This window comes from Crocodylus siamensis, chromosome 6 (genome assembly GCF_052110815.1).
Source record: "Crocodylus siamensis isolate JL-2025a chromosome 6, ASM5211081v1, whole genome shotgun sequence".
Taxonomy (NCBI): domain Eukaryota; kingdom Metazoa; phylum Chordata; order Crocodylia; family Crocodylidae; genus Crocodylus; species Crocodylus siamensis.
Window position 1 is genome coordinate 25,756,843 of NC_143400.1, and position 68,954 is coordinate 25,825,796.

The following is a 68,954-nucleotide window of genomic DNA, read 5'->3' on the forward strand; positions in this document are numbered from 1 at the left end:
CGCTTACTGCAACAGACAAATGCGCTACATGCTGAGGGAGGACCGCAGGCGGGACCCCAACCCAGGACAGAAAATCTGCAAGGAAATAAACACCTTCATCCATGAGACAAAAGATGCCATCAGGGCCGTGTGCAATGACGGGGGCAGCGACTACATGACAAGGCACGGCCAAGTCATGCACAGAAGTCTTGCGAGCTTCCAGGTTACCACCTGCAGGCTTCACGGGGGAAAGCCCCTTGAGAACTGCAGGTATCGGGCCAGCCGTGACTCCAGGAGGATCGTCATCGCCTGTGACGAGCATGGGAACCCGGTGCATTTTGAGGAGAGCCACATCTGAGTGGAGGGGAGGGCGCTTCTGGCTCTTCCTGACCTGCTCCCATCTCTCGTGGAGCTGGGGCCCCTCCACTGAAATGTCCCCATCTCTTTTCATAACTGTAATTCTGTATCACACATCCCTTTTAATCATTTTCTTTGCTGGTGTGAGCAGAGGAGTCCACTGCTGGTCATTCAGCACCCCAGGGATGTATGTTGGTGTTTGCACTTGTCTGTGTAAGCATGAGCCTTGGGGAGTGCAGCACTAGAAGGAGACGTGCCTTGCTGGGGAAGATGAGGGAAGGTGACTGGACTGGATGCTGTGGTTTGATGCAGAGGGAAATGTCTGTCCCTGGCTACAATAAAAGAAGTAATCAAAGCTAAAACTGCCTGTGATTCCTTCCTCACACTTCTCATTCCCTCCACAAGTGAACAGCAGCAAAACTCGAACACAGACAGACACACACCCACACCCACAGCAGTGCCCTTTCCCTCCACCCAAGGGTTGGGCACATGCATATATACACACTTATTCAAGCTGAAAATATCCATGATTTTTCCAAGATATTTATCTAGGATAGTCTGAGCTGCAAACCACGCTGTTACATGTATGGACACAGACGTGCACACACAGAATCTTCCCCAAATACCTGCACAAACTCTTGCACCCAGTTTCATGTGCACTCACGAGCACGTGCACTCAAGCATACATTGCTCAAGTTGTGCAGAACACATCACAGCTGTGGGGCAGGTACCCACGTTATACAGAATCCCTTTTATACTGGGATTTTGAGAGTTGCCCACTGGATTATTTTAGTATCATTTCAGAAGCCCAGCAACAACTCTAGCCAGATGGCATACATACTGATGACTATTTAACAGCAAAAGTCCGCTTCCTCCGCAAGCTTTCATTGGGTGGCTCCTTTAAACGTGCAAGTTCAATTGATGTGTGTCACTCGTGGGTTGAGTCCAACCTATCCATCCATCTTGCAACGATATGACACATGAGTCCTGCCAAACCCCCATCCCCATCTTTGGCAGCTCATGCATCATATCATTGCAAGCCACAGACACCTCCCGACCTCCTTCCACATACCCCACAGCCCTGCCAGTGCTCCTCATGCCTCATCCCCAGCTCCTGTGATCCCAGTCCTGGGCTCCCCGCACGCAGCTCTGCTGCTGCCCCTCAGTCACCACTACCACCTCCACCCTCAGCCCTGTCTCCTCTTTGGTGCCCCTCTTTCCTGGCCCTTTCCCAGCTCTGCCAGAGTTTAAACCCACGAACACAGAAACACAAGCACATACTCTCTCTCTTTTTTACATGTACATTGTCACACAGAATCACTCACAAGACGTTCAAAAGAGCATGGGGTGAATAGCAGCCTCTTAGCATGTTGGCAAGTCAAAACATGCAGCTCAGCACTGTTCATGGGATCATTACGCTTGTCTTCTGCAAACTGAAGGTCCTTGACATGTGGGGAAATGCAGAAAGCACACTGGAGTTTCTCCTGGCTAGCTGCAGTTTCTGGTATCCCTTGCTAGGAATTTTTACTCATCATTTTCTTCATCATAATTTTCTATTAATACTTTGGAAAATCATTGTCTTCATCTGCTAGTCCTTTTGGCATTGGTATATGCTCTACTTTGCCTTGTTTGTGCACGTTACTCTTTGGCATGGCTGAATTGTGTTTGCTGCATCCTCTTTCTTTGCCTGGGAGAAGTCCATCTTGTTCTCAGGACCTGGTCCACCACCTTGCTCTCAGGGTATGTTTGTGGAAACTTGGAGCTAAGAATTTGCACTTTTTCCTCACCCTCCTCCTGTCCACAGATCATTGAAATCTGGTAAAGAGCAAGAAGAGACCAAGATTGGGAGGTTTTGGAAAATGAGTTAGCTTTCCTTTCTTCCTTGGTGTGGGGAGGAAGGGGAAGCACCGAATCCACCTGGCCATATGGGCAGGGGCATTGGCTGGCCCCGGGAGACACAGAGTGAGATTTGGGGCTTTTCCCCTTCAGTCCCCACTCACACATGGCTGGGGGGGGTTGGAGATGTGGAGCCCTTCCTCTCTAGTGGTTGCTGATGCTGGTATTGCACGGCAAGAGACTGTTGAGGCAGGGCGTGGGGAAGCTCTTCTTTACAGGGGACACCAGCTCTGATACGGTCCCAGGGCAGGAGCACTAGCTGTTTCCAGGGGTCTGGGATATGAGACCCTTCCCTTCTGTGGGGAGTTAGCTGTAATCTGGCCCCAGATCACAAAGATTGGCTCATTCAGGGACCTTCCCTGCTGCTTTCGGTGTGACCCCAAACTGGAGAGCTCAGCGAGGGTTGGCAATATGCGCCACACACTGTTGTGGCCAGGAAGAGTGTGGTTGCAAGGCGCCAAGAGACTGGCTGGCCCCAGGGCAGAGGCAAGAGCGCCAGGAAACAGTAGCTCTGGGAAAAGGGTGCTCATCTCAGCCGGGCAGGGCAGAGGGGAATGGCTTTGGAGGCAGAGCTGCCCTCACTTTTCTCTACCTCGTCATCCCATCGTAGCTGGGGAAGCAGGTGAGGGGTGCTACAGATCCAGATGAAAGGGCTCCAGTGGAGCTTTGCATGTGCAGAGTCCATGGTGAGAGCTCACAAGGCAGATGCTGGATGGCGGAGCTGTGTTTGCGAAGCCCCTGGTGGGAAGAGCAGAGGGGAGGATGCTGCTCAGGAGTGTGGGTAAATATTTGTACTTTATCTGGGGCTTTCTCCCTTAATCATGTCCCCGCCTCTGTCAATAATTGCCTTGTGTTACCAGTTCTTTGGAAGTGCTCGATTCCTCCTCCCAGACTTCCTGGTTCCTTGTTCTGCTTGGGCTCAGGCAGGGGCAGACCCAGGGTGCGGGGGGTGCAGTTGCACCCCACTTTGATTCCTGTTCCACCCAGCATTTCAGACAGGCTGCCTGGCATGGACAGCAGCATTTCTAGTCAGGCAGTGCTCAGGGAGTGAGTTGACTTCACGGCTTATAATAATCTACCTGCTCCCTTCTAAACTCTTCATCCCACAGGCCTTTCTTTAGGACCCTCCTTTCCTTTTGTCTTGACATGCCCCCTCCCAGCTATTCTTTGTTCTGCACTTCTGATGTCCCTTAGCTGCTTCTGGTAAGGAAGCTCGTATTTCACAGTTCAGCAGATTATTTTAACTCATTGCAATGGTGTTATACTTGTTTTTCTTCAATCTTTAACTGAGTGGTACAGGCTCGTAGCATATTGGTAAAGTTTTTCTTCACTTTTAACTGGAGAAAAATGTGCATTGTGCATGTGATGATGCACCTCACCATGTGCCCCCCCCAGTTCAAAATCCTGGGTGTGCCCCTGGCAGATCACAGGCACCTGGTTGGAAAGGAAACCCAGCAACATCCCAGCTCCCCATCACTGCTGTTGATGTCCATGAAAGGTCAGACCTAGGGAGTTAAAATCCAGTGGAGCGGATATGTCCAGCTCTCGAGAGTGTAGAGGCAATGTAGGATGTGAAGTGGTAATGGATGGCCGTGGATGCAGAACACAGTGAGACGGGGTAGAGAAGGGGAGGGCTTTGGGGCCAGAGAGGAGTGGAAGGGGATACTGGGTAATCACTACCCTTCAATGTCTCTACTCAGGTGGAGGCAGGAACTGAAGGAATTATGTGGCTAAGAGGACCATTTTCCACCCTATTGCTGATGACTTACCTGTTAGCCTGAGTGAATGTGAACATAAAAGACTACCAGACCAGAGCTTCCAGAAGGAGCAAGTGGATGAGATGGGAATTTCCTCACTTGCTTACTCCGAGGGCCTTATGGCTAAGAGTATCAATGCAGTTGTTCCCCCTCAGATATCCTCACCTCCCTGTAGAGACTGGATGGGGCAGAGATGGCTAAACTGTAACAGGCACGAGGGGCAGCAGCCAAGTTGCAATTTGGGCACTAAGATTACTCATCTAAATGACCTGATTTCATTCAAAGTGGGGTGCAAGTGCACCCTCCCCCGCAAGCAGGACAAGGAACCAGGATGTCTGGGAGGAGGAATCGAGCACTTCCAAAGAATTGTTAACACAAGGCAATTATTGACACATGATCAAGGGGGAAAAGCCCCAGATAAAGTACAAATATTTACCCACACTCCTGAGCAGCATGGGCTGCTCTTCCCACCATGGGCTTCACAAACACAGCTCCACCAGCCAGCAGTTGTGGAAATCAGGGTCTAAAACAATGTCATTGGCATTGGCACCCAAAAAGGACCCCTGGGGGCAGTGGAGTGGCTGCTTAACTCCAGTTCCAGCTTAATAGTTCCAGTTTCCTTTAAAGCTGTTTATCTGTCCCCTTTCCCCGTGTCATAAGCCCTCTTTTACTTTAAGGCTGCCTCTGAGTGGGGAAGTTTGTTCCTTTACAGCTCCCATTTAGAAGCCAGGCTCCCATTGTATCCTCATGTACCTATCTGGCAGGTATTTGGCAGCAGTAGCTAGGCCTGAGTTCAGATTTAGTGTACTGAACACCAATGTCCTAAACCTGGCTTAAGCTCTGACCCCAAAACCTGGGAAAATGCTTTTAAGAGCCTGAAAGACAGTAATGTGGTAGTGTAACGAGGGCCAGGCACCTGGGACACCTGCCTGGGTACCCACTTAGATAGGGGGCAAAAATGGCGCAGGAGCCAGCCCAGCCCCTGCCGCTACCCTGGTCTCCCCTCAGCATGTCTCTTCAGACTCCTGTACGTGTGAAAGTGTCAGGAGCTTATCACACGGTGCTCCACTGGGAACAGGCCCAGGAAATATGGTAGGAGACAATTATCCAAGTGAGAAGATGAACAGACACATCCCAGGAACTGGCCACAAAAAGCTGTAAATGGCAAAGCGGCGTGTGATCAGAGAGATTAATGACAGTCTAGACTTTACAAACATTTGTCCATGCTCTTTCATCCAGACCGGTAGCTATGGGCTCCCCTGTACAAAGCCCTGACAATGCAGCTCTATGTTGGGAGCACAGGGCTGGAGGAGCAGAGGGGCTGCAGGACAGGAGAGAGGGGCTTTGGTGGAGTCGTGTGCTTGAAGGGCCTGGAGCGGGTAATGGGCGCAGAGGTGCAGCTCCAGGTCAGGGTGGAGAAATCTGAGAAACGTCTCTAGATCCCCTGACTTGATCGGTTTTTCTCTTTCATCACGTGCCCCTCCCAGTCCATCAACTGTCTGTTACTGTTATTCCCAAAAGCCTCCATTCACCACCTGTATTTGCTAATTTTCTCTTCCCATGGTCCCTGCTCCCCTGGCTCCTTATAATGGGCATCAGACAGATAAGGAAGCCCAAGGAGCAACCTCCCGCTCAGCAGAGGATTGAGCCCCTCAGGAAGACGAGAGTCCAGGCTCCCAGGTTTGGTAAGGGGAGGTGCAACCACACAGAGACACAGGTAGGAAGTGCTGGTACCCGTCCATTGGAGACGAACCAGCTGGCATGAGCCTGCAAGTGTGGGGCAGTAGCTGTGCTCTGGGAGGCACTCGGGACCGGTGCTAACTCAGATGGGGGAAGAAGGGCAAGAGACCTGCTGCACCGCGGGTTAAAATATCTGTGACTAAACCTGAGACCAGGAGGAGGCATGTGGGTACAGATTGTCCTCTGCTGCTTCAGGTCTCCTACACCTTCCCACCGGGCAAAGGGTGCAGGCCATCTTTATTAACAAGACTTGCTAACAAGATGGTTATTAACAAGCCAGCTTGTTATTACTGCACTTGGTGCCATCCCCCCCAGCACAAAAAGCCAATCCCATGCTCAGAGAATTTATACAATTATAATGTGGATTTGAATGGCCTTCATCTGGCCAAATCAGGCCTTCCTGTGTGAGCTGCCCTGTAGGACAAAACAGGACTTTTCCTGAAGATGTGGAGGCTGATCCCATACATCAACATGGTACGGAAAGATTGCCTGATAGTTTACTTATAAGTATGTTGATGGTATTTAGTGAATTATGCTACTTGACAGTACGTTTTAGCAAAGGCCGTGTTTTCTAGAAGTCTGTGACACTGGCCCTAAAAAACAAAAATGGAAATGACTTGTTGAACACAGCTAATGTGAAAAGATGCAATTTCTAAGCCAGTACCAATTAATAAACAATGCTCAGAGAAAAAAATTCTAGCAACCAAATCTTTCCCGGACTATTATTTCTCACTTAACTGATGCCTTCCAAGGACCACTCAAGAACTGGGTTTCTCAAATATGCTCCTACTTTTTCTTACACTAGATAACTCAAGTCCTGAAACACTGTAATTGGAAACAGAATTGTACAATTAGTAGGATCGCTATCCACTATGTGCTATACACCCAGAAAAGCAGGTAGTGAGAAGAAATCAGGACTGTTTTTACTTTCTATTCTTGCAGGTTATTTGGGGTTTTTTCTTAGTGCTGGTTTGGTAATTTTTGGAATGATAAAATCCATTCCTTCTTGGGTCCCTGACTCTTGTTTGTCACTGAAGTAATTAAATGGTAAAGTAGAAAATACAGCTGGCGGGTCTCAGTGAGTTATCTGGTCAATAATCCATTGATGATCCACTCATCTCTTTACATGGGTCGCAGTACCCACGTTGAGCAAAAACAGGCAAGATCTTACCGGCAGGACGATCTAGGAAGCAGCACTGAGCCTTGTTGCGATCGCGTGGCTGGGATATACAGTTGAACATGGGAAAGTTAAATGAGGAGCAGTGGGGAATTCACGGTCTTTGGCTGTTTTATGCATCCCAGCCAGGAAAAGTTCCCGGTGCTTGCAGTGGAACCAGACAGCAGCCAAGAGGATTCACGGGGTGGACTTTAGAGTCCAGGCTGCAAGGAGTTGCTGGTGTAGAGTGGAGGAAGATAGGAGGGGTTTTGGTCCCAGTGGGGATAAATAGGTTCTCCCACCTTGCGTCTCCATGCCTCCTCTTTCTCTCCCTGGCAGGTCGATCCATGGCTCAGAGGGGACCCTGTCTGGTGCTGGTCCTTGTCCTGCTAGTAGCCTGCTTGTCTCTGGCCAGAGGGGAATCGCGCTATAATACATTCAAAAGGCAGCACATTGACTTCCCCAGGACAAGGGCTCAAGACGTTAACATGTACTGCAACCAGATGATGAGACGCCGAGGCATGGCCTCATCCCACTGCAAATTCACTAACACCTTCATCCATGCCACTGCCAGAGACATCACTAGCATCTGTGGCTCTGCAGGGACCCCAGCTAAAAGGAACCTGCGAAGAAGCAAGCGCACCTTTGCCCTGACCACTTGTCATCTCCAAGGACGATCACAGAAACCACCCTGTTACTATAAAGGACACACTGATATCTGGCGTATTCTTGTCTCCTGTCACTGCACGCTCCCCATCCATTATGTAAGAGCAATGTAGTGCCTGTTACATGGCATAGCTGCCCTGTGCAGCTCCCAAGGACTCATTCAGCAATACAGTACCCCTTCCCCACCTCTTGCTTTCTACTACTCTCTACTGCTTGTTATGCAGCCTTTCTGGGCTGCTAGGTATGATGTTGGGTGATTCTTCTTGGGCCGAGTTCTGTAATCTTCTAGTAACTTTGCTTCTTCCTGTAATAAAATGATGTAATGCAGAATGGCTATGGGTGTGTACAACAGTGGCTTGACATACGGCCTTGTTATGCATTAATTTTAGGTGGCCGCTGGAACTCTTAACCCCTAGATTGTCCCCACATTGATACCTTAAAGTGGCTTGAAGTACTTGTTATATGGCTTAATGTTATGCCACTCCAGGGCAGGACTATCTCTGGTCCGCATAACAATGTGCCACTCAAGTTGAAGTCCTCCAGTATCCCAGGATGCAGTGGCCCCTGCCCTATCCTCCCGTTCTGTGTGGACAAGCTTTCTACCCCCTGAACTCCTACAGCTCCTAGTCCTGCCCTGCTCACTAGGCCGCTAATGGCAAGTCACAGCTGTGCAGGTGGGGGACATTCAGAGAAGATTTCTAGACTTAAAGGTGTGACTGCTCCCAACTCCAAGCTAGCACTAAGCCAATCAACATTTGTGGCTCACAGTGTAAGGTGTAACAAGGCCCAGACTTGGTTTCTCTCTTCCCCCAACCTCCTCATCTGTTGAATGACTAGGGAGTGCCAAAAAACCACCGGAAGTGCGGATGCAGGAAGCCCAGGGCGGCAGTGAGTCCGGGCACCAGGACAACCCCAGGCATGCCTAGTTCTGGAAAATGTTCATGTTCCAGAAACACCAGGTCCACCGGTTGCCTGGTTCACGAGTGGGATATGGATCATCGGTCCTTTTAGGAGGCACCAACTCCAACCCAGCTTTGCAGTGGAGGGATTGGCTGGTTCAAGTTGGGGAGGGGGAAATGATACAGCACCCCTTCCTCCTGGGAGTCATTGGGTCCCCAGCTCCAAGGTGATGGCGCAGGAAAGGCTCTCTGTTTCTCTTGGCACTGAGTGGTTTTTGGGCCAGGCAGCTGTTTCTTTGAGGCAAATCCTTTCCCCATGACGCATTCACTACAATCTTTTCCCTGGGGGAGGACCTGAAGGAGACAGGAGCTGGATGGAAATGTATGGTAACAAATGTTTCAGGAGGTGTGCTCTTCAATGCAAAACTTTCTGTACCTGAAAAGGATAACATCAGGTTTGCTAAGGGCAGAGCAGATGAAATTGTAAAAAAGCGGGGGTGGGCCTCTGTCAGTTTTGAAATGAGAAACACTCCCGTAGACTACCAGCATTCATACCTTCACTAGGGAGGCTCCAATTTCTCTTTCCTCCAAGCTTCCCATTGTCAGCTGAGTAAAGAGGAAGCCTTTGATACATGGAGGTAATACCAGAGTGGGTTGAGATCCCAGATGCAGGTACCCCAGCCCTATCCAGAAAGGCACTTCCTTACCTCTCCCAAACCCTTCTTCTATATTTCTATGCTTTATCCTTTGTCCCTCCAAATTCTTGGAAATCTTTAGCTCCCATAACCTCCCCTCTTGTCAGCTGTCCCTGCCTCTGAGTTCCTGATGTCACAGTCATTTTTGCTTCCATCATCTTGCAACCCAGAAATATGGGGGGTCACAAGACATCATTTCTGCCTGATTTACTGAGATTGGGGTGTGGGCTAGAAGTAAAGTGTCTCTGGGGAGATGAGTTTAATTGGGAGCTTATGGGGAAAATGTGGTGCAGCCAGTGACGGTGAGTGAAGAGCAGAGAACACTTTGCAGTGGCCATGTGGCTCAGTGGGGGAAGCAGGGGGTGTGAGATCCAGTCTCTGGGGAAGGGCTAGTGCCATAGGTTGCCCCGCTTCCAAATGCCAGGAGAAGGAGTCTGCTTATCCAATGCTCCTCGTCAAAGAGGACTGGTAGGGAACTTTAATGCCATGTGCTCATAAGTTTTAAACCCCTAGGACAGGGACTCAGGCAGTAGAAAGCCCTCCCGGCAAACCTAAATCTAGAGGAAGTTGGAGACCAACAATCAGATGCCCAGAGAGAATTGCTTTGTGAAGCGGGGCGGGGAACCGTACCCATCCCCAAGAGCTGGAGCATCACGGGAGGACCTGCTGCCAGCTCAGGAGTGGGTTGGAGAGACAAACGGACACAGGTAGTGGGGTCAGCATTGACAGGGAGGGGAGACCACTCCCTAACAAGTCCCTGTCCTGTTCCCCGCAGTGCGTTGCCCTGTCATGAACTGGAGTCAGCACTTATTGCCAGGGGAAGAGCAACTCCTTCCTGAGCTCCCACCTTCTGCAGTAACACACTAGGGCAGAACTAACTTTGAGGTGAGAGAGTCCGCAGCCCACACCCTGCAGCACAGCACAGCATCCCCAGACACTGCTGGGGCCTCAATACCTTTCAGAGATCGGTGCTCCCTACTCTGCTCCCTGCAGCACAGCGCTCCCCAGGGATGGATGCTCAGGCAGTGGAGCCACAACTCTGTACAGAAGGTGCAGGAGGAAGGAGGAGGAGGAGGAGGGGAAGTGGAGTCTGTCTTAGGTGCAGCCCTGACCAGTTAAACCTCTGTTTACCACGCAGACGCACCACTTTATGCCATCCCCATCTCAGACAGGGATGTGACCACTTTGAAATCTGCAACACGTTGCAAGGACTCTTTACATCAAAACTGAACAGTGCTCTCTTGCTCTATGTCTGGACTCCCCACCCTCAGCCAGTCCTCTTTGCCTTGGCTGACTCAGGGAAATGCATAATCCTGCCAAAAACAGCCAAATAAAAAACCAGACTGAGCTCAGCTCTCCCTTTTGGCTTGCTGCACATTGGCTTTAGACTCTTAGATTTGCTCTCAGGGGGACCCTTGGCCTCTGCCCATTTGCCAAACACAGTGCACAGAACTCATTTGCTTTGCAAAATGGAGATCACTGGGAATTCAGACCCAGGATCTCTCATGTCCATATGGCGATCCCAAAAAGTCATCTGAAGCGCTGTCCTCAATGATATCTTTGCAACCGAGTAACGCTGCCTTACAAGTCTCCCCTCCCTCAACCCTCCCTCCCAGGAAATATGTCAGCAATGCCAAAGTTTTTTGGGGGGAAAAAAATTAAGTCTGGTAAATCAAAAAGAGCCAGCTGACAGATTTGGGGTTTTTTAAACTAACCATTTCAGTAGTTGATTTTGAAAGATCAGTTTTGCTTTGAAATTTCAGTTAATTTATTGAAAAATAAATATCAAAAAGCTTCACGTTGAAATGATATATTTTGGTTTCATTATTCTGAAAGTCTTGGATCAACCAGAAACAATTGATTACTATCCAGGGTTTGTTTGTTTTTTAAATCCTGTTGCCATTCAAACCAGAACACAAAAAAACCTAAAGGATCTTTTGGTTTGAAGTTTTTTGTTGGTTTGGGTTTTTTTTTTTGGTTTTTTTTGGGGTGGGGTGGGGATTGAGAAACGGCTACCAACAACAGCAGCAAATCCTTCCTTCTCCCCACCTCTTGGCTGAAACTGCAAGCTCTTCAATGAACGCCTCTGAACCCATGTTCTCCTTCAGGGATCAGCTCTTATTATGGTGCCTGCTGTCTGGACTGCTGTTTGGAGGGATGTATGCACTATTTCCCCAAATCCCCTTACGAAACCACCTCCCAAAGCTGGGCTGTTCAGGATTATGCACGTTAATTTTCTCAGAGCCCTCCAGTCCCCACTTGGCTGATTAACGAGATAACGCTGGCTGCAGAAAAGTTTCCGAGGAGTTTTCACTAGGAACAATTTCCCCATGGTGTGAGAGCTGCTCCGTCTGTTCTCACGGTACCTTCGGTTCACAAAGGGTCAAGCTACACAGTGGCCTCAGTGGCGAGAAGGACGGTAGGGGGGGTTTCCTTGTAGAGCAAGGCTGACCCAATGGCCCACTGGAATGGGGAGGTAGAGGGTGATATACTGCAGGAAACTGGGTGGCTACACTGGTCCCCTTGCTCTCAGTGCTGGCTGCAGTGCCCCAACGCAGTGCTAATACGCACAGCATTACATGTGGCTCAGAAGGGGGTATTGCCCCTTCTCAGTCCGTGCTAGCCCCACTGGGAGGGGGAGCTGGGGTGCGGGAAGTGGGGCTCGCTATCCCCTTGCAGTCAGGACAGGCTCCAGTGCCCCTACATGAAGCTAGGGCACTGCATGTTTCAAAGGACTGAAACTTTTGTAACCATATGAGCTGGCAAAAGGGGGAAAAAATGAGCCACAGAGACATTCTGCTTTTGTTCCCCCTCCCTCCCAAAAGCTGTCACGGGGATTGAATGTGCAGTTTCCGCTCCAGTGGAAACTGGGTGGAATAAGCCCCAGGCTCCCAAATCCCCTGCTACATGATGAACAAACCCAGATGTCCTGCAAAAAGCCCAACCTTGGGAAAAACCTAATCCTGCTTTGTTGCTAAGTGCATGCAGCATCCTGTTTTGACTACTGCGCTGGACCCCACTGAAGGGCCAAAGGCTTGTGGAGAGTTAACGTCAGGGTCTGGCCTATCTCCAAGGAGAATTTGATCTTTGCTTCCAACGCTGTTTGTTTAGGATCAAGCTCCCTCCTCATTCCCTTCCCCTCCTTGTGCTGGGGCCTCAGAGCTTCCCAGGGGCACAGACTGCGCAGTGCTGGCCACTAGCAGGATGCCTCTGAGATGAGCCACCCCTCTCCGATCCTGGTCTGCGGCTGAGTTGTGCATATAACAGCCACTCGGAAGGGGAAAAAGCCCTCAGAGGGAATCTCAGCTCTGCTGGCAGTGGCTGTATTCGACCCTCCAAGGAAAACCAAGGCATACCCACGTAGGTAAGTAGGGTACTGTGGTGTGGGATGGTGTGGGTACTTAGGTGGGAAGGATCAGGAGCGCACAGCCGGACAGCCAGCCTGTGCTAGAACAAGTAGCCCAAAGAGCTTTCAACTGTGGGCCAGCCATCCCGGCTCATTTTCATTCTTCTTCTGTGTCTGGAGATTCAGTGCGTTTACAAAGTGGGGTTTTGACTATCCTTCCTGAATGTAAATCAGCCATCACTCTACTCAGGTTACTGGCCCAGATGCCTCGCCAAAGCAAATCAATGGAGGTGGCCCCAATGCAATAAAGTGGGGGCAGCTCCTCATGCAGTGCAATTGGTATTACTCCATTTGACACATGAGGAAGTAGGATGAGAGAGAAAGAAGTCCTCCAAAACCCAGGAATCCAACTCTCAACTCCACTGTTGTCACCCACGTCCCACCCTAGGGCGGCTATGGCTTGTGCACTGGGTCCAGAGAGGGGTCAGGTGCCTACCTCTCTTCTTTGTCACCCTGCAGGGCAAGATGGGTCTGAAAGCACCCGGCGTGTTGCTGTTTTTCCTGCTGGCCTGCTTTGCCCTGGGCAGGAGAGAGACTCGCCACGAGAAGTTCCAACGGCAGCATGTGGACTTCCCAAAGACCGGCACCCCCGATGCCCGGCGCTACTGCAACCTCCTGATGCAGCAGAGGAACCTGACGGTCGGCTTCTGCAAACCTTCCAACACCTTCATCCACGCTGAGCCTGCCCAGGTGGATAGCGTCTGCACCTGGGGCGGGACCCATCACAACGAGAATTATTACGACAGCAACGTGGCCTTTGCACTTACCGCCTGCCGTGTGGCTGGGGGCTCACAACGCCCCCCCTGTAACTACAGAGCAAAGCTTAGCACCCAAAGGATCCGAGTGGCTTGCGTAAATGGGGTGCCTGTCCACTACAAAGGCCAGGCATAAGGGGAAGGGGGACAGGGTACAGGCCGGTGAAGCTCCCAGGGAGCTCAATAGGGATTCAAGTGATTAGATCCCTTAGACCCCTTTCAAAATCCCAGCCTAAATCTCCAGGAGATTTGAGCCTGGACCTCTGTAGCTGTCCAGGCTCAAATCTATCCCCCTGTGCCAGAGCAAACCTCAGGTGAAGGCCTGGGAGTGTCAATGTTACTCAGCAGATCTGCAAAAAAGCATACCCTTTTGTAACTTGGTGCCTCAGATTATGCTTGCAAGTTCAGCCAAGTTTCATGTGCAGTATTGTATAGCTGCTCGATTCAGCGACCTCGGATCATGTGCTGGACCCCTGCTCCACTATATAGTACAGCCACCCTTTCCTTGCTCCTCTGCTGCCCTCTCGTGTCCATTGTACAGCGAGCTACACCTGTTCCCTGCTGCTGAATCCTTGTGTCCCTGATGCAGTATAGCTGCCTCTTCCCCGCCATTACCATCAACTGCCCCTTTCCTGTGTGTTATACAGTACAGCTGCTCTTCTTCATCCTCATGTTCTGCAGCTATGGTGACAAAAAATCAGGAATAGGAGACAAGGTACGCGTCCTACTCCTGGCTCTTCTGCCATGGTGCTGTATGACTTTAGGCAAAAATATGACATCTCTGCGCTTCAGTTTCCCCATCCAGGATTTCTGGATCTTGTGTGTGTCATATGCCTTGGGGCATGGACCATCTGCCTCGTGCCACAGTCCCTAGCATGGCGTCAATCTCAGTCTCAGCTGAAGATTACAAATTCCATCCTACTGCAAGTCACGTACGCTTTTTGGGGCCGAGCACACTTTTTGTTCCTATGTTTGTTACAATGCCCACTACAATGGGGGTCTGGTCCATGACCAGGGGTCTGAGGCAATTCCACAATACAAGTACAGTCCCTATTGCTCATAGTGGGCTTGCTAGGGGATATGGCTGTGAGATGAGGTGGGCAGTAATGTTATGGCTGGTATTATCCGCAAAACCAACGGGGACTTCAATTTTGCGGCTGTCAGTGGCACAGTGGACAAGTCAGTAATTTGAACACAGCAGAAACGATGCTCTTATCATCCAGATCGAAGATGGTGGAATGTCACTAGTGCTGTTTGCTTGAAATAAATGGCTGCTCGGATTATCTGGGGTTGTTTTGAGTGGTGGGAGGCTGTGATAAACCATCCTAAGCTGGAATATATCCAACTGTGCTAAGGCCTTTCGCTGCTTTCTGCAATAAAATGCTTTCATTGAAAGGGTGTTCAAGTGCGTTCATGGGAATCTCCCAAGAAAAATGCGAACAAGCTGCCACGAGTTAAAAGTCCTTTAGGAAAATACATCTCATCCCAGTCCCGTTTGAATTTAAACTCCTTTGCTTGCAAAGCGAGTGGCTTTGCCAGGCAGCTGAGGAGCAAGATAAAGATTCATCAGTTCAGATTGTAAGGGGCTGGAAGGGACCTCGCAAGATCATCGGGTCCAGGCAGGAAAGACAATTGGAGTCAGCCGACCCCAACGAGGTGACCGTCCAGTCTCGTAGGATCTCGTAAGATTGTAGGATCAAAGGAAACTATGGCCAGAAGGGCTCTCACAAGGTCATCTAGTTCAGCCCCAAACTTGGATTTCACGCAGAAGAATATTATCTGGGCTCGACCCAGCCCAGTCAATATTTTTTGTATAAGAATCAATGGATAAATTGAGCCAGGAAACCCCAAGCAGAGGGACCGCTGACTCTGAGGCCACTTAGTCCATGTCTATAGTAAACTTACTATACCCATCAGCTAAGGATGCAGCAAAGATGAAGGCAGGGGAGCTGGTGGTAGTGGGGGGGATGAATGTGGCCAGATCTACATCGTAAACCTACTGAGTTAGCGCAGTGTGGGATAACCGGCATACAGACACAATTATTATCTTCCCAGTTTGGAAGAAAGAGAATATAAGCCGTCAGCAATGACCGCTATTTACCTTTGGTAGTCTGCCCATGGAGATCTTTCAGGCAATTCTGTCTTACAGGACAGTCTACCCGTGAAATCTCTTCTCTGGGTAAGACAAGACACAACCGGTAATCCCCAAAAATGACTCCTAGTGCAAGAATACACGTAACGGACTTATCACAATCAAGCTGAACTTGCTGGAACAACTGGCCACGGGGAAAACTAAAACATGTTGGAGGTGGTCTAATTTGCCACGGCAAATCAAAACCTACCACACTAGAAAAAGTCAACGTGTATTTGCACGCACGATGAAACTAGCAAAATGGCGATGTTTCTCGCCATGTAAGTACACAATGCACAACGTGTGTGAGCGCCCCTAGTGAATCGTAGATGACTAAGCCAGTTTGGAAACATCCTCAGGAATGCTGTTTCTGTGCCAGCAAATCTGTTTTGGTTTATCGTGCAAGATCCAAACACTGGGGCTGGCTGGAGAAGGAAAATTCTGCCTCATGGCTATGTTTGCGGTTTGGGAATTGCGTTTGCTCAGTGCTGGCATGGGAAAAAACCCCCTCCAAACCCTAGGAATGTTTCCTTCCATTGGAACCGTGTCAAAAATCATTTTGTTTTCTACTTACAAGCCGCGTATTGTCTCTCTCACACTCCCTCCCTGCCTGGAGGCTCAAGGGCTGGGGTCCCTGTCCTGGGAAAGGCAAAAGCTAGTAGCCAAAGGTGTTAAGTGGGGTGCCTCAGAGGAGCCAGATCTGAAGGGCAGTGAAAGTGGTTCTGGGAGAGAATTAGCTGGACACAAGCATCCAAAAGTGGCTGGAAGTGGAAGTGATGCCCCCAGATGTAGAAACAGGATGACCCAGCGGGGGAGCCGGTGGGGTCTGTCACCAGTGTGTTTGGAACTGGGGTGACCCCACCTGGATTACTGGTGCAGGTCTGCTGTCCACACCCTGCAGAAGCCAATGAAATGGTGGAGAGGGGAAAGAGAAGAGGCCTACAATGATAGTAAGCCTGAGAGGACAAGGTCCCAGGAGCTCAGTCCACTCAGCTTGAGCAACAGGAGGCTGAGTGGTGTCTGCTGCCAGTCTGCAAGTACCCACAGGGGCCCAGGCTCTGACACAGCAGCAGACAAACGTAGAGCAGGATCCCGTGGCTGGAGATTGATGCTAGATGATTTCAGACTGGATATCTATAAGCACTGGACTGGCTTCATCCCATGGATTCTCTATTAATTTAAAAGTTGTTAGCAAAGTTAGACATTCTCCTAGATCTGCTCTGGGACAGCAATCATACAGGGCACTCCTCAGGCTTTGGTCATCTAGTCTGTTCTCCTGTGCAACCGAAGTGGGCTCTGCTGGTCTTAATGTCTACAAGCGCCACCGTGCCATGTCACACATGTGCGTGGAGCCCTGTCACAGGCTTGCCTGGCCACACAGACTAGCCCAGTTTGGTGCACTTCATCAGACCTTCTGGTCATCATCCCTGTATGCGGTAAGGACTGGGTTGGCTCTAAGCCCTGCTGGAGAACCCAAGTGTCCAGGACAGGTCACAGCTGCCAGGGCTCCATTGTGACCATGCACCTGTGCACACACAGACCTGGGGGACTTTCCAGGTGGTTCTGCCTTCTGGACCAAGACAATGGGACCAATCAGTGAAGCGGAGGATCATTTAATACCCAATGTGTCCCTCCCTTTTTCTTCCACACTTGCAAGCAACCTGGGCTTTTTCTTACATGTAAGCATTGAGCCTACCCAGTCAGCTCTTCACTGGCCTTCCAGTCCCAGCTAGCCCTGTCCAGCTGGCTGTGCAGAAAAGGGTTGGGGGACAAAGGTATCAGGACAAGGGTGGATAGATGTGGGCTAGTGCTGTGTAGTCCTTCTTGGTGATGGCACCCATTTTGCATCTGGCATAGGCTATTCTTTTTAGCTTCAGGAGGCCCAAAAGTTCCCTATTGAGGTAAGGAGGCACCCCAGCCCGCTCACTGCACTTCCTTCAGGATGGAATGGACTTTCCTTGTGCTTCAAGCATTACGTTTTTAAGGAATAACCATTCCTCATGGGCTCCCCTTGCTAAGAGGCCATGGTCTCTGAGTGCCTGGTTGACCAGTCTCCTGAGTTTTTGAAAGTTGGCATTCCCAAAGTTGAGGATTTCTGTCTTACTAAGACACTTGCCCACCCTGCGTTGGACAGAGAAAGTGATCAGTTCATGGTCACTGTCACCAAGCTTCCCCCGACTCTCAGTTCACTCACCAGTTCATCCCCTTCGGCCAGAACCAGATCCAGCAGTGCCTTTCCCCTAGTCATCCTGTGGACCTCTTGCATTAGGTAGAGGTCATCAATGCAAGCAAGGAAGCTACGTGACCAGTCAGATTTGGCCGTGTGCTCTTCCCACAAGATGTCAAGGAGGTTGAGGTTCCCCATGACAACCAGACATCGGGAGCATGCAGCCTCAGCCAGTACCCTACCGAATTCTCAGTCCAGCTCTTCTGCTTGTTTGGGAGGTCTGTGATAGACACCTACAGTTGTTTCCTTCCCCATGCTCCCTCCATATTTTAACCAAGAGGGTCTCAAGATGCCTTCCATGGTTGCTAAACTTGGGTTGAAGGGAAGTGTATTGCTCTTTCACATAGAGAGCTACACCCAAACCCCTCTTCCCAACAGGGTCTCTCTTGTACAAGGTATAGCCTTCTATACCTACGGACCAGTCGTGGGTGGGGTCCCACCAGGTCTCCGTTATCCCTACAAGATCATAATCATAGCCATTCAGGAGTAGGGCCAGTTCCTCTTGCTTGTTCCCCAAGCTCCTGCATCTGTGTACAGGCAGCTGAGCCTGCCGGGGGAAGCCCTGGGCTTCCCTGTGTGCTGGGACATGACATTTCCTTGGGCTGTGTTAGGACTGGGCTCCCTTAGGGCCTCCACCAGTGAGCACACCGCAGTGCTCCTAGACCCAGCTGGCTGCTTCTGTGCCGGGCAGTCTCCACAGGAAGCCAAGGGGTCTGTCTGAGTGGAGGCTGGGGCTGTGGGTGCTGCCTAGGTGTGGGCAGGGACCGCAGGCTCTGTCTGGGTAGTGGCTGGAACCATGGGCTCCGTTTGTGTGAAGACCCCAGTGGTACCAAGGCAGAGGGGTCCAGGTGCAAGGGGGAAGCTCAGGGTGCGACGTGTCCCTCCCATCATGGTCCACGCAGTAGTCTGGGCTACCCATCCCTGCAGGCTCGCTGCCTAGGGCTGCGTGCCTTCCTGCTCAAACTTGCACGCCAGGCCCCAAACTGCATCTGTTTATGCACTCTGTTCACGTGGCTCCCTGGGGGGCTGGGCCAAGTAGAAGCTGGGGTTGGATGAATGGACTGTAATTTGGATAGAAAACTGGCTGGATCATAGGGCTCAGAGGGTAATAGTCAATGGCTCGATGTCTAGTTGGCAGCCAGTATCAAGTAGAGTGCCCCAGGGTTCGGTCCTGGGGCTGGTTTTGTTCAATGTCTTCATCAACAACATGGAAAATGGCATAGAACGCACCCTCTGCAAGTTTGCAGATGACATGAAGCTGGGGGGAATAGTAGATACACTGGAGGGTAGGGATAGGATTCAGAAGGACCCAAGACAAATTGGAGGATTGGACCAAAAGAGCATGTTTAATAAGGACAAGTGCAAAGTCCTGCACTTAGGACAGAACAATCCCATACACTTGTACAGGCTGGGGGCTGAATGGCTAAACAGCAGCTCTGCAGAAAAGGACCTCAGGGTTACGGTGGACAATAAGCTGAATATGAGTTATACTGGGTTGAATTAGTAGCAGCGTTGCCAGCAGATTGAAGGAAGTGATTATTTCCCTCTGTTCAGCACTGGCAAGGCCACATCTGGAGTATTGTGTCCAGTTTTGGGCACCCTGCTACACAAAGGATGTGGACAAATTGGAAAGCCTCGAGCAGAGGACAATGAAAATGTTTAGGGGACTGAGGGACATGACTTCTGAGGGAACTGGGCTTAATCTGGAGAAGACTGAGAGGGGATTCAATACCAGCCTTCAGTTGCCTGAATGGTGGCTTAAAAGAAGTTGGAGCTGGACCCTTCTCAGTGGTGGCAGATGACAGAAGGAGCAATGGTCTCAAGTTGCAGCAAGGGAAGTTGAGGTTAGATTTTAGGAAATATTTTCTTACCAGGAGAGGAGTAAAACACTGGAACAGGTTACCAAGACAGGTGGTGGAAACTTCATCCTTGGAGGCTTTCAAAACCCAGATAGACAAAGCTTTGACTGGGATGATGTAGTTGGGAATGGTCCTACCTTGAGCAGGGGGTTGGACTAAATGACATCCTGAGGTCTCTGCTAACCCTCATTTTCTATGATTCATGCAGGGTCCCTATGGATCTGAGGTCCTCTTTCCAGCACCTGTGACACTCAGAAGCTCTAACAATTTTTTCCAGGTAAAAGGACTCGTCGTCCTCCTGCTTGACGCAAAAAATTATGACATCATAGGGATAATGGAGACCTGTGGGACTCCACTCATGACTGGACCACAGGTATAGATGGCTATACCTTGTACAGGAGGGATCGTGTAGATAAAAGGGGCGGGGGTGTAGCTCTCTATGTTAAGGAAAGCTATGCGTCCCTGCAAGCTGACATTGGTGACCAGGGTGGACGACTGGAGACCCTCTGAGTTAAAATCCGTGGGGAACACGGCACAGGGGACACAATGGTGGGAGTCTACTACAGACCTCCCACTCAAAGTCCTGAGCTTGACCAGGAGTTCGCCTGGGAGCTGGCTGAGGCCACATGCTCCAGGACCGTGGTTGTCATGGGTGACTTCAACTACCCGGACAGCTCGAGGGAGGATCACTCAGCAAAATCCGAGTGGTCACAAACCTTCCTCTCGTGCGTGGATGACCTCTACCTGACTCAAGAAGTCTATGGGCCAATGGGAGGCAAAGCGTTGCTCGACCTGGTGCTGGCTACAGGGGATGACCTAATTGGCGACCTAGTGATCGATGGGAAGCGGGGTGATGGCGACCACGAGCTGATCACCTTCACCATCCGCCGTAAAGCTGGCAAGTCAGTCAGCAACACAGAAGTCCTTGACTTCAGGAAAGCCGACTTTGACAAGCTCAGGAGGCTTGTCAGTCAGGCCCTCAGGGACCACGACCCCAGGGAGAGGGGAGTTCAAGAAGAGTGGTTGCTCCTCAAGGGAGCGATCCTCAATGCACAAGCTAAATCTATTCCATCTCGAAAGAAAGGCAGCAAGACGGCACAGCAGCTCCCCCGGCTCTCCAGACATCCTAAGGCTAAAAAGAAAGGCCTGCAAAGGATGGAGGATGGGATTCACCTCCAAGGAGGATTATTCTGCACTGGTCCAGTCCTGCAGGGAGCAAACCAGGAAAGCCAAGGCTGCAACTGAACTCCAACTAGCTTTGAGCATCAAGGACAATAAAAAGTCCTTTTTCAGATATGTGGGGAGCCGGAGGAAAAGCAAGGGCAACATTGGACCCCTGCTGAGCCAGATGGGGCAACTGACAACTGACGCCCAAGAAAAAGCCAACCTATTAAATGGATACTTTGCATCGGTCTTTCATCAGTCCCATGAGACGCCCATGCCCACGACGGGACAGGGTGATCCGGGTGAGGGAGATCCCCTACCCTCCATAAATGCTGACCTCGTGAAGGAACACCTTGAGAAGCTGCATACCTTCAAGTCAGCTGGCCCTGACAATCTGCACCCCAGGGTACTCAAGGAGCTGGTGAGCATCATAGCCCAGCCCCTGGCACGGATCTTAGAGCTCCTGGTGCTCTGGTGAAGTGCCCAAAGACTGGAAGAAGGCCAATGCAGTGCCTATCTTCAAGAAAGGGAGGAAAGTGGATCCAGCTAACTATAGGCCCATCAGCCTGACTTCTATCCTGGGGAAGATCTTAGAAAAGTGCATTAAAGAGGCCATCCTTAATGGACTGGCCGACACCAACACCCTGAGGGATAGCCAGCATGGGTTTGTTGCGGGTAGGTCTTGCTTGACCAATCTCATTTCCTTCTACGACCAGGTGACCTATCACCTGGACAAGGGAGAAGAGATCGATGTCGTATATCTTGACTTCAAAAAAGCCTTTGATCTGGTATCCCATGATCATCTCTTGGCAAAATTGGCCAATTGTGGCCTTGGGTCCACCACGATCCACTGGCTGGGAAACTGGCTCCATGGTCAGACCCAGAGGGAGGTGGTTGATTGCAGTCAATCATCATGGTGCCCTGTGACCAGTGGGGTCTCCCAAGGCTCTGTCCTTGGACCCACATTGTTCAACATCTTCATTAATGATGTGGACATTGGAGTCAGAAGCAGACTGGCCAAGTTCGCTGATGACACGAAACTCTGAGGCAAAGCATCCATGCCAGAAGACAGGCGGGTTATTCAGGCTGACCTGGACAGGCTCAGTAAATGGGCAGACAAGAACCTGATGGTGTTTAACACTGAAAAATGCAAGGTTCTCCACCTTGGGAGGAAAAACCTGCAGCATCCTTATAGGCTCAGCAGTGCTACGCTGGCTAGCACTACGGAAGAAAGAGACTTGGGAGTCATCATTGACCACAAGATGAACATGAGCCTGCAATGCAATGCTGCAGCTAGTAAAGCGACCAAAACACTGGCTTGCATCCATAGATGCTTCTCAAGCAAATCCTGGGACGTCGTTCTCCCCTTGTACTTGGCCTTGGTGAGGCTGCAGCTGGAGTACTGCGTCCAGTTTTGGGCTCCACAATTCAAAAAGGATGTGGAGAAGCTTGAGAGAGTCCAGAGAAGAGCCATGCGCATGATCAGAGGTCAGGAAAACAAATCTTACGCCAACAGGCTGAGAGCCATGGGACTCTTTAGCCTGGAAAAGCGCAGGCTCAGGGGTGATCTGGTGGCCACCTATAAGTTTATCAGGGGTGAGCACCAGGATCTGGGGGAACGTTTGTTCACTAGAGCGCCCCAAGGAATGACAAGGTCGAACGGTCACAAACTCCTGCAAGACCGTTTCAGGCTGGACATAAGGAAGAATTTCTTCACTGTCCGAGCCCCCAAGGTCTGGAATAGTCTGCCAGCGGAGGTGGTTCAAACACCTACATTGAACACCTTCAAGAGTAAATTGGATGCTTATCCTGCTGGGATCCTGTGACCCCAGCTGACTTTCTGCCCTTTGGGCGGGGGGCTGGACTCGATGATTTCCCGAGGTCCCTTCCAGCGCTAATGTCTATGAAATCTGTGAAAGTTCTGTGGAGGACACAGGGCCTCAAGGAGGCTTGAATTCAGGATATCAGGCTTATAAGAGCATTGCACTGATGCTCAAGCAATGAAACCTCAGAACTCCTCACTTGTTTCAAATATTCTTCCCATCAGAACCTCCTGGGACATTCTCTCTTGGACCACAGGGTGATGAAGACATTTGAGGAGCCCAGAGAAGGTGGGACTTGGGAATTTAGGTTCACCAACTTTCATACATTGGTTCTGTCAATTGCCTCCAGACACTCATCTTGTGGTATCTCTCATACTCTACCTATATGGTCTCCCAATTTTTCCCCCTTCCAGCTAGTCCTGTCTTCTGCAATTCTGCCTGCTCTCATATAATCTTCAACCCCCCACCGTCTTACCTCTATGTGGACTGCTACACTTTTTGGCACCATCACACCTATCTCCTGAAGTCCATCATGCACCTCACTGCCACAAAAAGACAGAAAGAGGGTAGAGAGGGAAGGAGCAATATTGGAGCCCAAAACCTGGGGGGAAGAGGTTGGGGGCGGTCAGTGAGGAAGGTGCTAACAGTGAGGTACTTTACAGCTCAGAGAGTATTTGGGCGTCTCATATGACTTAAACAATGAGTCCATTCAGGAAAGGTTCAGATGTCAGAGGAGACAGATATTTAGGGTTGAAACAGAAGTACATGTTGTGACTTCTATCCCTCCCATATCAAAATTGTAGTAGTGGGATTTGAAACCACGTGTGTAGGGAGGCTGAAGCCAAAAACTCTTACTCTGAGATGCACAAAAGCCCCACATCCATTCCTCAGCCTTTCAGAGGCTGGACTTCTCATTTAGACAATGCAGTGTGCCATGTACAAGCTCTGCAAAAGGCAACATGTTGAGTACCAGTATATATCTACCTACTTTGGTTAGTCCGTAAGGTGCAAATCTACCATGCCTTCTACCTGACTTCTGACTAACATGGTTGACTCTGAAATACCAGTGCTAGATCCATGCAAGATGGGGTGAGAAGAGGAAGTGGGGGTCACAGACAAGGCAAGCTGAACATCACTGACGTACCACAGAGGGGTTATGGTGGGGGGTGGCTGTTTTTTTTTGCTGGGGGTGGGGAGTTGGTATCTTGGATGCCTTGGAAAAGGCTATAAAATACATAATTTTAAGCTGTGCTGAAGGAGCTTTTGAACCCTCAGGTCCTGAGCAGGAAGCACTCCCCATGTACACATTATAACTCCCAACTATAAGCAACCATCACACTTTTGGTGCCTGTATAGCTAAGTCAACTATATATAGGTAGTCAGCCTTTGCACTGCAGATGGAGCTTTGGTCCCACCTCCTGGTAGAGATTATGTCATTGCCTCCTCCAAGTAAAACTACTAATGGGTTAAACCATTAACTTTCAGCATTACACATCTCACTCCCTTTAGGGATGAGTGCTCATTTGGATCAGAAATTACAAAGACCCCACCTGCCCCCAGGGTGATTTGAGTTTATAACATCTAGTTGCATAGGCCAAACAAAGGTCTTAACCCCAAGCTGCAAAGACAATGATATGTTTCCAACCTGATTTCTCTGGTTTTGGGTGAATAATAAGTGTTGTAACACTGGGCTCTGTTATGTATGGTTTAAGTTCAGTCCAGGCACTATCTTGGCCACTCAAGAGGGAGAAGGATCTGGCCAGCTGACGCAGTACAATGCTGGCAGGCTTCCCTAGCAGGTGCCGTGCAGCAATGGAGATGCAGGGCATGGGAAGGGTCACTGTTCTTTTGTCTAGCTCAGTTTTCTCACCTTTGCTACAAGCCTGTAAGTATGTGGGGGTAGGTATGGGGAAGGGTTCAATATATTATGATTCATCATTTTTTCCTCACTTTGTCCTAGCAGCCCCCCTGAGGCATAGATGAGATGCCTAGAGACAGATTCCCAGCCAGTCTCAACCACCTGAAGCTCCAGTGCATTAAAAAGCTCTAAGCTAGGGTCCCAAACTGGGGATACTCAAAGGCCCAGAGTGGAGCAAAGAACAGGATACTGGGCCTTTGCCCTCTAGGGGAACCAGTCCTGGGTCTTCTTCTTAGGGAATAGTGGCTGGCCAGAGGGGTGAGAATTGGGACCTAGGGCCTTTCCCACACAGTGGTATCAGTTCCACCTAAGAGCAGGGGCAGCAGCTGGCTTGGGGACTGAGAAACAGGATATAAAGCCTTTCCTTTAGCAAGGGGTGGCTCTGATGTAGCCCCATAGTAAGAAGGGTGATCTGGCACCGGGGCTTCAGAATGGGAGCCTTACTTTTCCCCAACCTCCCGTGTGTGTCGACTTCAACACTGTTATCCTTTGTACGTGGATTTTGCCGATTGTGTCATTTACTCCAATGCTCCTCTTTGTCCGATCCAGAGAACTTCACCTTACAGTTTCTGAGCTTGATAACTTGTGCACTGGCTGGGGTGAAAGGGGCAGATGCATTTTGCTGACAGGAATCAAACTCCTTTGCACCAAGGTCTCTATGACATTTCTTCTGTTCCAGAGCACAGAGAAGGAGAATGGACCCCTCCACCTCTGTAGTCAGCAGGAAGGGCTCTAACAGCTGAAAGGCTCACTCCTCCTGCAGGAAGAGACCCTACTAAATTGTCCACTGGCAGTGTCTGCATGTTAGCTGTCCTGCAGAAGCAATGCCAACCCGGATCAGCCCACTGACTCATGGAGTACAGTATTCTGCCTCCAGCATCCAGTACTTGTGCGCAGTTCATTAGAAAGCCAGACAGCACTCCAAAACCCACTAAGAAAGCCAGACATGCTTCACCCTGATCTCTTCACATTAGACAGACCTCAAGACAAGATATATGAGGTCTTCTGGATAAATGGTTCTCTAACTTTTTGGTCCAATAGCCCACATCCAGCCCTCGGTACAATCCATCTCCCTACCACTGCTCACCATCCACCTTCAGGCAACAACCCACATACAACCCCGCACCCAACTTTGTGACCAACTGCCAGAGACCAAAATCTAGGAAAAAAGTCCTGATGCTCCATCCTCTAAATGATATCTTGTGACTTAGCTTTCAGTCTGAAAACAATACGAGTCAGGTGCCAAAAAGGATGTTCCAAGAATGCATTCAGTATCTGTTCCCAGTGCCTTGGGGGAGGCGCTCAGATAGAGGAATTACAGACCCTTGGTGTGATGGGTGTTGCCCAAATATATACTAAGAGAACATGCCCAAAGCACAAAGTCTAAAGTCTTATGGGGCCCTATGATTACATGGGTAATGCAGATAGCACTTGAGGTTTCCCAATGTCACAGGACTGCAGCTTCATGGGGAATATTCTGCCTTGCTATCATTTAAAATCCAGCAGCTCAACCTTTTTGCACTGTAGGCTGGATGAGTGGTGTCTGTTATGACTGCAGAATGGATCCAGCCAATGGGCCTGATCCAGCATCCAGGGAGGGCGTGAGAGGGGTGCAATTCAGCCACAGGTGGGTAGAGAGGGTGGAGGGGTAGCTTTCCCCCTTCACAGCTGGGTTGGGGCTAAGGGTACGGCCTGGCCCTGCCCTGGCCACATGTCGGGGAGGGGGCATGGCTTGGGGTCATGTGAGGGAGGGGCATGCCTGGCCTCATGGGGTTTGGCAGCAAGGGAGCGAGGGGACAGTATTCATAGCTACTGCTGCCTCATTGTCCAATTTCCCAACCCATGGGAACTGGATACCATGGCTCCCCAGGGTCGATGGTTGAGCATCCCTGATCTGAACGTTCAAACTAAGCATATGGACAGTTATAATGTTTGTAATGGGGTGAGACCCAATGATTTACCAGGTCCCTTCCAACCCTAGAAATCTATTTATACTGGTGTCATTGGCATTGCACTGGCACAAGATAGTAGTAGACAGTAGATCTGCACTTTGCAGACTAAACAAAACTCACCGTTGCACTTCATAAGGTGCAAATCTACCCTGCCTTCTACCTGACTTCAGATTAACACAGTTAACTCTTTACACTATAGTAATGGAGAGATGAGGCAAACCTCTAAAGGGGGGTAACTTGTGACAATCCAGTGCAAAATTACCTCTGCAAGGATCAGGAGTAGAACCCTACTGCTTACATACACTGAGTTTTTGCCTGTCGGGGTCCAACTTAGGGTAACATTAACTAAAGGCAAACAGGCTGTTAGCTTCTCCTCTTACCTCTAGCCACTAATTGTGGGAACATGTGTGCTGAACATTGACCAGTCCCTGAGATTCCCACCCCCAAGCACTACACATCCAAATAATGAGAAAGAACCCCTGTTCATAGTATGATTAGGGCCTTCAAAGCAGTTTAAGGACACTAAGTATTCATTAGAAACACCAAACACAATAGATATGCAGGGAGAAAAGGAAGATTATTCTTATATAAGAGTGGGAGAAACTGAGGTCTATCAAGTGAGTAGATCATAGGCTGTAAGTGAACTTGGAATGAAGTATAGCCAGCGCAACTTCCCCGTTGATGCTTAACTGATAGAGATGCTCAATTCATAGAGGTTTTCAACCAGTGCATATTCCATTAGTGGTACCAAGGCAGGCATTTGCAGGGCTAATGACAGATGATTCCTGCCATTGATTTAAATTTCACTGAATCATCCAGGTCAGGGAAAAGCCTGCCAGGATTGCTGCTCAATGCCCTATGTTTTCCTTTATTGCTCTGCAACTTCATTTCCCACACAGCACGTTTTTGCTATTCTCACTACCATGTAATGTGAAACCAGGTAGAAGTTGTCCTTCCTGGAGTCTGGTTCTCTATAAATAGAGGCGCATGCCATAGGAAGCTGGAATTTGTGGACACGTGGACCCAGTGTTTTAACGCGTGTGAATCTACCAGGTAAGTTAGAGAGCATGTTAATGCCTGGGTTATGAGCTGGACTGTGTATGCTGCGATGAGATTCCTGCAGCTAAGAGGAGAGGGAGAGAAGCATAGAGAGCTACTTAAGTATTAAAGGATTAAGTGGTAGTTGGCAGAGTGCCCAAGCTCCCCCAGTTCTGGGAGGAGATGGGACCTGGGGCCAGACACCAGCCGAGCCAGGGACACACAACACCCAGAAAGACAAAACACAGAGAAAAAGTGACTCTCACAAATCAAACACATGCACAGGTACATGCATAGGACAGATGGACACTGGAGGAGAGAGAAAACAGATGTCATCTGATGTGAACACTGCTATGTTCTGGCAACCCAGTGGTTCTCAACATTTCTAGACTCAAGGCACTCTCTATTAGAGTCAAGACATCTTCAATTAGACTCAGAAAAATGCTTGCTATTTACTTTTTCTTTTTTACTTTTTTTTTTGGCTATGGAAAAATAATAGAGCAATTCTTTTGTTGCAAAGAACTCAGAAATCCATAGTATCGAAGACATTCAGACAAGCCCGGAATTAACTTTCTTTTTGAAATCGCTGGGTTTATCTTGTAAATCAAGGGCAAGGGTTGGCACACCTAAAGGTATTAATTTTGTGCGACTCCCTTAAAAGGATCTTGCTGCACCTTAGTTGAGAATCACTATATTAAGCTGTGTGCTGTTGGATTCATCTAGCAGTCCCTTAAAGACAATACATCACAAAATGCCCCTTTATTTCACCTCAGTATTGTGTATAATGGGAAAAGGTAAGAGATGAAGATTGCCAAATTTTAGAGCTGGATGAAGGCTTCAAATTACATTTCGGGGTGCTTTCTTTAATTCTGTTTAAAACGCCTCAGTTTTCTTTGAATAAACCACGGCAATAACATTTTTTTTTTTACAGCTCAAAAAATTAAAAATAATGCTTTGAATGTTTTTGCTTTGAAAAAACTGCTTATTGCTGAAAAGCACTGATTTGATTGCAAAATAAGATTCAACAAGGTGTAATACTTTTAAATTGTGGTCTAGTCCATCTCTTATATTTTTTTTTCTTGTCGGTGGCAGCAACCATGCAAGGAGGACTTCTGGCATCTATCCCCAGCTCTGCAATAGCTTATGGCAGGGAAAATTTAGAAGTCAGGATTTCTGGGGTCTCACTTAGCTGTGAGACAGGAGTGGGACCCACTGGTTTAGAGGAAGCCTTCAGACGACTCCTGGTTCTTATTGCTGGATCCAGGGGGAATGTGCAGCAGGATTTTGGGCTTGTCTACACCATGGCAGCATCATATCCATTATGGCTGAGACATCCCGGAGGTGTTCAAGAAGAGGTTGGTCAGGGATAATCCAGGAGTAGCTATGTCTGTGCTGTACTATGGGTATTTCCCAGGTTTCTGGACTTTGCCGGTTGCTGCGTGGGGAGGGGAGGGAATTCCTTCCTCCCTACTTCTGCTGCTGCAACATGTTAGGGTTTTTTAAGCCTTTCTCAGAAGCAATGTAGCTGTGCACAGTGTTGCCAAATTGTACCCAAAGGGCAGGGCCAGCAGTGACTGGAGTGTGGACAAGCCCTGAGATTTTCAAATGCTTGTCGTCCATAAGAGGAAGCTTGAGCAATCTCATCCTTCTGGACCTCATGTCCCTGTCTGGATGTTCTGGGTTCCTGCACCACCCGCAGGGAGATCCCAGACAGTCCTGTGTTCGGCTCATATTGGGTCTGACATCTCTTGTTCATGCTGCAGGTGACAATGGGGATTTGGAAAGGCACTGGCCTGTTCCTGCTTTTACTGACGACCTTGTGTCTGGTCCTGCATACCCGCTCCCAGGATCAACGCTACAAGACGTTCCTGAAGCAGCATTTTGACAGCCCCCGGACCGATGCCAGGAAAGATTACTGTGGGTTCATGATGCAGCAAAGGGGCATGACCAAGCCTTGCAAGACTCTCAACACCTTCATCCATGCTTCCAAAAAGCAGATACTAGCGGTGTGTAGGGAAGGGGGTACTATCTATCACGGCACGCACCAGAGTCATATGCCTCTGGCCATCACTATCTGCAAGCTGAAGAACCTGGTGATAGGGGGGTGCAAATATGAGAGCCATGCAGCCTTTAAATACATCAGCATTGTCTGTGACCAAGCTGGGTGGCCAGTGCACTTCAATGAGGGTGTGTGAGAAGGACCTGACTCTAGAGAAATACCGGTCTCTCACCTCACATGGGGACTATGTTGGACTGATATTTTTACCCTGCAACACCAGCAATAAACATGTTCACTGGAAGATAAGTGTCTCTGAGTGTGTGCAAAGGCTTCCAAGAGGGGACTGTGCTGCAGGGACCAGGGTGGGGGCCACCTTCCTACAGAGTCAGTGCTAAACCCCCGCGTCCCAGCACTGCTACTGGGCACCCAGGGCTGAGGCCAGGGGAACTTCTCCCATGCCGACAACGTTCCCCTCAGTGCTGCCGGGAGATCATTTTTAACAATCCCCCTGAGCAAGGACTATTATACGGAGGGGAACCCTACCATTTTTACACACCCCTGTGCAAAATTAGTTTCATTTCCACCTGGGAGAACCTTTACAACCCTTGAATTCTCCTTTGCCCAAGGAAGGGCGTTCGGGTCCGAAAGCTTGCAAAGAAAGATTTAAAAAAAAAAAATTGGCTACTATTTAGCAGGTCTAACAAAAGATATTGCCCCTACCCCACGCCTTCTGCTTGTCCTAGCAAGGCGGTGGCACTTTTCACAATCCCTCTTAGCAAGGACTGTTATACACAGGGGAACCCTACCATCTTTTTACTCCCCAGCACAAAATGAAGTTTAATTTCCACAGGGGAAAAACAATACAATCCCCGAATTCTCCTTTGCCTGAGGAAGGGCGCCTGGGCCCAAAAGCTTGCAAAGAAATCTTGTTTGGGGGTTTGGGGCTACTATTTAGCTGGTCTAACAAAAGCCATTGCCTCTGCCCCATGCTTTCTGCTCGTCTCAGCGAGGCGGTGGCGCTTTTGAGCGCAATGAAGCAACAGGTGAACCCCGCTACGCCTTCGGTGAAAGCCGGGTAGCCTCGCGCTCCAGAGCCACGCCTTCACAGCTTGGTTTTTTGGGGGGGTTTCTGATGGCGCGATGGGGGCTTCGCACGTGCCACCGGCCTAAAACCCGCCACGATGTGCAGGGAGGGCCTTCAGAAGCGCAGTGCCCTGGAGGCGCAGGCGGCTCCGGCCCCAGCTCGGGGATCAAGGCGCTTCGCGGGCGACCTCCAACGCCACGCTCACGCCCCAAACCAGGCCGGCAACGGCCGACACAGCAACCGCCCCGCAGGCGGCTACAACATCCGCCGGAAGCTTGGCAGCGTTCCAACCGTTCGCATCCCGAGCCGCGATTGGCCGCTCCCTCCCCCGCCGCGCTCCGATTGGACAGCGGGCGGCGCCCCGTGGCGGGAAGGCCCAAGATGGCGGCGCCTGCGTGGGCCATGCGCGGCTTTTCTGGCCTTTCGCACCGGCGCCACCCGGGCGCGCTGCACCGAAAAGCCGTAGGGCTGCCGCTGGCGCTGGTCGCCGCCGCCCGCCTGCTGCTGCGCGGTGGGTGCCCCGAGCGCCCGGGCTGGGCCTGCTTGTCCCTCTGGCACGGGGGCGGCCTCCACCGCTCGGCTCCGCATGTGTGCGCGGGGCGGCTGCAGGCAGGGCTGGCCCTGCATCTGCGGCTCCCTGAGCCCTAGTCTGCGTTAGCAGGGTTATGATAAGTTGCCCTGCCAACGATGTGCCCGGACTGCCAAACTTCAAACGTCAGGTTGGACTGAGAAAGGTGCTGGCGGGACTGAAGGTTGCGGCACTTTTCAATTAGCGTGCAGTATGTCCGAGTGGGACCCGCTCCCTGCGGAGCGCGGCACCTCTGGGTGGCTCTTGCAAGAGATGGTTGTGGGTGTTTTTGGCCCTGCCCAAGAGTGCTGCCAACCCCAGGACTAGGCAGACTCCAGAGGTCCCTTCTAGCTCTGCTTCTTTGCACCCCTAAGGAGAGTAGGGCTGCGTGAGGTTTCACCGGCTGTCTTGTTTCTCAGCCTTCCTTGTTTGAAGCCTGTGCGGATTGGTGCCCAGCCCCCTGCGAGCTGCCCCAGAAGGGGCCGCAAGTTGCTGTTGGGTGAACTGTGTAGGGTCCCAATGATTGTGATTCCCATTTCCCGCCTGCATTTATAGTCTCCTGTTTCATTTTTGCCCTCCCAGCTTCCTCTGTGCAGGACATGAAGGGTAAAGCGGAGGCCCTCACCAACTACTTGTGGAGCCGGAAGCGGCCCATGGAGGCGGGAGATCTGAGGAGGAAAGCGCAGCAAGTGGAACAGCAGCTGAGAGAGAAAATGGTCCAGACCTCGTCATCAGGTGAGTACAGCTTTTGGGAGGAGGGGGTGAAAGCCAGCTGTGACGGAGGTGACGGGCTCTGTCAAGCTGATCACCTGTGTGCGTGACGTTTATTTATTGGATTTAATGTGCCGCCCTTCTCAGGGAAGCTTACAGTAAGAGAGAGGATAATATATGAAAGGAAATGGAATATTAACATGTGAAAACAGAAACTTCTTAAAGCGATAACCGTGCCTAGACTTGCTTGCAAAATGCCTGCCTGAATGGGATGGCCTTTAAAGCATTTCGGGGAAAATGTCCAGGCTCTGCCTCTGACAGGTCTTAAGGGTGAAGGCGCAACTGTGGAGAATGATTGCCCACACATGTTCACCAAGCATATTTGCTGCCCCGAGAGCACTAGTAGGGTTGCTCTCGGCTGACTTCAGGGAGTGCACCAGGGCATAAGGGTACAAGGCAGTCTGTTGGGTACTCAGGGCCCAGACATTTTAAGGCTGTATAGGTCAAAGCAAGTTCACTGAACGAATTACACCCAGAAGGCTACTGGAAACCAGCACGGCCTCTGGAGCACTGGAGTTACTGCTGGCTCCATGAATCTCCAAGGGGCAGACTAGCTTGGCTGGTCTACCACACCAGTGGGAGCACTGGAGGACAGGGCTGCACATGTTTAGAAGGTAATGGGATCATGACGGGTGATGTGAAGAGCGGCATGCTGCAGGGAGTAAGGCTTTCTCTTTGGCGTAAGCATTGTCCACCACATTTTTGTTTTCTCCCTCTCTATCTCAGACTTGCCAGTTCTGCTGAATGTGGCAGACGAGGAGAAGCTACAGAAGAAGATGCTGACTATGTTGCGGAAAACCACTTATCACTGGGAGGCACTGAGGTAACAACACTCCTTCTGCAGTGCTAAGATGCAGCTCGCCTTGGGTTGAGGTAACTGCATATAGATTCAAAAGGGTGCTGTGCAGGGGCGGGGTGGAACAGGTGGGTAACAGCGGCATGGCAGTGCTGTCCTGAGGTTGTTTGCCTTGTGTTTGGATGAAGCCAATTCTGCATCGGAGCAACTTGGCAAGAGCTCCAAGGGATGTTGTGTCTGCTGCCTGAATACAGCCAGTGTTTGTGAGGGGGGACAGTTGGATACTAGCCACATGGGTTTGCTTTGACCCTGAAATGCAGTTGCTTTGGGACATGGGATTTAACAGCCCCACTTTTGGGCAGTGAGAAGGAGGGCAGCTTTGATGCATAGGGCTCAACCCCATCTATTCCCTTCTTCCCAGGTACACTGACGAGCTGAGTCTTGTATACATGGCAGCTCGGCTGGCTGGAGGATATGCAGCCATGTCCAGAGTCTTCCATGAGGTGAGATGCTGTGGTAATCGGTATCCCAGAGCTTGGGATAGACCCTACAAGTCTGAGTCTTGGCTCCAAGCCCATGGTGTTTCTCTTCCTTGTTTTTGTTCCCTAGATACAGAAGCGGGTCCCAGACTTCGCCCCCCGCACCTTATTGGATTTTGGCTCTGGGATTGGCTCTGTCAGCTGGTGAGCCCCCACTTCAAGAAGGAATTATTTCCAGGTAGTGCAAGGAGTGTTGTCTTCTGCACTGGGGTCTCACCTGTTCCCATTGTTCCCACCTTTCTGCAGGGCAGCGCACAGCATCTGGGGCAAGAGCCTGAATGAATATGTGTGTGTGGACAGCTCGGCCTCCATGCTCTCCCTTGCTGAACAGCTGCTTCAAGGTTAGGCTTCTAGTGGATGCTGGGGGAAATATCGCTTCCCAAAGATCCTTGTCTGAGACTTAGCCAGCCAGCACCTGTTCTAACCATGAGATCCAACTTCTAGCCCCTCCTCTGGGGGACAACTCAGGAGTCCTGTTTTCCAGCTTCCCTACTCGATTTTCCTACACATCTCTGCACCCTACAGTGAGGTTACTCCTCACTGTATCTGGGTTTGGGGAGGTGAGGGTGAGGTGGGATGAGCTATGTGTGTTTAAGCCCCTCTCGTTCCTTGGAGAGCATGCTCCCCCAGCTGGGCCTGTTCTTCGGAGTATCTCTTTGTACCCCCAGGATGCCGGCTCCCCTCTTCTGATTATCTGCTTCTCTTGTTCCTCCAGGTGACTCTGATTCCCAGACGCCCCACTTCTCAACCGTGTATTTCCGACAGTTCCTCCCTGTCTCGCCCAAGGTAGAAATGCTTTTGTCTTTTTGTCCTGCGAACTTGGGTGGACATTAATGGGATCTCATAAGGGCATGTGATTCTTATGGAAAATATATTCATGAACTAGGAGAGCAGATTTGACTCTAGTAGGTATTTGTGCCTAGTAGCCTCTCTGCTTCTGTGCTTGTTGGACTCCAGCTTGCTACTGATTCTAGTCCTTGGTGCCACTTGCCTACCAAGCTCCCACAGTGCTTTGCAGATGACCCTCCTAGAGTCATGGCATGTTTTTGTGTCCAGAGGCTTTGCCAATGAGCCTGATGCTAATGAGCTGGGGGAGAATGGTATGAAAGGCTCCTGTCCTGGGTGCCACCTGCCCAGTGAGATCCCACAATGGATTGAGGAGGTGGTGTCAGGATGGAGCTGCTAAGAATGGGGAGTTGAGCCTGTCTCAGCTCTTTTCATGGATTTCCCCTCCACAGCCCTGCCACCTTTGGCAGAGCCAAGAGGGTGTAAGTTTGGTTTGGTCTCCTACCCACAGCTGACACCCCATCTCTTGGCAGGTGAAGTTCAACCTTGTGGTTTCTGCTTTCTCTCTTAATGAGCTGCCCAGCCTGGCTAAGCGGGTGGAGACCATCCAGACATTGTGGAGGAAGACAGATGACTTCTTGGTCAGTGAATTGCCCCAGCCTACGATTTGGCTTCCAGGCACACTCGGCCAAAACCTGTTCTCCTTACCCCATCCCCCACCTGCTGCTCCTTTCTCCTAGATACACCTGTCTAGCTGCTTATTTCTCTCCTGTCTCAGGTGCTCGTTGAGAATGGCACTAAGGAAGGGCACCAGATGCTCATGGAGGCACGAGAAGTTGTCCTCAAGGTGAGAGAACTCCTCCCCACCTCGTCTGGATCACTGATGAGAGCAACTTTTGCGTCCTCATAGCTGTTGTTTCTCAGATCCCTTGTCAGTTCCCTTAGCCCTGAGAGTGGGACCCAGGCATTTGGAGCAGCAGAGCGGGGCACTCGTAGAAAAGATCAGGATAGAGATTCAGGCGTTCAGGACGATGGAACAAGGCACCAAAACGGAAAACATGATGGAAAAAGGAACCCGGGTGTCTGGGATGATGGTACATGGTGTTCACCGGAGAGGAAGGGGCCCAGGTGTCCAGAACGGGAGTGTAGGGTGATCAGACCTGAGAGGGATCTGCCGTTCCAAGTTAGGGGAGACTAGTATGGATGGGACCACAGTATCCGAGCGAGCGATGCAGGGTGCTCCCCTCCTGACCGGTAAGACCAAGGAGTTCAGGCTGGTAGTGCAGGGTGAGAAGGGGGGAGTGAAGCCTGCCCCCATGGTGCTCTAACTCCTATTCTCTTTTCACCCACAGGGTAGGGACAAGCTGGTTCATGACCCACGAGAGGCTCAAGTCTTTGCTCCGGTAAGTGCAGGGCTGGCCTGGGGATGTAGATGCTGAGATTTATCAGTGACAAGAGGCTCTGACACTGCTCCATGTCTGTCTGTCTTTTGTCTTCAGTGCCCGCACCACCTGCCCTGTCCCCGCCTCTCATCTCTGAAGCCCCTGTGTTGCAATTTCATACAAGCCTATCATCCCCTACCCTTCAGTAAAGTAAGTGCCTAGTATATCTGCTGGGAGGCTGTGCAAGGAAGCAGTGATGGTGGGCAGCAGGGCAATGGAGAGTGAGATTTGAATTCCTCCTCTGTGGGGATGGGGTTGGGGCCTGGATCCAAGCTAACCAGGAGAACTGACTGGCTCAGGGAATAGGGAAGACAACTTTCCCCCTCAAAGGTATGTGTGATGTGATCAAGCACCAGACTGGAAGATGAGGAACCAGGACCGTGTGTGTAGTGTCATTCTCAGCTCACCCTATGAAGATCTGTTAGGGGTGGGTGGGGAACACCCCTTTCTCTGGCTTAGCATCCTGTGCCTGTGTCATTGCAGGACGAGGAGGTGAAGGAGGAGAGATTCTCCTACTTGATCCTACGCCGTGGGTCTGGGGAGACCGAAGAGCCTTGGCCTCGCATAATCCAGCCAGTTTTGTGTCAGTCCCGCCATGTCCACTGCCATCTGTGCTGTGCTGATGGGACAGCGCAGCACACCATCATCACCGCACGCAGACATGGCAGGTACCAGCCTCGCTGCTAGAAGGGCTCTGCCCTCATCCAGACCTTGGTGGGGGAACTGATTGGCTCAGAGAGGTGGGAAAATGGAATGGGGGACCTTTTTCTCTCTGGAGGTTAGGCTACCAGTTGTGGTTTGGCCTAGGGCCGAGGGGATTGGCTAGTGGACAGGGCAGAGGATGGGTTGCCAAGCTTTGCTGCAGTCTGTGGAGTGCCGGCCTCCAATCCAGTCCTAATGTTAAGGCAAGAGGACTGGCTTTCACACAGTCAGGAAATATACCACGGGGCCCTTCTTGTCTAAGCGAGAAGGGGTGTTGGCTCTTATCCAGCCCTACTATAGCAAACCTAAGTGGTTTAGGGGCCAGGGTGTGCACCGCCTGGCTTTTTCTTCTAGGGTTGTGAGGTGTGATCTAGCTCTAAGATAGGGACACTGGCAAGCTCAAAGTTGGGGAGTGGAACATAGACTTTCCTCTCAAGGGGGTGTTGGCTCCAGTCTGGCCTTGAGGTTTGGGGGATTAATTATCTTTGAGAAAATAGACCCCCTCACCAGCCTTTCCCTTGCAGAGATATATACCGCTGTGCCCGGTATAGCCACTGGGGTGACCGGCTGCCTGTGGTGAATGCCCCAGAGGAGATATCACCATCACCAGGGGATAATGGGAGTGCCCAGATGGAGGATCAAAGCTGAGCTGGCCCTATTGCACTGGATAGTCCTTTCCCCTGGGTCGACTCTGTGCCACAGACTGATGAATGTAGCCCTCAAGCCTAGCATCTGCCTGGATCACCCAGACGAGCATCCCCTGCTGTCAGTGCTCTGGTAGAGGATGCCGTAGCGTGGAGGAGTGTGGTCTTTGACCTGCTTTTTGCATGTAATGTTCTTGCTTTCCCTGTTTCCTCTTGTTACATCACTCTCTCTGTCCCTCTTGTGTTCTGTCAGTCCATGCCTGAGTCATCCTTCATCCAGGTGATCATCTTCCATGTTGTTTACCATCTCTGACGCTGTCGTCCCCATTTGTTCTTCTGACGGGTCTCTCACCCGCTTCCTTTCAGTTGTGGGTCTGTTCAGATATTTGTTGAGTCTTGTTCTCTCTGTTTCCCCTACTGTCTCCATGCATCCAGGAAAAGAGCCTGCAGGGATCACTAATGGCTAGAGTACAGCCGCAGGAGCAGAACTTTAAGTTCCCTTCTCCATTAGGCAGATTTCTGTTCTTGGGATTGTCATGTTATCTAATAAAGAGTTTGTGAAAAATCCAGCAACTGCAGTCTCTGGGCTTCAAAAGTGATGGGAGTATTCAACTGGCAGCACTCGGGGAGCCCAGTATCCTGTGCTATATCCCTGACCCTGGGGAAGAAGCAAAGCACTGGAAATTCATGCTCCTGGGCCCCCTCTCCAGCTCTGGGAGGAGAGGGGTCTAGTGAGTAGAGCAGAGGGTTGCTGTGATCAGACTTCTGGCTTCTGTTGTGCAACTGTCTGCATCTCATCCCTTCCCTTTTTCTTTACTTTTAATTTTCTCCTGTGAAGTGTTGGAAGTGGTAAGGAGACCTTGCTCCTAATTCCCTGCTAAAAACGGCTTCTGGTGAGGGGATGCTCTGGGAGCGTGGAGGCAGAGTGAGCAGATGAGCAGTCACTGACATCTGCTCTGCTCCCATGGGAGACTGGTGGCTGCAGAGCCATACTGACAGGCCACTCTGCTCCGCCTCCTACCCGTGGAGTGGGAGAAGCGGCACCGCTGGTTTCTACCGGCCTCTTGTACCCCTGGGCTGGAGATCCTATTTCAAATGTTATACCTTGTTTGTACCCTCTGCATACCGCTGCGGTATTTGTGGCTAGGACATTCAAAGTCCGTGTTTGCTTTGTGATCTCCAGAATTCAAGTGGTAAAACCAGCTTGGCATGCTTCAGCTGTGTCACTCCCCAAGTTTCCATAACTTACTCAATCTGGAGCTGAATCATTGCATCGTTAGAAAAGTGGGGCTGGAAAGGCCCTCAGGAGCAAGTTGGACTGGTGGGGTCTGGAGTGGGTTCAGGAAATGGGGGTCACTGTGATCTTTGGGTTCCTGCAACAATGATGGTCAGGTAAGAGTGCCTCTCTTTGGATCCCTGCAACACCTAGAATCAGAAAAGTAGAGCTAGAAAGGACCTCGGGAGGTCACCTAGTCCAACCCCCTGCTCAAGGTAGGATCGTCCTTGTCTAAACCATCCTACACACGTCTGTCGCAGCTATTTCTTAAAACTGCATGAACAAACCACACACGCCAATGCTGGAAATTTCAAAACCACTCTTAATTTGCCCAAAGTAAAGCAGGGGGACTGCAGGGACAGGATACTGACAGTGCAAGGGACAAGTAGTCACTATGTTCACCCTTCACACCATGCTGGGGCAGTAGGGCCAGCCCTGATAGAGGGGAAAGGACCACCTGTCACCACGGCATACACTAGGGTGGTTATTTATAGCATCCAGATTGGAGACTCATTCACTTGCCCCCCAAGTGAGCCAGTGCTAACAGCTTGGGGCCGTATCACCAGCTCAAGGAAAGGCTTAGGGTGCACACAATGCAGTGGACTGTTCTGGGGCCCTTATTGAGGGAAAAGCACTCCCTATGGATCCCCTGCCCCATTCCTGGCACCCCTTGCCCCCAGGCTGCAGCACTGGGGTCAGCACTGACGGGGAGAGTGTCTCCCTCCCCCAGCACCTGCTGCAGGTTTATGTGTAACTAGAGAAGTAGTGGGCCAGTTTCTGCTGGTATGGGTTGTAAATTGCTCCATTGAGAATAAATAGAGCGTGAAAGGTAGGGATGCATTAAGGAATAAGGTAGTTCCCATCTGCTTGATGCAGATTAAAATCAAATTAGTAGAGCCATTCACCTGAAAGGGGCACCAGCTTCAATTCCGCTCCAGGGCCAGGAGGAATGGATGGCACTGGAGGTGGGGGTGGTGTGGGCAATGAGGGAGTCTCTGAGTCCCGATCCTGACTCTAGGGTGGTGGGACATGGAGCAGGATGCTTTTTCCTTCTGGAGATGTGGACTGGCTCTGATGTGGCCCCAGACTGTTGGCACTAGAGTGGGGCTGGGGAATGGGGCTCCAATCTGGACCCTATCAGTAACTAAATTGCCCATCTTCTTGCAGCCCTGATGAGGCCCGAGTCATGTGGCCCCATGACTGCTGGCGCCAAGCAGCACCAGTGGATGGGTCTGAAAGTTGGCTTCGTCCTGCGTGGGGGATCCTCCTTGGCTACAGCAGGGGCATGGGCCCCTGGGGCTGCATGTATGCGATCTGTATCCCTGGTTCGGATCCACCAGACTGCTGAGCCAGCACTATTTGCCTTGCCTTGATCTTGAGAACAGGGCCTCTTGGGCGGTGTTTACCCGTACAGTATTTAATGACAATGTACTTGAAGGGAAGTGGAATGGGGAAAGGAGGCAGAGGGCGGGATGCAGGGAGGGCGTTGGGAGTTTCAGCAAGGTGATTTGCTCCTATTGTTTCAGGGTTAGGAGACAAGCGAGCAGGTAACGATCAGCATCAGGCAGGGACTGGAGCAAGAGAAAAAAGGCAAAGGAAGGAGAGTGAGGCAGGGAGGTAGAGCGATCAAAGCGGGGCAAGAGGAGAGAGAGAAGTGGCATGGTAATAGTTGCAGTAACAGTAGAGAAACTAAAGGGAAGGGGAGGAAGAATGACCAGAAGGATGCTGGACCACTGCCTCACTTGCTGGGGCCAGTGAGCAAGGAGCTGCCTGAGGTTAGGCATGAGGACAGTGGGTCTTGCATTTCCAGCACCATTCTGCTCCTTGGGTGGGAGCGGGCTCGACTGCTTCACTGTAGAGGCCTCTTCAATGGAGTAGGGGCACTTCTGGCTGTTGTTGGCTAAGATCACTGTCAAGGTTGCCCTTGGCTGACTTGAGCTGAGGAGTGTAAGGACCCAGGAACATCTGGCCCTGCACTGTCCCCTAAAGAGATGGAGCTGCTCCTGGCTGTGAAGATCGGCTGCCTGGTGGGGCTGCTTCTCCTCACGCTGTGCTGCGGCCTCATCCCGGCTCAGGTGAAGTGGTTCCAGATTCACGCAGCCACAGGTGCGAGTGGGGTGTAGGCGGGTTGGTTTGACCTCTCTTCCCCCCCCCCTCCTAATTCCCCTCTACATGGTCTCTCTTGTCATTCAGCTGTCATATTTTCTCTCTATCGCTATATCTCACGGGCTGTGTCTATTTTGTCTGTCCAGCTGATTGCTCCCAGCCCTGAGCTCATACCACTGCAGGCCTCTGGTATTCCTGGCACTAGGCCCGGGGGGAAACTTCATTACAGAAGAGACGGGGTGATGGTGCTCGGGCTATGGGGCAATTGCAGGTGTGAAGAATAGCTTGTCCTTTCACTACCTGCCACGGGGCTGGCGACGCATGTGCTTGCAGAATATTCCTGGAACGGAGGAGGTCTGTTTCTTGGCCTCCTGCTTCCTTTCCTGCTTCACTCGGCCTCTCTCCTTTTCTTTCTTTTTCTTCAGTTTCATAGTTTCTAGGGTCAGAAGGGACCTGAGCAGATCATTGAGTCCGACCCCCTGCCCTGGCAGGAAAGAGCACTGGGGTCAAACGACCCCAGCAAGGTGTTCATCTAGCCTGTTCCCTGTGCTTTCCACTATCATCCTTTCAACCTGAGCTTGCCAAAATTAGTGGGGGTTTTTTGTTTTTTTTAATTCACTCATAAAATCCTGTTTCAGTTAAAGGGGTGTAGGTTGTAGCTGTGTTGGTCCAAGGACATAGGCAGACAAGGTTTGTCCTGTGTCCTTAGACCAACACAGCTACAACCTATACCCCTTTAATTGAAACTTGATTTTTTTTTTTAATTCAGTCATAAAATCCTATCTGACAGCTTGCTAATTTTTTTTTTCTGACTACTTCATTTGGTCTAATAAAAGATACCGGATTCACCCAAAGAACCTGGTCTGTTTCAATTAAACTGTTTTTTGGGGGAGGTGGAGGGGTTCTTTTTTGTGGGGAAAAGTTGGTTTTTGGCAAAATGTTGTTTCAGGGAGGAAAAAGAAATAAAAATGTTGTCACTGTAGACACCGTCCAAATGAGGAATTCCAATACTTTTTAAAAGAGAGATTTGGACTTTTGAAATTTGATCACTTCTGACAGGATACACAGAGAATATAAAATATAAAGCCCAAACTGAAATAAAATACACTTGACCTGAAAGAAATAATTTTCTCTCCAATAATTGTGTTTCATGGGAAATGTAGACATTTCCCAGGATGAAAACAAACTTTGGGATTGTGGAAACCCCCCAAAATGGCAGGTTTCTTCACAGCCCCACTCGCAACCTCAGCTGTTGGATCTAGCTCCTTTTTCTTAACTCCTTTTTCCCAGTGGAACCATTCAACTCTTTAAGTATCAATGGACTGGCACATTAATAGTTGTATTGATCTGTTACTATTAAAAGAATTACACATATTAATGCTACAGTCCTTGTATCTTATTGAGCAAAGTCCTTGAGTAGATCGCAAAGTCCTTAAACATTATCCCTCTTTGAGGCACAGTGGGGGGGGAAAGTGACTTGCTCGAGTTAGACCAACAGATTGAGATGGGGTAAGAGATGTCTGTGTTTTTTATCCCCAAGATGATGCTCTCTCTAGCCCCGTCTCCTATCCTCCTTGCTTCATTCTTATGGAGCCCCCCACTTTGAGACTGATAAACCCCTCATTATCCCCCTATAACTCTCTCCTGCTCTTATTGTTCCCCTTCCACCCATCTTGCTCCATAGGAAGACACCGACGCATCCTGAACTTCATTGGCTGCTTTGCAGCTGGGGTCTTCCTGGGTGCCTGCCTCATGCACATGGTGGCTGATGCACTGGAGGATATCAAGGAGGAGCTGGAGAAGCGGATGCAGCAGGTGAGAGAGTACAGCAAGGCCTAGGCTGGTGTCAAGACAGCCCGTTGCTTAACGAGGAAGTCGTATGCAGAAAATGATAAGATACAGCATAGCTCATGCCTTCCACAAAAAGGTGCAGGGCTTTTTACATGGGAGGATAAATTCCTTGCAGAAAGGGCAGTGGACAAAATGTGTAGGATAACCTCATACACTCAGGAGAGGTCAGAAAGAGCAGCACACTCGGAGAGCAGGACTCAATCCCTCTAGCAAGGAGTAGACATGCACATAATCATGCATGCATGCATGCATGCACATGCATAGGTGCATGCGCGCACACACACACTCCCCCAGGGCTTATTTCCCCCACGCACACATATGGATATCTCCCCCAGTCCACCAGGCAGCAATATATGCCAACACAAGTATCAGAGCTCAGTCTTTCCAGCAAGTGTCCACAATAAGACTCAGTCTCTAGTGAGCGGCATCACAGATCTCAGTTCCCATGTTAACCCACAAATTGCTGGGCTCAGCTTCTGTAGAGTGTGGTAGCACACAGTAGCACAGACAAACCTCACTGCGTCAGGGAGAAGACAGTAATATCCAGGGATCCTGGTCTTCTCTGATTAAAAACAATCCCCCATTTTCAGATTAATCATAGAAAAACGTGGATTTTGGGTTACTTTTTTAAAATGAAACGCCACTATATGTATATGCATCTATATATTAGTGGTGTTTCATTTTGATCATGGAAAAATGTGGATTTTGTGTTACTTTTTTAAATCCAAAAATTGGGGATTTTTTTTTTTTTATCAGAGAAAACCAGGCTCCTTGGTAATATCCAGATAACATACATGTAGCACCCTTTATTTTGGTAGGGGCAATATACAGTAACAGCAAACACACCAACACAGAGGAGGCCTGAGGTTCTCTGCGGATTGAAGAGACAGCCCATTCACTCCACTTGTTGGCAGGACATATCATGTGCCTGTGCACCTGCAAGCAAAATAACCATACACAGAGCAAGTCTCATCCCATCCACATTGTGACACACCTGCACACAGCTCTCTCACTCCAGCAGGGAGCAGCACACAAGATTTGCATGCCTGTGTGTGCGCACTTGTGTGCATGCACACACCGATGCACAGAGTGGGTCTTATTGCCACCAACATAAGTCAGCATGTAGCAACACACACGTGTGCATGCACATACACTGATGCACGAACTCATCCATTATTTCAGTGGGGAGCAACACACTCAATGCACACAACAGAGCAGTCAATCTTTCAAGCAGGGGACGGCATCCAAGAATAAATACAAATGCGTTCACATGTGCATGTGTATGCAGATACCTTGTATGCAGCTGCCTCGTACTAGAGTGGTTCTCAACCTTTTTAGATTCAAGGCACCCCTTAGAAAGTGCCAGCTCTTAGTTTTCACTCAGTTCTTTGACCAAAGAAAAATAATAGAGGAGTTCTACTTGAGAGAGATTGCAGCAGGTCAGAATGTTTTTGGCGCTTGGATTCCTATTTGAAATCAGTGGGTTTATCTTGTGAATCATGTTTGCACACCTAACAGTGCTACTGTTGTGTGGCACACCTTGGCACCCTTGAAAGGCTCCCAAAGCATCCCAGGGTGCCACGGTACCTTGACTGAGAATCACTATTCTACCAGGTAGCAATATGCAACATGTGCATGAGCATGCACAAGCACAAAAACATATAAAATATGGGTCATCCCTCCTACCTGTCAGCGTGTGTCTCTGTGTGTATACCACACAGAGACGCATGTGCATACAGACACAGATGACGGGGTTCATCCTCTAGTAAGATGTAGCACATTGTTACACCCCCCAAAGTATACCTGTTTTCCTCCTCAGCCTTTTAGGGACCGGCACACAAGATTTTCTGTGAGTTTGTGCATGGCCCTCCCTTACTTCCACAGGGTATACAATGCACAGTAATACACCAGCAGCTACGCCCATGCACACAGCAGGGCTCAGTCTCTCCAAACCAAGATAGCGCACAGCAGGGCACCCACATCTCACTTTCACAAAGACAGCATGTACATGTGTGCACCCCCCCACCAGCTTTGTCCTTTCAGCAGGGGGCAATTGGATACACTGCCACCAGTGTGGGACCCTGGGACATGCACAGGCTCTGAGATTGCAGGGTGCAAACCCGTTAGCAAGAAGAGGGGTACTGTTTGCTGAGTCCTGCTCCAGTGCCTGAACTTTGCCTTTTCTTGTGACTGTCTGGGTCCCCATAGTCTAGCACTTGAGGTACTGAACCCTATTGCCTATGCATCTGCCTAACCGCTCCCTTCTGGAAAGACCAGTAACGTGTGTGTGTACATGTGTGTAAGGGGGAGAGAGAGAGTGTCCTATGAATGAGGAACTGAGCTCTGCTCTGTGGGCATTGTGTGTGTCCCCTGTTGGAGCAACGTTACCTGGTTTCTTTGCGTCTTTCTCTGTGTATATCTGGATGCTGCTGTGGGCTGCCCCACCAGAGACACTGTGCTTGGGAGGAGTAGGGATGCGCCTATGTATTGCCTATTCACTTCCCTCTAACAAGAGACTGCACATGCAAGACCATACACTTGATCTTACTCCAGCACATTATAAAATGCCCATACCTCACTCTAGCAGGCGGCACAGAAATAGATGCACACAAATGTATAGTGCACAGAAACATATAGACACACACAGCAGAGCGCTTTCTCTCTGGAAGGAAACAGCTGTATGGCAACAAACACACACACACACACACACACACACACACACATATGCACAAATACAGGACAGACTCAGAAATCAGGGCAAGAGGCAGCAAACACAGCAACATGGCCACTAACACACAAAGTAGGGCTCAACCCCTCCAGACCGGAAAAGGACTTGGTGACATACCTAACCACATACCACTCTGGCATGAAGTAGCACATTGTAATGCACCCACACTCCCAGTAGTGCACATATACACAAACAGCAGGACGCAGCAGTGAGGGTGTATGGAAGGAAAGTTTATACAACCCCTCACTCCAGCTAGGACCAGCAAATAGTACATACAAGCATAATGGAGCAGCGCCCACTTCCTCAATTGGATAGCAGCACGTGAACAGAGAGCAGGGTGTCTTCCTTCTAGCAGTTGGCAGTGGATCAGCGTTCATGTTGTGCCAACTGTCAGGTAAACTAACGATTCCCCTAGCAAACCAAATTCTGAGAAATTTTCAAGGAATCCCCGTGTTCCTGCCACTGACCACCCAGACGTGGTGCAATCCTATGGTTTTCATGCCATTGGGCCTGCACTCTTATTCTTACAGCTTTAACGTTGGGGGTCTGTCAGCTGCCAAGCAAAGTCTAACCAGTGTTCCTGCTCTCCAGCAAGAGGCAGCGCCCATAGCATCACACATTTGCATGCATCTCCTTCAAACCAGCAAGGAACAACAGATAGTAACACTCACACCTACATCCACATATGCACAGAGCAGGGTTCAGTCTGTCCAGACCAGAGCAGCACACGGGAGGGATACCCACTGCTCATTTCTGCAGGGGCAGCACACCGTAGTGTGTACACCCACACAGAGCAAGGCTCAGTTTCTCAGCACGGGATGGTGGTGGACATGCATCCTAACAGAGAAAGCTCAAGCACTCTAGCAAGAAGCACCAAACAGCAACACCTGTGCTGCTCCTTTACTTCAGCAGGGAGCAGTACTCCATAGTAATGCTCCCCCAGCACGCAATGCAGAGGCCATCATTCCCAGACCAAGGCAGCACATAATGCTGCACACAGGCTCACACCTGCACCTTGCTTCAGTGGGAAGCAGCACACACAGTAACATGCCAAAGCAGGGTTTGGTCTTTCCATCAGGGGACTGCAGGAACACCTCACTTCTACACACCCACATGGAGGCACATGCAATCAGGAGGATTAAATTATTTCCAAAGTAGGTCAGAGGACAAATATTCACTCGCCCACACAGAAAACAAGGCTCTGCCCCTTTTCCAAAGATCAGCACACATACTTGAACCACACACACACACCATGACACCCCTTAGGAAGGAGTGTGGGGAGCAGGAATTCTGGGGGTTGATTTACACAGCTCATTGTCCACCAGGCGGCAGCACGCAGCATGCAGGCTCGCACACAACAGGGGATTCAGCTCTTCTGCTGGCGGATAGCAGTGTCCTCTCCATCAGGCAGGTGGTAGCACACTGTCACAAATACACAGGACCTGCTGTCTGCCTCAGTCCTTCAGGCGGTGGTTATAGGAATGTGCACGTACGGAAGTGATTCTCAACCTCCTCAGCATAAGAGCCTTGAGACTTTTTCAACGGTGCTGCAGGATGCCACACCATGTTAACTGCTGGGTGTGCAAGCACAATTCGTAAGATAAACCTAGGGATTTCAGAAAGGAATCCAAGCGGCAGAAATGTTCTGAAACGTCGCTATCTGAGTTCTTTGCAATGGCAGCACGGATCTATTGTTTTTCTCTAGTCAAAAAACAAGTGAAAATTAAGCTGGCATTTTACGAAGGCTGCCTTGAGTTTAAAAAGGTTGAGAACCCAAATGCACACACGCCAGGCCTCAAGCTGTTCAGCAGGGTGCGATCGGGGTGCTGGTGTGCGTACCGGAGGGCTGCTATGTACAATTGAGGTCTAAGAAATGTGCCCTTCCTCCCCTAGCACTGTCTAATGCTTTTCTTTGCCTACAGGCTAGTCCTAGCCAGAACATCACAGGGACAGCAAACAGTTCGTCCAAGACTGATGACGGCAAAGCTGAGGTGAGGGCCCAGAAACACCCCTGTCCCCGACAGTGGGGGAGAGAACGATGGGTGGAGACAGGATGTGAGAGGGACGGTCGCGAGGGGAATGACTGGTCCCAGTCAAACCTCCGCTCCCTTTGCTGTGACTAGAACCCAGGAGCCTCGGTTTCTAGTCCTTTCCTCCCCATGTCCTGCTTGGCCCACTCCTCTACCAGTGCCAGGGAGCCCTGGCTTATAGCCCCCTCCTGTTAGAGCAAGGGGGCTGGGACCCCAAACTCCTGGCTTTTACCCTTAGGTCAAGGAAAGGTGCAGGGTTTAGTAAGGGTCTAACTCACTAGACCTCATTCCCTCCCAGGTCTAGGGGCGGACTCGGGAGTCCTGGCTTTCAGCCTCCCTGTTTTTAGCATACATGCTCTGTAAGATATGGGAGACTGTGGGGAGGCTTGTATGCAAATGCCCTCTAATCCAGCATGTCTTTCCCCCTCTCTCGGCATCTCCTCATCCCTCTCTCCCTACCCCATAGCTGGATTACCCTTTTGGGGAGCTTGTCATCTCCTGTGGCTTCTTCCTGGTCTTCCTGATTGAGAGCCTGGTGGTGCACTGCTGCCCTTCAGCCGCTCATTCCCATGGAGCGGCAGCATCCGACAAAGACCCCAAGGACAGCGCCCTATCGCCCAGCTCCTTCCGGGCCCTGGTGCTCTTCGTCTCGCTCTCCTTCCACTCCGTTTTCGAGGGACTGGCTGTTGGGGTGCAGCAGGACAAAACAGAAGTGCTGCAGCTCTGTGTAGCTGTTCTGGTTCACAAGGCCATCGTGGTCTTCAGCCTGGCCCTCAAGCTAGTGCAGAGCGGCCCGCGGGCCCGCTGGAGGCTGGTCTACTTGGTGCTTTTTGCCCTTATGTCCCCTGCTGGCATTGCTGTGGGCATTGGGGTCTCGCTTTCGGGGGGGGATGCCAGCAGCCTGGCCAGGGCTGTACTGGAGGGGGTGGCAGCTGGGACTTTTCTCTACGTCACCTTCATAGAGATCCTGCCCCACGAACTGCACTCCTCTGAGGCTCCACTGGCCAAATTCTTCTTCATTGGCATTGGCTTCACTTTCTTGGCTGTCATTGCCATATGGGCCTGATGATGGGGGAAGGCCAAGAAATGGGATATGGGGCCTTTCCGCTTGGCAGGGAGGCATGGGGGTGCCAGCTTGGATTCAGCTTGTGGGTGGGGGAGCTAGCTAGCTAGCTGGCTCCAAAGGGAGGGGAATGGGGCACAGGGTGCTAGTTCTGTCCCCAGGGCAGGGGGACTAGTCAGTGTGGCGTGCGGGAAGAGGTCCCCCGCTAGTCAGTGAGGGGTGTGGGGGACATGGCTTATGAGGACAGGCTGAGGGAACTGGGTTTATTTAGTCTGGAGAAGAGAAGACTTGGAGAGGATTTGAAAGCAGCCTTCAACTACCTGAAGGGGGCTGGAAAGAGGATGGAGCTGGATTGTCCTCGGTGGGGGCAGATGACAGGACAAGGAGCAATGGGCTCAAATTGCAGCAAGAGAAGTTGAGGTGAGACACTGGGAGAGGAGTAAAACACTGGCACGGGTTACCCAGAGAGGGGGTGGAAGCTCCATCCTTGGAGGTTTTCAAAACCTAGCTAGACAAAGCTTTGGCTGGGATGATCTAGTTGGGGCTGGTCCTGAGCAGGGGGTTGGACTAGATGTGACCTCCTGCCAACCCTAATTTCCTTTGATTCTGTAATTATGGTCCGTTTCTGTGCATGCCTCAGTTTCCTTTTCTCAATGTTTTGCACTTACACTGGGAAGGAATGGGGTAATATTCACCCTGGACATGGAGTAGGGGGTAAGATGTTAGTTTCTGTGGGTAGCTGTTGAGGCTGGTAGAGCATGTCCAACAAGTATCGAATAGATCAGTTTACACGTGGAAAAACACCTGTCCCATTCATTTGAGGGCCATGTCTGCAGAAGATGGATCAAAGACATCCAGTGTGGGAAAACTGAGTTGAAAGGGAGGCCATGGCTTAGACCTTGGGACTCAAAGATAGTGTGACCCAAAAAGGGACGCAGCTGCATGGGCCTGGACAGCGGACATGTCTTATTGACGTGGACTTTGCTTAGACTTGACTTAGTATCCTTGGAACAGAATGATTGCCTTCTGTATCACACTTAATCCATGCCGACTGGTTTGAGAAGGGCTCCCTGCCTCACTGCATTTCACCTCTGGTTTTGCTAGTTCCTTTTAAAGAATGAAACCCCAGTTACGGCCTGCAACTGTTTGAGCTTATCTGTAGAGCTACAGAGGCGGCGACAGGGCCGAGTGAGCCCAAGGAGACATGGGCTCACCTTCACTAGACTCCACACCTGGGCTGTGTCCCTGGATAACCTGAAAGGCTGCCAAGAGACGCACACTGATATTTACTGCAAAAATTAAAATTGGCATTAAAAAAATGAAATATGCATCTATTTGTTTCCTTCAGTAAAAAATACAGCTTTTCTTTGAAAATATCCTTTCTATGTTTTAAATTGGATTTTTGCACCCCACTTTCTTGGGCTTCTATTTTTCCCCCCAATTTTTCAAATGGAAACAAGTAAACAGGGATATAAGGTTTTTTCCTCTGCTTTTTACCTCTGGTTGAAAGTGCTATGGTGCATTCCTTATAATAGCACTGTATAAAGGTGCTAAACTTATACCCTTTATTGCCTCTTTTATCAATGGGAAAAAAGGAGGAAGGATAATATTTTTTACCCTAAAATGGTGAGGGAATTTTTGCTTCCAGGGTTTTTCAATTTTTGACCTTCTGCCTCATTTTTCATATTTTTAGTTTCAAAACTTTTTCTAAAACTTGAAACTTTACTGGAAAACGTTGTTTTTAATGATTTTATTTGTTCAGAAGTCCCACATTTCAATATAACCTATTTCTTGGGCCACAAAATACATTGCATGTTAGTCCAGAGAGGAGTTAGTGTAGATAGATAGGCCTTTTAGAGAAAAGCTGAAGTTTTTCAGAGCTACCTAAGGGATTTTGTCATGCAACTCCCCTTGGTTGAATAAAAATGCCACCGATGTACAATGGCAGATGATCTGACCATAACAATTTCTCTCCTGCCCCATAACTTTGCAATTCTAGAATGCAGGGAGAGACTCAGATGGACAAAAGTGATGCAGATTTCAGAGGATTAATCTCCGATCTGTCTACGTGAATTATCCTTGTAATTCGGAGGAAGATTCCTGTTTACTAGCTGACCCCAGCAGTGCAACAAGAGGTGGGCAATGAGGGGACCAGCCTCAGGTGCCTACTGCGAGGGGGCACAAGAATGGCAGCCACTGCTGCTGCCACCCAGGACACAGCCCCTGGTTGTTAAGTTTCTGGCTGGCACATCTAAACATTCACAAACCTGTCTCTGCCACTGTCCTGGCAAGACTTAAAGGCACACATTTAGAGTAATTTCAAGCATTCCTGAGAGAGAGCCTTGCTAAATAAAGATCAGAGAGTAAAGCGTATTTCTCTCTTTAAAAAACAACAAAAAAGAATTTTCTTTTTGACGTTCAGTCTGTTGAAGCTCTGCTCACTGAATACAGCACTCAAGAAACAGCTCGTCTGGAAATCACTTGAAACAATGTTTGTAAAGCACCGAGACCTGATGCATGACTCCCCAGGGAGACTGCTGCAATATCTATGCCAGCCCCGCACTTGCTTAGCCAGGCTTTCAGCTATTAGTACAACACGGCACTCGGTGGCTGATGAGCTGTGTCGGGAGATGCTCCTTTCCCAAAGATCTCGGCCAGGACGGGGTTGCAGAAGTGCAGAGGCGATTCTTTGATGGGAGACAGCAATGCCTCCCTGTTAGGTAAGGTTATTCTTGCTAAAAAGAAAAAAAGGCGAGGGTTCAAGATTGCACTGCGGGTCAGTTTTCTTACGTAGGAATGTATGTACCAGACCGGTTGCTGGTGTATATAATTAGCATGCTCACCCCTACTGCCCTTGATCAGACCAATGGGGTATCTAGCCTAATATCCTCTCTCCCTGCCTGCCCAAATCCGTTGGCCAATGGGTCTGTCAGCCCAACATCTCCTTTTGCCTGACACCCTGTATTAGACAGCTGAACCCATCTAACACAGTAGCCCTGCTATGTTAAATGTCCTCTGGGCTTTCGTTTCCAATCAGAGCAGTGGAGTTAGACCCATGGCTCCTCCTGATATAATATCTCCTTTCCTTTTGGCTCTAAATCAAACCAATGGGCCAGGCTAGGGCAATATTTCCCAACCTGCCAATCAAGCTTTAACCAAGGGTCCCACCTAGCTTGGTATTTCTTTCCCCCTTCTTCGATACCCTGAATCATACAGACTGGCCCTTTATCCCCATCTCCCTGCCGTACCAGAGATACCATCTCAGCAGGCTAATGTCCCGTCCCCCAGCAATATCAGACCAGACTGACAGCACAGTTGGTCCTTCCCCCAACCTCCCTGCCGTACTAAATTATCCCTTATTGACCAAAAAACCTCAGCCTCTGGTGCTAGGGTCAGCAACTTCCAGGAACATTTTTTATTTCTGACAACCTACTTTACACCCTGCTCTCCTCTCCCAGCCTCAAGGCTGGGACCCTGAGACTGAGTCACAAAAGAGCAGTGAGGAGGAGGAAGACAAGCTCACTTTTTGCATTAAGTTTTTCAGAGATTTGATCAGGGTGGACAAGACTGACATTTTGGCACCTAAGTCCACTTAAGTGTTTAATAGGTGGAGTAGAATCTGACCCTTGTTTTCCTTATCATAGTGAAGCACAGGTGACAGAAATAAAAGAATCAGGCATACAAGGCACTTCAAGGGTCCCAAGTGGGGTTTTGTCAGGATCTGAGTTTCGGTCTTGATGCCTACGTTCCTTCTCAGACCTACTCTAGGCTCTTAAACCCCTAGTAGGTTTTTTCAAAAACATGTAATCTGCTGAGTCCTATTGCTTTCAGCGAGAGATGTGAAAGTCCCACTTGGGTACCCCTGTGAATGTGACCACATAGAGCAGTGGTTCTCAGCTTTTTTGGATTCAGTGCACCTCTGGCTAGACTCAAGGCTCCCTTGCATAGATGTGAAGCATCCCAGGGAAAGTGCTACATCTTAGTTCTCACTTTTTTTTTTGCCTACAGAAAAATAAGAGTGTTTTTTTTTTTTCCTGTTGCAAAGAGCTCAGCCAGAGCACAACGATGGATTTGTAGTTGTAATCTCTGGGTTTATCTCATGAATCATGTTGTGTGATACCCTCCGACAACCTGGGGTGCCATAAGATCATTTCAAAGGTGTCTTGGCTGTGTTTATTGGCGCGCACTCAGTGCTTCTCTAAAGCAACTGCATTGTCTCTTTTCTGGCATTTATAGTGGGAGGCAGTGGGTGGATTGTTCTTCACAGGGGTTCTCCTAGGTTTGGTCTTGCAGTGATGTAGGCATGTTTTAAGTGACTTGTTTAACCTGCATAGTGAGTCTGTTTAGGGCCCTGCTCAGCTCCCCCTTTGCCACAGTCGTGGTTTAGTGCTATAAGTATTGAGTCATCTTTACTCTCCTCCTAGATGAATGACCCTCTGGGATGCACCAGGAGGGAGAATGGCACCATGGTGATGGTGACAAAATTCATTCTCTTGGGCCTTTCTAGCCGCTTGGAAGACCAGTTCATCCTCTTTGGATTCTTCACAGTCTTCTACCTGATGGCCCTGGTGGGAAACATACTTATCTTAGTGATGATCAGCGTGGACTCCAGGCTCCACACGCCCATGTATTTCTTCCTGGGCAATCTCTCAGTGGTGGACATAGGCTACACCACCTCCACGGTGCCCAAGATGCTGGTGAACTACCTGTCACAGGACAAGTCCATCTCACTTCCTGGCTGCCTCGCTCAGATGTACGTCTTCATTTCCTTTGGGGGGATTGAGTGCCTGCTGCTGGGGGTCATGGCGTATGATCGCTATGCTGCCATCTGCCACCCACTGCGCTATGGTGTTCTGATGAGCCAAAGGGCATGCTCTTGTCTGGCTGCAGCTGCCTGGGCCATGGGCTTGGCCAATGCGGCCGTGCACTTGGGTCTGATGCTCCGCTTGTCCTTCTGTCACGACAACATCATCCACCACTTTTTCTGTGACATCCCCCCACTTTTCCAGCTCTCCTGCTCTGACACGCAGATCAATCAAATTGTCACTTTTGCTGTGGGAGGTGCTGTCATCATGGGCTCCTTCTTGGTGACTCTTGTGTCCTACATCTACATTGTTCTGGCCATCCTCAGGATCCGCACCAAGGAAGGACGTCTCAAGGCCTTTTCCACCTGCACCTCCCACCTGGCTGTGGTCAATATTTATTTTGGCACCATCATCTTCACCTACATCCGCCCCAATTCCAGCTACTCCCAAGAGCAGGATCGGGTTCTGCCTGTGCTCTATGGCATCGTCACCCCCATGTTAAATCCTATTATCTATAGCCTGAGAAACAAGGAGGTGAAGGGGGCTCTCCAGAAAGCCTTAGGTAGGAGCTAGAAAAGTCTAGTCTCCTAGATAGTAGTGCCCTGGATTCGGAGCCAGGATTCCTGGATGTTTAGGAGAAGAATAAGGCTGAGTGAGTGAGAACAGGTTGGGGCTGGTAGCTAGGACTCTTGATATCTAGTCCCAGCTCTAGGGGAAGATAGTTAGAGCAGGGGATTGTGCATCAGGAGTCCTAAGATCCCTACCTAATGTAGGAGGTGCGTGCATGTGCGATGCAGTGTTCCAGGCATGAGAGTTTCAGTAACTAAAGCTAAGACATTTTCTGGCTTTCGCTGAACTCTGTTCTGTTTTAAACCATATTAGGGCTAATGTTTTTGGATTTGGAGCAAAATTTGTAAGGGTTTTTCCCCCACCCAATTTCTGAAAACAAACCAAAAAATCTGATTCTAGTTTTTTGACAAATAGTAACCCTTTCTTGAGAAGTAATTTTTCCCACTAGAAGGAGAGAATCAGATGCCCATAATTTGGGTGCACATTGTTTCCCATTTGTGCCTCAGTTGTTAGTCTGTACATCTGGGAAACCCTAATTCAGTGCCAGTGGGAAAACCCCCGCAATTATTTTTTATAATATTTTCCCTACTGTCGCAGAGCTCTCAGGTGCACTGCAAGGGACAGCAGAAACGACTCGGGAGAGACCCCTAGTGGCGGGAAGGGGAAAGCTCAGCTGCCAGTCACCAGGACTGCGGCAACCAGGGAAAAGGGAAGGAGCTTAGCCCTTCTTAAGCCCAGGCAGGAGGCCAGGAGGGCAGTTTCCCTCCAGTGGCTGAGCGAGGAGGAACTCTGCCAGCACAAAGGGGAGAACTCTGACGGTGGGAACATCCCCTGGTCCCTGATGGGAGCTGGTGCGCTCACTGTCTCTGGTAGGGATGGATTCTTATTTTTGACCAGGATGGTCTAGCTTTTATGTTGTAGCCTGGGGGCTTTGTATTCTTGTGTTTATTGTTTTGATTGGAGGACCAGGAGAGGCTATTAGGGGTTGGAGGAGGCCTCATAGGGACTCCACAGTAGAGTGGGGGGTTCCTGGAGCCAGAGAGGGCACAGCATTGTTTGGGGTGCGTTGGCCCCAGCCCGGAGTTAGGGGGCAGGGAGAAGCCCCGACTGAAGGGGGCAGCGAGGAGCCCAATTAAAAGGGGCAATGAGGAGCCCAGAGCTGGCACAGGCAAGAAGCCCCAAAACAGGCAGTGCGGGACAGGCTAGAGGGTGCCGGTAGGGGAGCGGGCTGTGAGATGAGCTAGAGAGCATCCATGTGGCGCAGAGAGTAGGACAGACCTGAACAACACCAGATACATGTGCGAGGCTTGGGCTGCAGTGTAAGGGGAGGAAAGGAGCCGCAGGTAGTGCCTCAGGCACTGAGACAGAAAATAGGCAGCCTCCCGTTTGATTAAGATCTTCCAATCAAGTGAATAACAACAAGGCATGGCAGGCGAGAAGGCAGGTGGTTGGCCCTTGATCAGTGTTGCAGGACCGCTAATAGACAGCCCCGAGGAGGCACAGCTGTCACACCTACAAAAAAGAAGAATCTGTTGGGAAGTTGCCAGTCCATAGCCTGCCTTCAGCAGCAACAACAACAACAACAACAAAATCTGGAAAAAGGAAAGAACAACAATCCAGGATTTTTTTAATTATTTTAAATTTTCCAGTGTTGGTCCTGGCCCTGGCCTTATGTCCCCAGAAAGGCAGAAGCAATCCTGCCACAGTCTCTCCATTGTATTCAATGGCTATGAGATACATGGTTCATCAACACCATTGGGAGAAAGAGCATCCATAGTATCCTCTCTGCCAGGATGTCTTTTTTACTGATTCACCCTCACCCTAGCTTGCTTGCTTTCTGACCCCACATATTCTTTCTGCTTGCTGTCTAAGCGTATATGCAAGTATTGCGTTTGAACTGGTGGAATTGCAGTTTTCCCAGTTGAAATGCCATGTGAAGCACCATTCACTGGGATTCAAATGCTTACAAAAATGGCTGATGCCAAACCCATAACCCCAATCAGTTGGGCACATTGGGATGTGCTTTGGCATCCCAGTGTGCTCTGCTCCCACCCTCTCCTTCTCTCCAGGGAAATGCTTTTTGACTCAGACTACACTGTACTGGCGCAGCCCAAATGATAGAAACCACCTTCCTGATAGCTGTGCTGGCCCATAGGGAAACTGCCCTCCTGCCTCCAGAGTCTGTAGCCCATAGCCCCCATTTGCTTGTGAAAAAAGCTTCTACAACTGAGACTATAACATGTGACCCCCCAACATTGGTGTATAATAGGGAACCCTTACCCTTGTTACTAGGAAAGGAGAGTGTAGTTGGGGCAGAGGGCAGAAAACTTGACCGCAATGGGCAGTAGGTGTAAGCCACCCATACTAATTGAGCCACTGGCCACAGAAGGCCAGGCTGCTGAGGAGGGAATTGGCAGCACCTGGGCCCTTGGAGCACAAAAATGGATCAGAAGGCTGGGCTTGGGGGCATATAAGCCCAGCCTCTGGACATGGAGAGGACAGTGTGACCCTGCAGGTAGGTGAGGTACTTGGGGGATGGGACTGGGGAAACAAGCCTGTCCTAGGTAGGAGGACTAGAGGATACAGGGACCCAAGGCAGGTTGGAACTATTTGAGTTGGTATTTTATGCTCATGAAGACTTGGGTAGTGGGGAAGGTTTGGAGGCCATGTACCAGGGGTGCTTCTCAAGATGAAGCCTTCTCTGGGCAGGGATGTAAAGGGGTGAAGCCTGGGAGCCAATGGGCTGAAAGCTTGCCCAGAAAAAAGGGGGCCAAGGCTGGGGCTGCTGAAACCCAAGCAAGTGTTTTGAGGCTTGAGGGGGACCGCCCCAAAGGGGAAGCACATTAGGGAAGCACAAAGCCCCTGGGGCTGTGTTTGGATAGAGAAGCCCAGGGATAATGCCAAAAGTTACTCCCTGCCTCCAGGGGCCACCTCCCCAGTATATTAGTAATAACAAAGGTGTGGCAGGTGAGACACTGGCGGTGAGGTGGGGCCAGGGAGTGTGGTAGGCAGATATGACCCAACGGGGCATCAGGACCTGGGGTAGACCCACAGGTCTGCTATGTGGTGCATCTTGTATTGCAGGTGATCTGCAGAACATGCAGACAATTCTTTGAAAATATTGTACAAGTGTCAACTGGTTGTATTTCACATGGCTTAAAGTAACCAATTGAACTTCAACTGGTTGATATAAATTACTTGTACACACCCTAAAGGGACAGTTTGGTCAAGAGGGGTGGAAGGCATGCTCAGCAGTTCCTGGTTTATGGGTGTTCCAGTGTGAGCAAACTTCCCCACTTGCAAGCAATATCAACTATAACAGGGTTTATAGAATTGGGAAAGGGAGATGGGATGACAAACAGATTTAAGAACCCCATAATAACAGTATCTACCTCAACCCACTGTTAACAGCTCCAGCTCAGTCAATAGGTTTAGAGTTCTTGCCTAGTCCCACAGATATTCAGTAGAGTTAATATAGCGTTAGCCCAAGATTTCCCTTGCCTCGTTGCTCCTGGGGAGCACTGCTTCTTGCTGCTGTTCTTTTAGATGCAATCTCAGCTTTTTCAGGATCCGGTAGATACAAAATTCTACTTGCTAGTATGCTAAGGAGTTCCCCTTTTTAGGACCAAGTGAGTAACAGGCTCAGACTGAACCTACTAAAGGAACTTGTGTTTCACTAGCACATATCCCTTTATGGTTGGATAGTGAGATGTGATACCATCCCCCTAAGAGGAGATCGCCAACCTGACGCCTCTTCTCCGTCATCTCTTGGGAATCCTGAGCTGGGTGTCCCTTCACCTTAGACTTCCACACAAGCCATGGTGAGCACCAACCGTTGGCTACATTTGCTCAACTTTCTCCTGCAGCATCAGTCGCCTTATGAACTTTCCGATTTTAGAAGGCAGGGCCAGTGCACACAAACCTGACTTCTCTTGCCTCTTAAAAGCAGGTAAAACATGTTATCACAGTCAAAACAAGCACAAAGGAGTTTTTCATCCCTTGCCCATATCTACAACTAGATGATATGCAGATAAGAGAAAAATTTCCCCGTAATCTGGCCTTGCATACTAAAGGTGGTAGGCAAATAAGCATCACAGAAATATTGTCACACATGTACAATAGCAACAGGATCATAATTGTATTGAGTTTTCACTTGAGACACAGAAATAAATGCTGTACAAATATACAGTTGAGCTTATTTCGGGAATCAGTCATTGGGTAAGTTTTTCTGACTGGTATAATAGTTCAGGATGGGATATGTTGATTGAAACTTCTGACCTTAAAAATCTATCAGCTTGATTCCTGTCTACTGTAAATTAGCAACTATCAATTCACCTTTGTGGAATAATAGTTTTTAATTGTTGTAGAACTAGCCTATCAGCTTCTTGGGATCTGGTTGTTGTTCTGGGGTACTTGGGGGTTGGGTGGGTTCCCACAGCCATCCTCCTTTCACTCTGAGAGCATACTAACCCAAGCAGCCTGAACACCAAGAGGCAGCTGCCTGCAAGCAGCCTCCTGGAGCTCAGGTGCAATGTAGAAAGAATGACTTGAATGCATATTCAGTGGTGAAAACACAGATAGGTTCATTAGAAAACTAAACAAAGAAAGGAAAAGAAGGGGGCCGAGGGATCAAAGAAAACCAAAACTGAGACATCTGCGTGTGTGTGCAAACACACATACATGCAAAGGCAGATGCACACACACACTCACATAGCCACAGGCTCCCTGGTTCTCTTCTGCCATGACTTCCCAAGTAAACTTCCTCTTTGTTCACTGCCCCTCCGGCTGATCGCCGAGGAATGACTCATGGACCCTAATCCTATCCCCCTTCATCCCAATGTTTTCTCATCCCCTGTCCATTCAGATTTCATTTCCCATGGCCCAATATCCATTTCTTCCATACAGGATGCATCTACATGTGTGCAGGAGGGCGATCCAGGCTGACCTGGACAGGCTCAGCAAATGGGCGGATGAGAACATGATGGTGTTTAACACTGAAAAATGCAAGGTTCTCCACCTGGGGAGGAAAAACCTGCAGCATCATTATAGGCTCAGCAGTGCTACACTGGCTAGCGCTATGGAAGAAAGAGACTTGGGGGGTCACGGTTGACCACAAGATGAACATGAGCTTGCAATGCGATGCTGCAGCTAGTAGAGTGACCAAAACACTGACTTGCGTCCATAGATGCTTCTCAAGCAAATCCCGGGACGTCATTCTCCCCTTGTACTCGGCCTTGGTGAGGCCGCAGCTGGAGTACTGCGTCCAGTTTTGGGCTCCACAATTCAAAAAGGATGTGGAGAAGCTTGAGAGAGTCCAGAGGAGAGCCACGCGCATTATCAGAGGTCAGGAAAACAGACCTTACGACGACAGGCTGAGAGCCATGGGGCTCTTTAGTCTGGAAAAGCGCAGGCTCAGGGGTGATCTGATGGCCACCTGTAAGTTTATCAGGGGTGACCACCAGGATCTGGGGGAACGTTTGTTCACCAGAGTGCCCCAAGGGATGATGAGGGCGAATGGTTATAAACTCCTGCAAGACCGTTTCAGGCTGGACATAAAGAGGAATTGCTTTACTGTCCGAGCCCCCAAGGTCTGGAATAGCCTGCCACCAGAGGTGGTTCAAGCACCTACTTTGAACACCTTCAAGAGAAATTCGGATGCTTATCTTGCTGGGATCCTATGACCCCAGCGGACTTCCTGTCCCTCAGGCAGGGGCTGGACTCGATGATCTTTCGAGGTCCCTTCCAGCCCTAATGTCTATGAAATCCATGCAATTACCCACAGGTCCTTCATCAATGATACTTCCAAATCAGTGTTATCCCCTTCTGTTTTCCATCCCTTGCTGTAACACCTTGCATTTGGTTTAACTAAACCCAAGTTTTGCACTCAATGCAGGGGGTCACTGGATGAAATTCTCTGGCCTGAGCTATCCAGGATGTCAAGCTGGATGATCTGACAAACCTTCTGGCCTCAGCACCTATGTCTCTGACTGGAGGCCATGGTAGAAGTACTATGGTCCATTCAGTTTACCCACTGACCTAGCATCATAGGTTGACCAATAAATGGCTGATGAAGCCACCCCTTCTTTCCACATTAGAACTGGTGTTTATGGTCCCCTGGCTCAGACACGCAGCTTCCCTTTGCTTGGGAGTCTGCATCATGTATTCTCTAGTGTGACCGCTTTTGCTTTGTGGTTTTGCGCCACAGCAGAGGTATCCCAGGGTCTTCTGCTCAACATGGGCAGCCTGGGCTGAAGACACACAGACGAGTTGTTATGATGCCATCCAGTAAACGGCAGTAGTGCATACTTCCCCTCTGCTGAGGCTGCTTGTTGGCACTCCACGGGGATGTTTCATTGGCTGTCAGCAGTAGTCTGTGACACATGGCTGAACAATTCTGAATTCAGACAATGGAGGGGAGAGGAGTAGTAGACAGACACATGCACATACATACACTGAGTCAGGTTCATTCCTGCCAGTAGGAACAGATGGACAGGCACACACATACATACACACAAAGAGCAAGCCTTGCCCCTGCCACCTGGGGACAGCAGGGACAGACACACACATACACATTCAGTTTCCAAGAATGATCTTGAAAACCAAGGTTTCTTTTGGAAATGCTGCTATAGTGGTTCATAGGCTACTCTGTCAAGCCCTCAGTCTCCTGTTCTCCTCTCCTTGCTGGCTCTCTGGTCTGGTTGTATCTCTGTAGTCTTCCACTTTGGTGCAGAGGGAGAATTTCATAGTGAGAGTCCGTGGAGAAGACTGGGAAATCAGGTGATAAAAGAATAAACTCTATAAAGCATTATTATCAAAACAAAAATTATAAAATGTTTTCTTTTTGTTCAAAATATCCTTTTTAGGGGGTCTGGAGTTTATATAGGTATGTCCACAAGCAGAGTCAATAAATAAATAAACATATGCAGCAGCAACAACAACAAAAAATCCAAAAATATCTATGTTCCACAAAAACTTTATAGCAGTCTAATAATGAACAGGGGCACCTTTGACACTGTTCAGGAGATGTTACTGATGTGAAAGTCACTCCTTACACATTTGTTGCTCTGATCCTGACCACTACCTTTGTTCTTCCTTCACTGGCCTTGCACAATGCATGGAGGAGAAAAATGTCCAACAGAACCACAAGGACAGGATTCCTGCTCCTGGGGTTCTCAGATACTCAGGAGCTCCAGTTCTTACACATTATCATTTTTCCAGCAGCATACCTGGCAGCCCTTATGGTGAATTTCCTCATTATCACAGCTTTAGCCCTCAGCCACCACCTGCATTCCACAATGCACTTCTTTTTGATAAACGTATTCATCCTAGACCTCGGCTCCCTCTCAGTGACCGTGCCCAAATCCATATCAAATTCCCTATTGAGCACTAGGTCAATTCCCTATTCTGGATGAATTGCACAAGTTTTTTGTCTCCTCTACTTGTTGGGAGCTGATTTGTGCCTTTTACTTTTATGCATATGACCAATACGTTGCCATCTGCAAGCCTGCATTGTGGGATAATAATGAACAGGAGAGCTTGCATCCAGATAGCTGCCTGTGCTTGGGCTGCTGGGGTCATCAACTCTGCACTGCACACGGGGAACAACTTTAGTCTACCCGTCTGCCACTCAAATATCATCAACCAGTTCTTCTGTGAAGTGCCCCAGCTGCTCAAGCTCTCTTGCTCTGACACATACTGAAGGCAAGAGTTCCCAGCTCTCTGTGATATGTTTTTAACTCTAGGCTGTTTTGTTTTCATCCTTGTGTCGTATGTTCAGATCTTCACCACAGTGTGGAGAATCCCCCTGAGCAGGGCCATTAGAAAGCCTTCTCCACCTGCATTCCTCACCTGATCGTGGTCTCCCTGTTTCTTTCCATTGGTGGCATTGCCTACATGAAGCCCATCTCTGACTCCCCGTCCCCTCTGGATCTCCTGGCAGCTGTTCTGTATTCTATGGTGCCTCCATTGATGAATCCGGTCATCTACAGCATGAGGAACAAGGAGATCCAAGCTGCCTTGAGAAAATTGCTCCAAAGGCAGATCCTCTCCAAAAACAATATGTCCATCTTTCTCTGATGACTTTCCTCTACTCATATGTTTCTTTTATAATTAAATAATTAAACTATTGTTTTCATACTATAGTGTGCAACCTATTTACAAACAATGAAGGTGGCGGGATAATTCTGTAGCTGTCTGTAAGGACAATGACACTTTACTTTCCTACTTTAATGGTGTTAACACAAAATGACCGAAGTCATGTTTCATGCGTCAATTTTACTGTCTTTGTGCCACCTAGAATCAATCCCATCAACTGCAAGATGCTGAAGAATTGAAGACATTCATTTATTAATTGGACTAATCAATTATTTGGATGAATATATAGGCAAATATTCAGATTCTGTGAAGCTTGGAGGAACTGCAGACATTTTAGAGTGTAGGAATAGAATTTGGACGGATGTGGATAGACTGGGAAGCTGGGCTAGAAATAACAGAATGAAGTCCAAAGAAACAACTGCAGGTTGCTGCACCTAGCGAAGAATAATCAAAAGCACAAATACAAGTTGGGTTATAAATGCCTGGGTGGTATCATTGTTGAAAAAGATATTGGGGATCTGGTGGATCACAGACTCAACATGAGTCAGTAATTTGATGCATCTACAAAAACATGAATCTGGTTTGGGCTGCAGCCACAGGAGTATTAGATATAAAACACGAAGGTGATAGTACCATTCTAGATGACACTGGTTAGGCTTCATCTAGACTACTATGTAACGTTCTGGGCTCCATATTTTAAGAAACAATTTTAACAAAGTAGGGAAGTTCAGAGATAGGTGACATGAACGATAATGGGCTGGAATGCAAGCCATGCAAGGAGAGGTTTAGCAAACTAGACATATTTAGCTTGAAGAAAAGGCAACTAAGGGGGCATATCACAGCCATCTTGTAATATCAGAAATACTGACATGCAACAGTGGGTGAAAAACAACAGTTCTCCATTGCTGCATAGGGAAGGATGTCAAGCTTCAGATTAAAACAAGTAATTTTAGATTAGATTTGAGGAAAAAAGCACCCTTGTTTTCAGAATAGTGAGGATGTGGAATAGATTGCCCAGGGAAGTTGTTGAACCTTCAACTGGAGGTTTTCAAGAAGAGGTTGGATGGACATTGGTCAGGGATAATTTAGGTGCAACATTCCTGCATTTGTGCGGGCGTTGGACCACATGACTTTTTAGGCCCCTTCTAACCCTGTGATTCTATTTTTATTATTTACATCACTAATATGTAGTGGATTAAAACAATGGACTGCAAGAGAATAGACAGTGAGACGGTAGTATTATTGGATGTCTTCTTACACGACCTCATTTTTTTTCCTTTGGTAGGGCAGACAGACAGATGGGTACTAGTTCTCATGATATTTCATGCATGTGTGAAGTGTTTGAATTTAAGATGACATTAATAAGGTTTTAACAAATTATCTAATTTTACTGAAACAGCACTTTCCAAAGAGAAGTGCTTGGGGTTCCAGTTGGAGCCTGATCACATTAAACTTAGTAGAATGATCCCATATCTTAACTACTGCAACTAGGTCTTGAATCCACCCAGGTCTTATCTAAACCTGTGTATGGCACAGGGCTCCCTTATTCCATCGTAGAACATGCTTTCTTGCCCACGTCTGCTGGAGTGCTCCTTCAACTTCTTTTTCCTGAAGGCTGTGAATGAAAGGGTAATTTGCTTGAGTTTTTCCTCCTACCTTCATACCCTTGATCCTATTTTCTATCATCTTTAGGTCTGGTACTTCTTTTCTGCCCAGAGCCCAACGCTGGTGACTAGAGCACTGAAGGTATCAGGCATAGGGATGAAGTGTTCTGATAAGTGGTGCTGGGTAGAATCTAGATGGAATGAGGGGGTTACATGCTGAGAACTGAGTTGACAATAGTGGGGATTACCCAAATGTATGTTGCTGAGGAGCTGCTAAGTGGCTAAATGTGCATTGAAGTTGAAGGTGTGGGAGCTGGTTTGAATGGTGATGGAAGGAGCTAGAGAGGGACTGCTGGCAAGAGTAGGTGCTGTCTTATGGCTAGGCATACACAACAAATGACTGAAGACTTCTGTGGTGCGTCTACATGAGATGCTTTATTGCGTTGTGACAGGGAGTTGCCTGGACCACCAGTCAATCCCCTAGTTAGGGTCAACACTCCTCTGTCCTTTAGTTTCTGTCCTGCCACAACTTTGTTGGTATTATTATGAACAGGAGGAAATGCAGCCCATAATAGATCTTTTCTAGCTTGTTTTTGAGACTGGTTCTTTCCCAGGGCTCCTCCTTCCCCTACACTCCGGACTGACACACACCCGAGATGTTTTGCAAATTATGGACCTTGTGACTTCCGCTTTCAACTTCCTTGTCACCTTTGGCTTGGGAATTCTTCTCAATTTATATTAGACACAGATCATTTACCCATAAGTAGAAACTTGAACAAAACTGAAGGTCAAACTCTAGTCCTCTATAGAGACTTTCTTGGTGACTACCACATCACAATTCAGATTCAGGCTTGGCAGGACTTTTCTCGCAGTCCAGGCCTGACTCATGATGAGACTTCAACTCACTTGAAAGGACTGTTGCTCTTAATAAATTATTACCCTAGATGTTCAACCGGGCTCTAGGGCTCACAGGTTTCTGCACCTAAGTCTGTGCCTATGACTTATGTACTGCAGAAAATTAAACTAGAGCACAGCTATTCCATTCTACTAAAATCTATACAGCTAAGACTGTTTACATTTGGGCCTTTGCTTCTGAGCTGTGCAGGACTCCAAGGAATGAGTCCCACGAGCCTTTAGAAGAAAATATCTAAAAAATTGCCTCTTTGCTTCAGTCCTTTTATACAAGGCATGGTTGAGCTCAGCTGCACATTCAGAAATGTGGTTGGATTTACTTCTATCAGTCCAGGGAGCAGAGGAAAACCTCTGAGTTATCTGTGATTTTGGGGATCTAGACTAGTGGTTGGTGCAAAGGAGATTTGACAGATGAACTGGACATAAGCAAAGAATCTTGGTAGGGGAAATTTGAATGACACAAGGTGAGGAAACTTCCACAATTAACTTTAGTAAGTTTGCTGAATCAATTAAAGATCTTGCCTTAGTAAGCTGCAGAGGAGATCTAGGGATATAAAAGTTGAAAGCTGGTTCCAAAAATGATACTCAATATTATGTGTAGTAAATTCTAAGGCGTGAGACTGAGTGAAGAAATTTTCAGTGTTTTTACTATTAAGTCAGATAAAGTTCTACAGCATATTTGGAGGAAGGGTGAGGAATGAGACCTTCTGGGAGCTCATCTTTTTATATAGTATTTTTGACTTCACAAATTACATTTGGTTCTGTTAGCAGAAAGTTTCCAGATGAGATCAATTGAAAGCCATACACTTTCAGATAAGAAAATATCGACCCAGCCACAACTCAGGGGTTTTTGATTTTTGAGTTTCTTAATGGAATATTAAAATGCTTTATGTCAGGTCTTTTCAGAGACAAATAATTCATTACGTTCCAAATTTCCATGAGGAAAAAATAATGGGGAAGTCTACATTCTTAGCATGCAATTTAGAGGCATTATTGATGGGACTATCAAAGCCACTGAGTTTGTTACTCTCCTCCTTACCATTGCCCTTGTTCTATTATAGCCAGGATTTGCACGGTGCCCTGGGAAGAAAGATGCCCAACTGGACGGTTGTAAGCGAGTTCCTCCTCCTGGGCTTCTCTGACACTCGGGAGCTGCAGATCTTACACTTTGTCATCTTTCTCACAGCATACCTGGCAGCCTTAGGGGTGAACCTACTTGTTATCACTGTTGTAGCTATGGACCACCACCTCCACAGCCCTATGTACTACTTCTTGGTGAATTTGTCCTTCATTGACCTTGGATCCATCTCTGTCAATGTCCCCAAGTCCATGGCCAATTCTCTCTTAAACAGCAGAACAATTTCCTATTTTGGATGTGTTGCCCAGATCTTTCTTTTCCCACTTTTTTGTGCAGCTGATTTTGCTTTCCTCACTATTATGGCATATGACCGGCATATTGCCATCTGCAAACCACTGCATTATGAGATAATAATGAACAAGAAAGCTTGTACTCAGATGGCTGCCAGTGCATGGGTCAGTGCTATTCTCTATTCTGTGTTGCACAGTTGGAGCATATTCAGCAAACCCTTCTGCTATTCCAAAGTGATCAACCAGTTTTTCTGTGAAATCCCCCAGCTCCTCAAGCTGCTCTGCTCTGATGCATACATTAGAGAACTGGGGCTTCTTGTATTTCGTATGTGTTTAGCTTCAAGCTGCTTTGCTTTCATAGCTGCGTCATATGTTCAGATCTTACCTACAGTGCTGAGATTGCCCTCTGAAGAGAGTCGGAATAAAGCCTTCTCCACCTGCCTGCCTCACCTCGTTGTTGTCTCCTTGTTTGTGATCACTGGCACCTTTGCCCACATGAAACCCGTTTCGAATTCCCCCTCAGCCCTTGATCTGTTTGTGGCTATTTTGTATTCTGTGGTGCCTCCATTGATGAATCCATTCATTTATAGCATAAGGAACAAGGAGCTGAAAAGTTCTTTGAGGAAACTGCTCCATAGGAGGGTATTTGACCATAATAACAAATTCCTCTCCCTCTCATGACTGTTATTCAGTTATATTATTCGTTACAGCTATAATGAAGTGATAACAGTATTTTTTTTCCATAAAAATATAATGTGCAACCAATTTATTGAAAATCACATGTTAGTGTGGTAAAAATGTTATGGATCAGCAACCAAATTAATAGACCTTTTGTTTCTGCACTCTCCCTCTCTGGATGTCCATTTTGAAGTGACACATATCACTCATATTATTTAGGCACTGCCTACAATGTCTATGTCTATCTGTGTGTGTGTGTGTATCTATAAATATATATGTAACAGATGTCTGATTGGTATTAGGGTCTTCCTAATTTGAGAGATAAAAAATCTTGTTGAGGGAACAGTGAATTTCTTGTTGTCTTTTCTAGTTCCTTTCCCCCCATATCGTTTGGTTGATTTAATGGAGTAATGTTGTATGAAGCCAGAATGGATGATTACAATTAACAAAGGAATAGAGCATAGAACGCAGAATTTCACTGACTTATTTTTGGTTAGGACTTAACCTTTTCTTTCCGAAATCCCTAACCTTTATTTAAAGAGCTCAGGTCAGTTGCTTTTGGGGGGAGGAGCTGAAGAGTAGCACTATGGTTTAAATTGTTTTGTACTGAGATTCTCAATAAGTCAACTCTTTGGGGTTTTCTAAGAGACCAATATGCTTGTGTATCCACTAGTGAAGGAATGAAAAATAAGTGTCTGGACAGCACTGTTTGGACAGTGGACATACGATGTTTGGACAGCACTGTTCCTTGCTTTCTGATTTTTTTTTTTTGGTGGGTCTTTGCTGCGTTCCTAAAAACATGTTACTGTGGACCTAAAGCCATATGTGTATGTTGTTGATCATGTATGTATGTTGTTGACCGCATGTTAAATTGGAATCAATAAAGATCTGAATGCTGCGTCACCTTTGTTATTGGAGAAAAGCTGTTTGTCTTTAGGGAATACTGCAAATGTTCTCTCTTCCAATCTCTCTCTAAATAAGAATGAATGAATTAGGATTTCACCATTTATTTCAAAGGGTTCAGAATTTGGGCAATGTGCTTTTTCTTGCAGGGGTATGGTACTGCTTTTCTTTACTGCTGGGAAAGATGGTTAGGGTTCTCACTAAATCTAGTTTTTCCTGTAACTTCGGGACGTACTGTACCACCTTCTGGGCCTTTGCCACCTGGACCTGAAAAGTTTCTTGTAAGAGAGCTAATATTCCTGTGGTTGCCAGCCACACAGGAGAGCTGGCTATACTTTAAAGAAGCCTTACTGAGAGTGCAGGAACAAACCATCCTAGCAAGTGTGGCAGAAGACCAGCTTGGTTTAGCAGGGAACTCTTCAGTAAACTAAATCACGAAAAGGCAACTCATATTCTTCCCTAGTTATTTGTCCAAGTTTCCACTTCCTATAAGAGCATTGCTCAGGCATGCAAGGATGGATTCAGGAAGGTCAACGCGCAACTGGAGTTGCAGCTAGCAAGGGACGTGAAGGGTAACAAGAAGGGTTTCTACATGAATGTCGGTAGCAAGACAAGGGTCAGGAAAAGTGTGGGCTCCTTACTGAATGGGGAAGGCAATCTATTGACAGAGGATGTAGAAAAGGCTGCAGTACTCAATGCCTTTTTTGCCTCAGTCTTCACAGGCAAGGCCAGCTTCCAGACTACTGCACTGGGTGACACAATTTGGAGAGGAGGTGAGCAGCCAACAGTGGCAAAAGAACAGGGTAGAAACTATTTAGAAAAGCTGGACATATGTAAGTTCATGGGGTCGGATGGGATGCCCCCGAGGGTGCTGAGGAAGTTGGTTGATGTATTTGCAGAGCCGCTGGTCATCATCTTTGAAAACTTATGGTGATTATGAGAGGTCCCAGATGTTTGGAAAAGGGCAAACATGGTACCCATATTTAAGAAAAGGAAAAATGAGGATCCAGGGAACTATAGACCAGTTAGCTTCACCTCAGTCCCTGGAAAAATCATGGAGCAGATCTTCAAGGAATCCATTTCTAAGCACTTGGAGGAGAATAGGGTGATCAGCAGGGATTAACCGGGGGCAAGTCATGCCGGACCAACCTGATAACCTTCTATGATGAGATGACTGGTTCTGTGGATGTGGGGAGAGCAGTGAACGTGGTATACCTTGACATTAGCAAGGCTTTTGATATGGTCTTCCATAAGTTACTTGCAGGCAAGCTAAGGAAGTATGGGTTGGATGAATGGACTGCAAGGTGGATAGAAAACTGGCTGGACCATTGGTATGGCCGTACTGAATTATGGCGAAAGTGGGCTGCGCTGCAGCTCATCTAGCAGGTTTCCCCACACGCCTCCACATTGCTAGTTGCTGCTGACTGGCTACTGACTGTTATAATTAACTAATGAAACTATGGTTTTAACATTATAGCGTGCAACCTACTTATAAAACATGAAGGTGGTGGGATAAATTCTGTACCGTTGGTCCACTACAGTTTTCCATAGGATTGGTGAAAATTGCTGCCTAGCCAGTCAGTCCCCAGCCTGTACCAGTGCATGGGATTGTGCTGTCCTAAGTGCACTATCCACAAGTCTCTTTCTCTTCCCTTAGTTCCTTGCATGCTTGTTTCCAAACATCGCCCCATCCCATTCTCCACTAGCCCAAATTAAGCCCTGGACACTGCTCCATTACTTTTCAGTTCTTCTCCCTCTTCCTTGCTCTGTTGCTGTGTTTTGGATATTATTTACAGGGCTGCCTCCGCACAGGGTCTCTGAGCACACAGCTAACCTGGGGATTTGCTGCATAAGTTCAGCGTGGTATACGTTCACAATATTATGTTTGGAGTAAAATTCCAGGGATGTGAATTTTGTCTGCATTTGCGGAAAATGCTGAAAACTCAGAATTTCCTGTGTGATTGCAATTCCAGCACATGCTCAAGTCTCCTCTGCATCATAAAGGGATGAAATTCAGAAAGACACAAAGCCACAGATGATAGGTCTCCAGTCAACTAATGACTGTTCATTATGAACATCCCCAAGAACAGCATCTGCAGGTGCTCTACGTATCCCTTGCCCTCAGCACTGGAGGTCCCAGGATGATTTTGGAAAACAGGCCCATTGTATTTCATTAAACTACAGCATTGACAAGTCCAAGATATGCACAGGGCTTTC

At 48.9% G+C, this 68,954-nt stretch overlaps 7 protein-coding genes across 10 annotated transcripts in view; all 7 read left to right on the forward strand.

The window, feature by feature from the left end:
* LOC149861851 (angiogenin-2-like) overlaps positions 1–698 on the forward strand; it is a 2,000-nt gene extending 1,302 nt beyond the window's left edge. Inside the window, exon 2 of the mRNA XM_090051989.1 lies at positions 1–698. This exon is cut by the window's left edge and continues 155 nt beyond it. Within this exon, the coding sequence (XP_089908115.1) occupies positions 1–337 (337 nt within the window). The 3' untranslated portion in view covers positions 338–698.
* Positions 699–12,271: 11,573 nt separating this feature from the next.
* LOC149861852 (ribonuclease-like) lies at positions 12,272–14,701 on the forward strand. 2 transcript variants are annotated; one of them, XM_090051950.1, is made up of 2 exons: positions 12,272–12,505; positions 13,011–14,701. In XM_090051950.1, the coding sequence occupies exon 2, from the start codon at positions 13,017–13,019 to the stop codon at positions 13,440–13,442; it is 426 nt and encodes a 141-aa protein (XP_089908076.1). In that variant the 5' UTR covers positions 12,272–12,505; positions 13,011–13,016; the 3' UTR covers positions 13,443–14,701. The 2 variants fall into 2 exon arrangements, with proteins under 2 accessions (XP_089908076.1, XP_089908075.1); XM_090051949.1 differs by having other exon boundaries at positions 12,275–12,509.
* A 14,486-nt stretch (positions 14,702–29,187) lies between these two features.
* On the forward strand, positions 29,188–29,613 carry LOC149861853 (ribonuclease-like). Its single transcript, XM_090053830.1, has one exon. It carries the CDS (start codon positions 29,188–29,190, stop codon positions 29,611–29,613), a length of 426 nt encoding a protein of 141 aa, XP_089909956.1.
* A 1,229-nt stretch (positions 29,614–30,842) lies between these two features.
* On the forward strand, positions 30,843–37,311 carry METTL17 (methyltransferase like 17). 3 transcript variants are annotated; one of them, XM_090053108.1, is made up of 13 exons: positions 30,843–31,012; positions 31,652–31,804; positions 32,567–32,663; positions 33,058–33,139; positions 33,246–33,319; positions 33,422–33,516; positions 33,891–33,961; positions 34,495–34,602; positions 34,740–34,808; positions 35,314–35,364; positions 35,461–35,553; positions 35,887–36,067; positions 36,630–37,311. In XM_090053108.1, the coding sequence occupies exons 1-13, from the start codon at positions 30,883–30,885 to the stop codon at positions 36,683–36,685; spliced, it is 1,260 nt and encodes a 419-aa protein (XP_089909234.1). In that variant the 5' UTR covers positions 30,843–30,882; the 3' UTR covers positions 36,686–37,311. The 3 variants fall into 3 exon arrangements, with proteins under 3 accessions (XP_089909234.1, XP_089909233.1, XP_089909235.1); XM_090053107.1 differs by having other exon boundaries at positions 30,846–31,012; positions 35,887–36,071; positions 36,630–37,305; XM_090053109.1 differs by lacking the exon at positions 30,843–31,012 and adding an exon at positions 31,026–31,220 and having other exon boundaries at positions 35,887–36,071; positions 36,630–37,305.
* Positions 37,312–37,493: 182 nt separating this feature from the next.
* Positions 37,494–49,126, forward strand: SLC39A2 (solute carrier family 39 member 2). Its single transcript, XM_090053111.1, has 4 exons — positions 37,494–40,131; positions 41,816–41,946; positions 46,633–46,701; positions 47,207–49,126. Exons 1-4 carry the CDS (start codon positions 40,017–40,019, stop codon positions 47,804–47,806), a joined length of 915 nt encoding a protein of 304 aa, XP_089909237.1. The 5' UTR covers positions 37,494–40,016; the 3' UTR covers positions 47,807–49,126.
* Positions 49,127–52,227: 3,101 nt separating this feature from the next.
* Positions 52,228–53,181, forward strand: LOC149861856 (olfactory receptor 5AP2-like). Its single transcript, XM_090052778.1, has one exon. The coding sequence runs from the start codon at positions 52,228–52,230 to the stop codon at positions 53,179–53,181; it is 954 nt and encodes a 317-aa protein (XP_089908904.1).
* An 11,699-nt stretch (positions 53,182–64,880) lies between these two features.
* LOC149861857 (olfactory receptor 14A16-like) lies at positions 64,881–68,631 on the forward strand. The gene is made up of 2 exons (XM_090053831.1): positions 64,881–65,785; positions 68,550–68,631. Exons 1-2 carry the CDS (start codon positions 64,881–64,883, stop codon positions 68,629–68,631), a joined length of 987 nt encoding a protein of 328 aa, XP_089909957.1.
* The last annotated feature ends 323 nt before the right edge of the window (positions 68,632–68,954 follow it).

Coding starts and splice junctions, on each gene's coding strand:
- LOC149861852 (XM_090051950.1), top strand. CDS start 13,017: ATGGGTCTGAAAGCACCCGGCGTGTTGCTGTTTTTCCTGCTGGCCTGC.
- LOC149861853 (XM_090053830.1), top strand. CDS start 29,188: ATGGGGATTTGGAAAGGCACTGGCCTGTTCCTGCTTTTACTGACGACC.
- METTL17 (XM_090053107.1), top strand. CDS start 30,883: ATGGCGGCGCCTGCGTGGGCCATGCGCGGCTTTTCTGGCCTTTCGCAC. Junction 32,664..33,057: donor TATCACTGGGAGGCACTGAG/GTAACAACACTC, acceptor CCTTCTTCCCAG/GTACACTGACGAGCTGAGTC. Junction 35,554..35,886: donor ATCCCCTACCCTTCAGTAAA/GTAAGTGCCTAG, acceptor GTGTCATTGCAG/GACGAGGAGGTGAAGGAGGA.
- SLC39A2 (XM_090053111.1), top strand. CDS start 40,017: ATGGAGCTGCTCCTGGCTGTGAAGATCGGCTGCCTGGTGGGGCTGCTT. Junction 41,947..46,632: donor TGGAGAAGCGGATGCAGCAG/GTGAGAGAGTAC, acceptor CTTTGCCTACAG/GCTAGTCCTAGCCAGAACAT. Junction 46,702..47,206: donor CTGATGACGGCAAAGCTGAG/GTGAGGGCCCAG, acceptor CCTACCCCATAG/CTGGATTACCCTTTTGGGGA.
- LOC149861856 (XM_090052778.1), top strand. CDS start 52,228: ATGAATGACCCTCTGGGATGCACCAGGAGGGAGAATGGCACCATGGTG.
- LOC149861857 (XM_090053831.1), top strand. CDS start 64,881: ATGCCCAACTGGACGGTTGTAAGCGAGTTCCTCCTCCTGGGCTTCTCT. Junction 65,786..68,549: donor AAAAGTTCTTTGAGGAAACT/GCTCCATAGGAG, acceptor GCCTCCGCACAG/GGTCTCTGAGCACACAGCTA.